Genomic DNA, 72,089 nt, shown 5'->3' on the forward strand with positions numbered 1-72,089 from the left:
TTTTCCTCCTCAACTCTCCTTCTCTGAAAGCCTTGAGGAAACATCAGAATAGAACTCTAAGCTAATAATAAGTTAACTGCACTTTTTTTTTTGTCTCCTGAAAAGACTTAGAGTTTCTATAATGTGTTCATTTAACTTGCTTCCTCTGCTTTTTTTGCCCCCTGCTTTTTGTTTTCCTCTGTTTCAAACTAGTCCACATTTAGCTGCATTTTTACTTAATGAGCTAAAATGTTGGGACAAATATGTTGAGGACTTTAAGAAATCTGCACTGAATTTTGTGCATAGGTAAATTATGGTTTTTTGAGTGAAAATCGGGTGAAAGACAGCAGCTTTATTTAATTTGATAAGAAACTCTCCTGAAAAAGTCAGAAAATGTTCCAGTTTTTGCCATCCTCCCAAACAGAACTATGTGAAGTACCTTTTATTTTCCTGTTTTGAGTCCAAATATATTTTGAGTTGCCAAACATGAGAATCAGCGTACAACTAATCTTATTCCAAAGTTGATTGCTGAGTGATATTTTGAATTATGTATTCCCACTATTGTGCCTAACCCTCTTCCAGTCTCTTAATTGTGGGTCCCTTTTTGTGCATGTTAAATAGTTTTTCATCTTGACTAAATTCTAATTTTATCTGAACCTTTGCAAGTATGTATGCTAATTATATAAAAAAATAATTTTGCATTCATTTGGAAACTAGAATATGTTTTCAACAAAATATTTCCATTCCATAAATGTGAAATTGCAACTACTCCTAGCTTTGTCACTCAAAAAGATTTTTTAATGTTATATTTTTGAATATATTTGAGATACAAATTAAATTGATCACTTGTTTTCTGTAGTTTATAGTAGCATCCTTGTTAATAAGACAAAAATAACCTAAAAATATATATATATTCCTAATACAAGTTACAGAATAAAATACAAGACAAAATGAACGTACGTTTCTTATTCTAGAGAAATTTTAAGGAATGTTTTGCAAAAATAGTCATGGTGTTCCTTTTATTAATTTATTGGAGCTATGAGATGTAATTCCATTTTAATTTTATATATTTAAAATGATCCCACTCTACTTCTGATTACACACATAATAATAGGTATTATTTTAAAATGAAAGGAGCCGCAAAGAAGATAGCTTTCTAATTATTTCTTACCTAGTCCTGAAAAGGAAGGACAATGAAATACAAATGATCACTTGAAGATTTAAGTGCTTAGTTATTAAATGATTGAAAGTGTAAAGGAAAGAACTAATTTTGAAGTCAATTTGAAACGTAATTTCCCATTATGCCATCAGTGATCCAGGCATACTATGATTTACCAATGAAAAATTCAGCCTCATATTAGGAAAGAGAAGACCTGTGTCATTAGTTGCTACACCTCATTTGCACTGGTTTTCAACAGAGATAACTTGATGCAAGCTGGATGGAGTGTATTGTTTTGAACAATTCACAAGTTGTTTAACTTTATTACAGAGGTATAACAATAAAAAAAGCTGTTGATGAATGCATTATCTTTCAATCTGAGTTAAGAAATTTAAGTCTTGCTATTGCTACAGTTCTTCTGTAACTGAACTTGACCTAAAATTCTCTTGTAACTAGAATTCATAGTGTTCATCATAGAAAACATAAATACTGCAATGTCTTCCTGGTGAAATGGGACAATGTGCTGCAATTCACCATTTCATGAAATCAAACAATTATCAGGACCATTGGAAAAATAAGGCTCTGGAATAATATTCTAATAGGGATAAGCTGGATTAATAACCTAAACTGTTTTGAAGAAGAATGCCGATGTAAAATGGGTGATAGTGTTACCCGAGAATCGTGATGAGGTTTTTGTGATGGCAGAGGATCCTGACAGGAAGACACAGGCAGGGTCTTCATTCCCGTGTCTATACTTCCAGTTTTTACAGTGAAGAAAACTAACTCAAACGCATGTACTCAAGTAGACTATATGTTATAAAAGTTTCTAAGCCACAGAACAAACAGTATTAAGCGCAACAGTGACTAATAGATGAGAATCTGAACAGTGTTCAGACAGTAAAATAGTAATTAAAACCTATTTAAACATTTTCCTTGTGAAGTAATTGTACCTTTGAGCAATATATTTTTGATCAGCCTTATTCAGGGACAAAAGGACAAGCCTAGCTCCTAACTTGGCTACTCTTGTCATGAAATTCTGATCTATCAATGCTAAAGAAGTACTCTCTTGGCACCAGATATGCTAGACAGAAGAATTACCAGTATAATTAGGAACTCAATATTGATCTGAGAGTAGTTTAACAATTGTTAATTGTATAAGCTAATTGCTGACAATTAGCATAAAGCCAGCACACATGCATAAAAGTCAGTCTGAATTCCGTTTTGTTTTTTCTGAGTAGTTCAACAGCTATGACCATGGGCCCATAACTGATTTAAATCACATCTCCTTCACTGAGTGATATAATAAAGAGAAGGTAAGTATTTATTATTGTGGAACAACATCATAAATATTGCAAGACTTAGAATATTTAGAGTTCTAGTAATTCTGGGAAAATTTTACAAGTTCTCTAACTGTTATATTAGAAAGTGTAGGGCTTATAAAAAGCAACTTGAATACACAGAGTCTTTTTTAAAAAAGTGTTCAAAAGAACTTTTAACCACAGGCAGACCAGACTTCTTTGAATACAAAGTCACTAATCAGTCATTCGTTGGAGTGGTGATCTAAGACTGCACTGGTCACAAAAGTGGTGATTTTGTCCTGACAATGCATTCATGTTTCCTCCTCTGATCCAGCTGAAACACATCCTTTTATTTTCGGTAAGATCAGTATTTAGTGAGATCAGCAAACTGATCCATGTCACCTTGTGTGCCAGCACTGCAGGGGCAGCAGGCACATGTGGCCAAGGGTGAGGGGGAAGAACTTGCTCCATCAGTGGCCATGACTTTTCAAACTGGCTTAAACTGGTCATGATACTGTGCCTTTGATGTGGTAACAGCAGGTTTCTCTAATCCTGTGAGGAGTTTCAAACTTGAGTTTCGATGCATCAGTGAGCCCTGCTCCTGAAGGTAATAGGACCTCTGCCAGAAGAGCCTATTATTCATCTTCAAAGACTGCCAGTCCATTGGATTGAATTGAAATAAATTAATTGATTGAAATCTACCTGATAGTTTTAAGAAGGTTTGTGGGTTTTTCTGTCTGCTTGTGTTTTAAGGAATGCTGCCACTGATTTCTCTGAAGCAACACCTGGTAAGGACCTCTAGCTAAAATTTCCCCCTCTCCTACATGTGAAGAAGAAATATGTGATGTTCCTATCCAGGGAATTGAGGGGGGAGCACTCAATCTTCATAATGAAGAAGGGAGAAACCACCTGAACAATGTGAAATATGTCAGCTCAGAGATGGCCACTATGTAGCCAACAGAGTAACCACAGATGGTCTACAGAAACCCTTTTTCATCGCAGTGGTCATTTCCCTAGTGTTTCCTAGCCAAAATATATTGTATATGGACACAAGGCTTGTTGTATTTCACGTTGTATCAACTGACTCCTCGGGAAGAAGATATTAACATATCTTCTGCTATGTCTCAGACACACAGCTTCACATTGCTATGGTTACACTGAGAGGAGAGTACCAGACCCACATTCTGGCTCGGGTATGGCTGCACCAGCTGCAATAGCAGTAGCTGTGTTTACACAGTGTCACTTGGAAAAAGTGTGTGATATCAGCTGAAAATGCAAAAGAGCAGCAAATAAAAGTACGCTTGAAAAAGAGCACAGCTGGGGCAACTTAGAATAGTATATTGCTCCTGCTGGCTGCTCTGCTCTTCTGGAAGAAATTGTTGCCCCTTTGTACACCTGAGAGAACAGGCACTGTGTCTGCTCTTCAGTTGCCACTGCCTCAAGCTTGGCATACTACCTTAAATGGCCATCAATCCCAGGTAAATCTAATGCACTGGACTGTGAGCTGGGAAGCAAACACACTGGTTTTGCTGTAGGCTGGTAACCTCCACCCAGCATTGCAGCAGTGCTGGGGGCACTACCTGCCTAAATTGTTCCAGCATGAATCACCACAGGTTTCCTGGTGGCAACCTACTGTAAGGCACCTTTATGCAGTTTGCTGGCTGTTCATCAGGAAAATAGCCTTTTGCTTAAAACCCTCTTCTGAGGATTAAGTTAGTATTAAAGAGCCTGAGGCTTGGTCTCTAGCATTTCATGTGGCAAACAAATGGTATGTGTGGTGACCTGGACAAACAAATTGCCTTCACACAGTGATCACATGTATTTTCTTACCTCCTCTAACTCTCTCTTTCAGGGCCTTACTAGCACAATAGCTCTAATAAATCCTCTTCCTGAGAAGGCTGGTATGTCCTCATAAGAAGACCAGTAGTGTAAAAGGTCTAATTCTTAGTAAATTGCTGAAAAACAAGGCACAGAACAAAATGAAAATTGACATTTTCTATAGGCTCTCATCTAGTTCATCTTCCCTGGCAATTTAATCCATCCTGTTCATATATTACCTCTCCCAGTAAGAAGCGTTACCTGAGTTGCCAATTTACTTTCAATTCTAGACTGTACAAATCCATTCTGACTTGTCTAAGGTTATGCTTAGAACTGAACTGTATCCCTCTTAAATTTGGCAAAAAAATCTTTTATTGTTTCAGTGAGGGTCAGCCCTCAGGCCAAGATAACTCAAACTGGATTATCTGCACCAGTGTAAGTATGTCCTACACACAAGCTCCACTCTCTAGCAAAAGCAGAGGGTGGGGCTTGCACACTAACTGTGCAATGTGATTTAGGACCTCTACACAGTCACATGGTGTCCATTTGAACCGATTCTTGCATTGAAAATTTAGAGGGATGACAAGTGAACTGTAGCATTTAAAGAGCCTGTCACCTGTAGCTGTCTGGTCCTCCACCCCTCCTTTTTTCCCTGACCAAGGTTACAACCCCCTCAGGACTATGGCAGTATAGAACAGATTACAGCAGAGTCAGTGAGCCCAGCATAAATTTTTGATACAGGTGAACTTAAACTGGTAACATGTGGACTCACATTTGATCCCCTAACTCCTGGCTGGGAGGTGGTTTTCTGGCTGAACAGTTGTTGCACAGGTCATGACACTGCTTATAATGGACTTTGTTTTGCAAACAGCAGCACACTCCGATAATGTTTTAATCTCCTAGATCCTCAGTATCCTCTCAGGAGAGGCACCTCTCTGTTTTCCCCCGTTAACTCCTTTAATCTTCCTTAGGTAGAACTGGCTTGGCTAACACAGCCTGCCAATACACGGTTATGGATGACAGCAACTTCAGACACCACAGACAGACCTGGAAGAGGATGCCTGTGCACAAGCTAAGGTCTGAAACTGAGGAGCACGAGTGACCAACACTGGCAAGACAGAGCATTTCCCAGACACAGTTCTCCGTTCCCACCTTTACTGCGGGGTGACTAAGTTATGAATGAAGTTGCTAATGGCTGTGAATCAAAAACCTGAGTATCAGTGCTCGTTTATTTTGACAGGTCTAAAAACTTTGGGGTTATGGCTGCTTCCCAAAAAGCCTAGCCCAGCTTGCAGTGGACTGAGTAAACTCAAAAGAGGGGAGAAAGCTAAACCAAAATAGATGACTGTGGGCAGGAAACACTCCAGCCACACCAGCAGAAGCCATTCTTGCTCCTGAGTCAGGGTCCTGTGTAAGCATGAGTCAAAGCCCTTAATTGAGGCAGCACAACCATGGAAGATTTCTAGCTATAGCACCTTATTGGGGTTCCTAAGCAAAGCCTAAAGTAGGAAAAAACCCTGTATTTTAAAAAATTAAACAGCTGACAGAGCTGAACTTTTTCAAACAGGTGTAAAACCAGGTTAACCTCTAGAAAAAATGTTACCTTACAGGTATGCTTTAGTGAGGAAAACTATCTGAAGACATTTGTTTAAAAAGTCACCTTCCTGTATGTAACCTTTTTTACTTTCCCATACTTTGTGCTGGTGGAAAATTCCTCAAGTTCTTTAAAAGAAAAAGCATCAAAATGTGCCTGGATACTGGCTTGTCACTCAGTGATAGTAGTCATTTCAGACACATGCGCACACAAAGAATTGCATACGTAAGATCTACTCAAGCTAGTATGATGAGCAGAAAACCGAAAAAGAATGGTGTGAAAGAACAGGGGTGGAAGAAATGTAGTGATTTTAGTAGGCATTCACTGACTATGTATTTTCTGTAAAATATGAAGGGATAACCAGCCATTTTTTTTAGTGACTGTGGGTCACCTAAACTTGAATGAGTTTTTCATATTCTTGTGATTCTGTTTTCCATATGCTAAACTGACAGACCTTAAAATATGTGTCAATAATTGTTATTTACAAAGACAGGCCGGTCATAGATGTCATGAATCCAAACAGATTTAGCCTTAACTCAGTTCAGTGTTATTTTCCAAGCTCCTCTCTTCACGTGCAAGACTCATGCATTTATAACAGGCTGCCTGAGGTCATAGACAGGATTTAACGAGTGCAAGCCTGCTTAAGGAGGCCGATTTGCACTGAGTGGATACAGAGCCTTATTTATGACACAAACATAATCTGAATGAAATTGGTTTATGTCTTGTTCGTGTTTAAGAGTACTATGCTACCCTTATGCAATATTTTCATTGGAAAATAAGAGATTTGCATGGGAGCGAATCACTAAAATTATTCACAAAGCTTACAGGATTTTACAGTGGATCTTTCATAAGGGAATCAGGACGGATACTGCAGCATTGACTTCAAAATAAAATTTGGGTGATATGTGTGAAATGCTGTTAATTTCTTTTACTAAAAAGACCATCTCGCCATCATTTTGAATTTCAAATATAAAATCTCTTACCTTTTAAATAATACCTTTTGCTCCAGAACACTTGCAACCTACCTATGCATCATGGTGTTAGTGCAGGCATTGAACATGGAGAAACGATTTAGGCAGAATGAGAAAGCAGTGTTTGGAGCACATAAGGTCATTTCTTGAATAGGAGGATTTTCTGCTAGCAGCTGGCAGTGCTGAATCTGACCAGTGACTGGAAGGCAGCATGCCAGAAGCTAGGACTTAAAAAGATCTTCAGGCTGGGGAGCACAAAATTGAAATGGAGAGGAGCTGATCAGCTTTTTTTCTAGTTTTAAAGATAGGTCAAGGAGGTGAGTGAGGCAATGATTGATGGGGTTGGCACTTCTGGGTTTGTCTACAGGAGAAAGCTGCACTGAGCTAAATTTAATTAGCTTTGAAGCCAGTATAGTTACTGTAGTGCCTGTCCATGTTATGTACCTTCTTGGTATAGCAGAATTTTTTTCATTTTCAACCTGTCAGTAATATATTCAAGATAAATAGGAAAAATCATTCTTACTCTGCCATAGATGTGTACATATGAAAGTTTGCTCTGGTACAAAGTTAGGGCCAAATCCATGCCAGGAAAGATTAGTCAGAATAGCCTTCCCAGCAAGCCCTCTTAAGACAGGGAGAGCCTGTATGAGCCAGAAAAGTGGTTTATCCATATAACGTATATCAGTGCAAAAGTGCAAAATAAGCTGTACTACTTTTGTGCCATGATAAGTGGGTTTCCCCTCTGGCTTTTACCAGCATAAAAAGGATGCAAGACAAAGCAACTCACTGGCCATTTGTACAGCTGCAAGGGTACTTGTTATGTCAACCTCTATGTCTGTTTAAATTCACATCTACCTTATTTTATACTATGCCATTCTCAAGACTAGTCCTGCATAAAGCCACCACGGAGCCACACTAATCCAGTGTTGTGGCTATACCATGGTTACTAATCATGTTCTAATGCAATAGCGAGCACACAGAAGAACACAGGTAACATGGTTTTGCAGAGATACCCTAATGGAGATTACTATTGATTCGGACTTTTCTCTAGTGCTAAAAAGATTAAATAATTTCTTTTTTTTTAACCTCAGAGAAATCAACATGTGTCAGCTCTCCTGTGCTAAAAACATAGTCAAGATAAGGTGCTTTAATTTTGTACTGAGGTGAATTTTCCAAGGTCAGTCCAGGCAAGAGGACAGGGCTAACCTTGCTGAAATAACCTTGTTGAACTAACCTTGTGGTAAAATTAAAGTATCCAGCACTTGGCTGTGTTTCCAGTTTGGCATATCTGACATGTATTAGTGATTTTTATGAAAAAATATCATATCTTTTTTTTAGCAGCAAAGACCTAGTCTTTATAATCTGCTTTTGTGTTACCTAAGACGCAATTCTGTAGTCCACCCTCCACACAGCACAAAGCTTATCAAAGAGACCTAAATTCTACATATGAGTGAAATTTGCTATGGACATCTATCTACAAGTGCTCTGAAATAGGGAGCATTATGTCCAGAGTGTTTCATTATCCTCTGTGATGAAATTTTCATTTGGAATAATCATGTCTACACAGTGCTCTGGAATCGCTATGTCTACATAGCTGTTACAATACTACTGCTTTGCATTCTTGCAAGATTCCATGGGTTATTGCTTTGCCCCTCTCGTTTTTTCCATGCTGCTCATTGTGAAAGATCCCACCAGAAGGCAGTGGAGTATTTCCCACGATTTCTCTCATTTCATCACAACGTTCGAAGTGAGCTGCATTTTCAAAGGACTGTTGGGCATCAGGCAAGAAGGACTGAAGACCACTGGGAAGTTCCTGGTGCTATTTGTTTATCTTTAAGGACAGGGACGTGCACAGCTGAAGCTGAGCAGAGACAAATGACTAAAATAATGCATGAAATGGTGAGGCTCAGTAGTGATGCAGAACAGGGACAGCCAGCAATTTCAACAGAGTTTGGGAATATTAACTTTCAAGAGCCTTAAATGGAGAAATTGCCTCGCAACTGTAAGAATGGAACATGTCATAAGAATTTTTCTCTTGGCACAGTGAAATATACTCATCCATTTTCATCTGAAGGCTCACTGTTCTCATTTGGTAACCATTTCTTCAGAGAGAAATCCACAGGAAAAATGGCCAGGATTATAGTGAAGGAGTTATGTGCAACAACTAAAAAACTGTCTGGCTTATATGACTTGGCAACACACAGGCATTTATTGATGAGTTTAAGTATTTGAAGGTAGCTAATTGTGTTTAGGTAATTAATGTGACTGATAAGGCTATTCTTACTTCAGATCGTACCTAACAGAAGGCAGCATTTTTCTATGATGTGGCAAAGACAGATGATCACCATGGGACAGTTACTAATATTAGAATGACGTGATGGGTAGGTCCAAGAAACTTACATTTTTAGAAACAGTTTCTTTAAGGGCAAATATAGAAAGCAATAGCACTATGATTACTCTTGTCTGTCCAAAAGACTTAGAATACCCATACACCCCTGTTTCCCCTGTTTCTGAAGCCTTTTCACTGGATGCTTAACTAAAGAAAAGCTCATTTATACCCAGCCACGTGGGGTGATTTTAGATTGTGCGCTAACCATACTAAAAAACTGGATGCTTGATTGGCAATATCTGCCTCGTGAGAATTATTTCCTCTGTGTTATGCAGATTCTTTCACAGCAAAGTAAACAGAGAAACACTGAGACATTTTGAGTAGTAAAAAAGTAGTGACGGAGGACTCCTCCATCTGATCAGGAAGACAACAATCAGGAATGTCCGACAATTCAAATGTGAAATGAATGCAGATTTTTGAACAGAATGGATGCCCTTTTAGGGTAGGAGTTGGGAAATTTGCATACATGAAGGGTTTTAATATATCATACACAAGGATTTCTGCAAAGCTTTTTATATAATCAAGCAAAGTTACAAAAATAATTTCAGAAGACATAAGTTAAGGCAAGAGAGCAGGGGAAAATATTCTGTGGAACTGTAGAAATACACTATCCCTTTGGGCAGATGAATGAGTTTATGGGGTCTCACACTAAGCACACTTTATTTGTTGCTTTGCAATGTGAAATGTGGAAGGACAAATTTGTAGCTGCAAGCCGCTGCTAAAAGGTGCTACCTCAGTAGATACGTGGTTAGAGAAAGGCAGACAGACAGAGAGGGGTTTTGTCTTTGAAAAAAGCACATTTAGACTTATCTGCTCTCTGTCTCCTGTAAAAGCTCTTTCTGAAGTGTCATGACCATTTTCCTCTACTCTCCCTCCTCTTAATCATGCTAAATTTAACTTTCTTTCCATTTCTCCATCTTTTTATCACTCTGTTGTGTTGTGTACACAAAATCAGTAAACATGCCATCCCTTGATTTCCTTTCCTTCTTGCATGTATTGGACAGGTGTTCATCCAGTGTAGGCACCTGTGGCCATGGTTGCTGCAACGTGACATGGGTGGGAAAGGCAAAAGGGAACAGGTAGTCATTGCCCAAGAAACAGCCTCTATGCCAAGGATAATAAAATATTGCTCTTTCCTTAATTGCGCAATATCCATTCCAAAATAGAGTACTATCTTTGCCTGAAGATTTCTTTTCTAATACCTGTAGGTCAGTATAAAGTAATCTGTTAAATAAAGAGGATTCTGCAGTCATCAAAGATAAAAAATGCTGAAAATCTCTGTAGTTATTAAAATATTTGTGTAGTCAGAGTTGGGTGATTTATTTTGTAACAGCTCAGTCCAAAGCTGAAGGCATAATGAAAATAAGCCAGAAAATTTATTCTATCATTATTTTTCTATCCTGTACCTGCTGTTGCAATAAACTTGCCTTCCACTCATTAGGTCACACAGGGTTGCCCCTTTGGATATGTATGACTGAGGTAAATGGTAGAATGGGAGAGGATGGTAACAATGATGAAGGGCTGTTCAGCAGACTTCATCTGAGAGTTGTTTTACATTCACAAGACGTGGGACTGAGGTCTCGTGCACTGAGGCACTTTAGTGTTCAACTCCAAAGTTAAGTGCTTTGCTTCTACTGTCGGTTCTTCAGAAAAAATTCAGTGTCCACTTTCATCAACCAATAGAGAAGTTAGACACTAGCTATTCAAGGACGATGACATTAGCATGGAGGCCATATGTGTTCTAGAGTCAGAGATGGATGGGCATCTAGCTGTCCATCAGGAGACATAAATTCAAGAACTGCTGTGAATTTGTGGTGAAGTCTACCTACATTCATCTCAGTTAAGAATATATCATTTGGGTCAAGGAACCAAAAGTGATCAGATACCATGACACACATAATACCCCTTGAATGCTCCTAAATATAAAAGGTACGAGCACTCCAACTAATCCTGGAGGCCACACAGATGTTCAAAAGTCTTCTTGAAGACCATGTGTAAAATGGTGATGCATATGTATTTCATAACCTTTGACAAAGCATCTATTATGGTAGAAATGCTGTATATTAGATATAAAGGAATGTGTCTTTATAAGACATGGCCATGCATTAATTCTTAAATGTATTAGTTCTTACCATACTCATTGGAAGAGGTAGCATGATCATAACCAGATTAGCACATGAAGACTCTAGTGTAAGTACAGCCAATATTGAGAGAATCAGGAGGCAGTAGCTAGCTGTAAACAAAAGAATTCTGTACTTTCTAAGTGCATCAACAAATTCAATTACTTTTGAGATCTACACCACTCGGATAGGTGGGTAGCCCTTGGCATAATGCTTTATACTTCAAAAGATATCAGAGGTATTCAAGCATTCGGCATAGCTGCATAATTTATAACCAATGATACATGTCTTAAAACTTGTTGCTTGCTTCAAGTCCTTGGTTGTTAGAGATACATTCACAAGAAGAACCTCTGATGCTGTGCATGGTTAAGCCTTTGGGGCATTCATTTAAAGGCCTGCATGCCATGATTTCCTATCTATGGTGACAGATAATGAGAAAGTTTTGGTTTGTCCACAGGTTTTGTTGGCATAGCCTGCATAAAAAGCGGGAAACTGGTCCATATTGCAAATGCCTTAAATAAATTATTTTATTTGAAATATTTTTCAATCCCTAGAGCAGACAAGCAAATATCATCAAAGGTATCTTCTAACACTAGAAGTTCACTTAAACATTGTTTGTAATGTATTGTTATTTCTAGAGGTCTCCTACTTGATGATCCAGGAAGAGTACTCTCTGTTCAAATTACAGGCTTAATAGCTGCATTGATGATTATCAAAAGTATTTCGGTGAGCCCAAGAGTGAATTTAAAAACCTGTGTTGCAAAAAACAGTTTCTTTTGAGGATTCCTGTCTCTTCATCACTAGAGCAGAATTCTCAAATGCAACAGAAATTCTCCACCCACTAGTTGAAGCCTTTTTGAAGCAATCTCTGTAGCCAGCTAGCTATTTGCACCAATTCAGCTGTTGAAATCTTTTGCCAAATTGATTAGTAGGTGAAGATGAGTTATTTGAAATCAGCTTCAACATATCCGTTCAGGTAGATAGCTCTCTTATGGATCGTCTATGACATTATGGTTTTATTGTAGAAGGAAACAAATTCATTTTAAACTTTAAGTTTTGAACACAAACTTAAAGAATAGCATTTTCAAGTGTAGTAAAAGTAAAAAATAATATTTAAGTAAAGCAAATAAAAAGAGATTAAATGAATGTAATTAATAGTTACCCAAATTAGAGAATGCTATCTTAATTTATTTAGTCTGCTTCATTTGACATACAGTAACCTTAAATATGTACTTATAAACATTACTTCAATGTAAAGATGTTTAGTTAAGATCTTTAAGTTCTTTCATCAAATTTAACTAAAAAAAAATTTAAAAACCCTCATAGAACCATAGTCTAGCTTGGAATTTTGGTAAAGAAAATGAATGGGTTTAAATAATTTTTGTATCTTGAAGATTCAGAGGCTCAGCTGCTTCTTTTCCTCATGATTGTATAACCATCTGGGTTTTTTTTCAGTTAGCAAAGAAAAATGCAGCATGGATAGCCAAATGTAGAAGTCTGCAGTGCAAAGAACTGAATCAGGATTAATCACCTCTAGGCTCCTTTTATTGTCTGTGGTAAAAAAAAGGAAAAAAATAGAGAAAAAGTACTTTAAGGCATGATTCATAACATCCTAATGTAGGTATCTAAAATAGGCCAGATTCATTGAGCTCTGAAATGGCATTTTTTCTCTATGGACAGAGGCATGGTCACCCTAGGGAATCACTAGCTTAGATGTAGATATCTATATGATCAAGTAAGGTGAGATGATTTCCACCCCATGTAACCTTTGTGACCAAGAACAAATATCTATAAAGAAAGAAACATTGCCTCTATAAAAAGGCTTCTAATACAATGAGATGTGCTAAGGCTCTTGTTCCACATTCCCTACAATGCCCTAGATCCCATAAAACTTAAAGATTGGCATTTCTATCACAAAGGAAAACATGTTATAATTCTGCATTTTCTTTCATTCTGACTCATGAAAGTGATTGCTCACTAAACTTAAAACTAACACTCGCCAAGCAGCACATAGCAGTGACCTAATTAAAGATGTGCACACAGAATTCAGTGCTTATTAGTATGTGTATTATAATTAGTGCACACAGCAGTACATCAGCATATTAGTGTCTATACATATACATGTGTATATACACATACTAATAGAATGCTTAAAGGACAATCATAGATAATAATTATAGTTAAGAAAAACTGAAAGCCAAAAGACAGTCGTATAAATTAATAAATTTAATGCATTAATAAATGCAGTATACTGGTACGCAAACTAAATATATCTATGAAAATGTAGGGATAAAGACAATAAGAACATGTCTATGTTTTATTCTGAATTTCTGTAGGACTATTCAGGACAATAGAAATCCTAGTGATGACATAGTTCCATTGCTAGCTGTGGAAAAGAAAAAGCATTCACTGAATATTTCTGTTTTGCATTTAGAAAGGAAAATAGAGTCTGCACTGCCAAAGTATTATCTATTCTGACATTCTCCTAAGTGGATGGTAAAGAGCATCTATTATTTTTTTTTTAATTGGCAGGACCAGATAACTTGATCTAAAGCTTTTAAAAGGAATCTTATACTGCTGCTCATTGGCAAAAAGCTTTGGCATACTGGGGAAGTCCAAGAGGCCTGGAACAGTCTAATGCCGTGTTGATATTTCAACAGTGTAAATAGGATGACCAGGGTAACTGTAGATGAGTGAACTTGACCTTGGTTCCGTGTGAAAGAATGGAACAGCTGATATGGGACCTTGCCCATAAGGAAATAAAAAATGGTAACATAATTACTGCCAGTCAACATGACTTTATGCAAAACAGGTTAAACTAAACAAATTGCATAGTACTTTTATGAGATAAGAATTTTGATTATTTGATTTGTTTAATACAGGTAACTATGTTGACAAAACAATGTCTTTCAGACTTCTGTTAAGCATTGATACCACATGACACCCTGATTAAAATATTAGCACCAGAACAAACCCAAGAAAACATACATTAAATGAGACCAGACTGTATAACTCAGAAATTAAATGTGTAACTGTTAACTAAAACTTATCAAGTATCGCCAGTGTGGTGCTACAGAGATCCTTTCATGTCCGAGATGCTTATTCAATGCTTTTACCTATGGCATAAGAAAAAAAACATACACTAAATTCTAGTAATACCTCTAAATTATGCAAATGACAAAAGAAGGATAGAAATTATGAGGACAGATTACAAGCAAGAAGTGATTTAGACAACTTTCTAGCTAAGCAGAAACAATATGGGTATTAATATTGACGATTAAAGGCTATCTATTTTGGGAGGAGGACATAGAGATTACACTTGCAGGACTGAGAAGTGTAATGGCTCTAAAAAAATGGGAAGGGAATGGTTGATGGTCAGTTTTTTAGTATAAAATAGCATGGAGTCGGCTAATGTGAGCCGCAGTTTTACTCTCGGAGGGGTCAGAGATGGTCTTCTAATGGGTACAGTGGTCAGAGCAAATTAAGGTCTCTATAGAGAAAGGCAGAAACAATGAAAGCTACCATCCTACAAACACATACTACTCTGTTTTGAACTATATGAACAGAGCAATTCATCTGGGATATATTGCAAACACAGTGGATGGAGAAATGGCTAGCAGGGGTTATGTACATCTGCATAAATAAGGCACAGAAGAACAGTAGGGAGTTTTTCCTTGCTGTGTTTGGGGAAACAAGACTTTGGCTACATTATTTGTAAATGAGATTGCACAACTTTGCTAGCCCTTGTGGTGTTTTTGCTTTTGTTTTGAGTTACTGATTTTAGTAAGCGCAAAGCAAGTCTCAGAGGGAATCAAGAAGCTTGAGATAGTACTGAAATTTTTGAGATGTTTAATGGGGAACCCATCCTGGCAGTGTCCTGCTTATTTTCCTGCCTTCTGGTCCCCAGGGATTTGCTGTGCAAGAGGTGGAATGCTCCTCTGGTCCCCTCCAGGGCAATCAACATTGGCATGGGATGACAGAGCCATCTGTCCACACCCTGTCATTCCTCCCTCTTCCTCTGGTCTCCCTTCTCCAGGAACATCAGAGAAGGACACTAATTTTCTACTCCTTTTTCCCTTCTTGAAATGCTTTAAAAGGGAAAGATGATAAAGAACCTCTGTAGGTCTCACCCCACTCTTGTAGTTTGGAAAGGAGAAAGCATACACAAAAGCAGTTTGATGCTGACCTGAGAAGCTAGACCAGATTGCATGCAGCCAGTCCCAGGACCCTGATCTGTTAGTCTTCTCCAGTCTCCAGGGCTGCAGTTTCAGATGGAAACCAGGGAGCAGGAAAAGTGGCCACTCAATGTTTAGGTTTCGTTTCTGTATGGAGCCAAACCTGAAGTTTGAAGAAACTGCTTGGGGTTTGCTAACCTGGTAGGGTTAGGTAGACTGCTGTATGGAAGCAGAGCTGAAGCTGAAGAGAAATAAGTGGGGAGATGCATATCTGTTGTTATTGCTCAGTGCCTGTGGATAAGACAGTAGCAATGCCTGATAATGTGATGGAGAATCAGACTGATGCATCAGGTCATGTTGTGAGGCAGCAGCCCTCATGCTGCCCTGCAACACAGGCATATACCCCACACACCTAAGGGTGCAAAGTAGCTTTGGTGACTCACTACCTTACAGTCCTGCAGCCTTTCCTCTCTGATCTGACACAAGATCCTATATCTAATCAGCAAAACCAGGGGTTTGTCAATCATCAGCTGCATCTAGTACATCAGTTCATGGAGCAGAAGAACCTGCAGCAAAAATGGGTGAAATGTGGGCCAAATGGAGAGAAGTGTTAGGCAGGAGCAAGTATACAAATCTCATGGTTAATTCATGAGATTTGTCAGACTGGGAACTGAGAGGCAAATGTGGGGCAGGACGGATATCGGGGCTGGGAGACTGCAGGAGTCAAAAAATCACCTAATCTAATAATCACTGACATTCATATGGAATGTGAAGATCAGTATAGATGAAAAGGGATAAAACGGCTAGGTTATAAATAAAGCACTGATGAATAACATCCCTGCCTCTCAGCATCTTCACCACCACACGAAGGATACTGTGGGCTTCTGTTTTTAATCCCTCTTCTAAATAGCCTGTAATTCTGCCCTTTCAAAAACAATGACCCAACAGCTGGTGTCTTCCTTCTTTCTCTACCATCATCAACAGATTGTCTGTGAGGAGGGAGAGGGGAAAAATCAAATGTCACCATTTTGCTCCCCCCTGGTTTCCCTTGTTGGCTAAGCGTCTGTCCCACAGCTGTCACAGAGCACTCAGAGAGCAGTGAGAAACTTTAAAGTATAAATGTCTTCCAGTTTTCTGATTTTCAGTAAAATCATCAAGGTTTTGCCCCATCATGCCTAAAATGTTTCCTGAAGTTTTCTGATAAATTCCAAAGTGGTCACATTGTATCCAGACAGGCAAGCAATCCAATGCATATATTCATCTCGGCCATCTAAAAGAGAGGGGGCAAGTGTAAGCTAGCTCTCCAGAGTCCCTGTGCAGCAAATGGAGAGGGACGGTTATTTTCTAATGGAAATATGTCATACCTTTTTTAGGCCATTGCTTTGTGATCACTAATACCAGAGCAGCACACAAATGAACATAAAAGATATTAAACACATCTTGAGCACTCCATTTAAAATAAGTTGAAAGTTCTTGTTAAATGAGCAGAGCACACAATGTCGAGTCCATGCTGGCATTAGGGTTTTATGCTGCCTACAGAAGCTCTAAAGTTGCTCTAACTGGCATGAAGGTGAGTGCTGAGAATGGATGGTATCTAACCGGGTATAAACATCCTGTTACAAAGTTAATGTCTTAATTATTTGTAAAAAATCTGAATTAGTAGTTGCAATTGTACAAATCAACACCTACACCATAGGGCTACATATTATCTCCTCCGACATTAACAGGAACATAAATCCAGACCCACTGTATTGTCTAACTCACTGTTAGACTTCAGATCTACCTGAAGAAAGGATGAATAACTCTCCATCACTTTGGAGGAAATCTAGAGGCTAAAATGCATTAGTCATCCAACTTTTAGATAGCTATAACTACGGTTAGCTTATATGAATACCACCTTACCAAATATACACAGAGATCCAATCCAGCTGAGTTTACAGCAGCTCTTCACTTACCCCATCACTTATGGATATAACTTAATGGCCACTTGAGGCCTGTAAAGGAAAACTTAAATATTACAATCTAGTTTGATCACAAGTTATTTGTGCTATAGAGGACATCAGATCACTGAACTCTACAGTTTGTTTTAAAATCCATGCTGCTATAGCAAATACAACTTGAATTGTGAATATCTATTCTTAAGTGACTCGTTAAGCCTGAGAAAAAGTATAAAATTTAACCAAGAAAACCGATAAAATAGAATGTACTTGTTGAGAGAAAATAGGTCTTGTAGACTGTGATGGTTTTCCACAGATACAACATCACTTGTGGAAATGCAGAGTACAGCTGCTGCATTTATGTAAAATACCCCTGGTCTACACAGCACTAAAAAAGTGTATTCTCCTGAGCTTATTTATAATGAGGGACAGAAATTAATTTACTGAAACTAACGAACTTGAGACAAAATATTGTCAGTTCTGTGGAGCTGTTTTTAAAAAGAAGGGAGCCTCCTGAACTGTTGTGTGTTCCTGAATCTTACTAAAACAAATCAGAGGGAATGGTTTGTAAGCTTTTAAGATTTTTTAAATTATTGAAATCCAACTGGAGGCAAGATATTTCTTTAAAGTAATATGTTAATTTGATGTGTGTGTGCAGTGTGGTTATAAATTTGAACCTGCACATTGAAAAAGCAAATCAAAATTAATTATAGACAGCCTTCGAAAATGCAAAACTGAACAATCTACTTTCTTTTCCCCAAATAAAAGTAAAAAAAACAACTAAAATCATCAAGTCTTTAAATTGGGTTGTAAAATTATTTCAGTATTATCAGTCTAAAGGATTGATAATGTAAGGATGTCTGAGTGTGAATGTTTTGGGGAGTGTGGTTTTTAACTTGTTGGTATTTCTTTAAATATAGGCAACACAGGAGGGTGGCAGACAACTGTAAACTTGATTATCCTGCAAGAATATCTAGATGACTTACCCATAGGCATTTTTCAGCAAATGTTCAATTAACAACTTGACAGCCAACCATTGACTTTAAAATTATCTGATCTTTCCACAATCAATAAATTGCATCTGTGTAATTTATACTGCTGTGATACAGTTACATGTTTAGCACATTTGTTATCCTTATGTGTTTCTAAACAAAGCACAGAAGGTCATTTGTCCCTCAACAAAGAGGGACACTTTCTCAGGAAATCATAGAATCATAGAATCATAGAATCATAGAATGGTTGGGGTTGGAAGGGACCTTAAAGATCATCTAGTTCCAACCGCCCCCCCCTCAAATGGGCAGGGACACTTTCCACTAGACCAGGTTGCTCAAAGCCCCATCCAACGTGGCCTTGAACACTGCCAGGGAGGGGCCATCCCCAACTCGTTACAGAGGAAACTGTTGGGTAGGTACATTGGCTGGGAAAGGTAAACCAAAGGCCAAACTACGGTGCTGTCCAAGGATCTCTCACCAGGTCCAAGTTAGTCAGGACAGAAGAAGTTTTTGTTAGCAAACAAACTCAGAATGCTTTGTACCAGAAATGAAAGGCCCTTTCAGCTTACTGGAGGGTGTAAGAAAAAGATACCCCTAAGAAGCTTCATTTCTGAGGCTTCTTCCAGGTCCTTATACAAGTCCAGCTGAAGAAACAGTTTGCTATGGTTTGGTCACCATAAGGTAGTGGACTGAACCTTAGCTCATGGATCCACTTCTACAACAGCTGCTTTTGAGAGATGACAGCAACTCTTGCAATATCTGCGTCTGGAGTTATTCACCTTTAAAAAATCTACTTCCATAGCCTCATAAGATTTTACGAGTCAGCAATTCCCTAGCCAAAACCAATTAGATTTCCCATCATGTCACAGAAAGAAGTGAATTTCTAAACTCAGATGTATCCTGAATTTCCAATATGCAGCCTACTTCTCCCTATTAGATGATCTGAATAGACTAAGGAGTGATGCAAGGGACATTTCCCATTCCCTGTGGGTTTTGGGGAAAATATTCTGAACATCCTTTGTCGCATATCAATAAAGATTGTGAGAAGAAAATAACAATGAAGTGAGGAATAGAACTGAAAGACGAAATCAGAAAAAAAGAGAAGTGTGTAGGAACGAAGTGAGACACTCAGAAACATTCCTTTATTGTATGATTAAATGCAACAGATGAAATTAAAAACATGTTCATTTGCCATGATTACCTCATTCTGCCCTGTTACAAATGCTGTTCCTTTGCTTAATCAGCAGTTTAACTGAAAGCACACTCTTCACTTGTATTTGATTTTGTGGTCTCCCACTTCAGTAATGAAAATGTAATGTTCACGTGAATATTTTATTAACATTAAGTGACCATTTTGTTTTGTGCCCATGAGTACTCAGCAGAACATACATGAATCTTCTTTTTTTTTTTTTCCTTTTGTGGAAATCACTTGACAGTAATGTTTTCAGCAAGTTATTATCATTATTTAGATATATAAATTGCCTCCCGTCATGGTAGTGCTTGGTACAACAAGGATCTTGGAGACACCCACTCCTCCTTCTTCTGCCCCACAATCCAGCCATCTGTGACAGAGTCTGTACTTGTGGGTGTGGTTGAGCCATGATGCCCACCGACTGGGAGAAGGTTTTATTCAACCTCTCTTGTAGGTACATGAAACTGCATAAATTTCTAGTGCCAATAGTTTTGCACTCACTTTGTTGTGATGCTAATCTTTCCAAAATCAGTAGTTGCATCTAAGCTGTATATCTGAAAAAATATGCTTCCAAAAGTATATTGAAAAAGATACTTCACTTCTTCCTTCAGCACACATGTTGCCTTTTGTGCTTTCCCTGTGCATATGAGCCCACCAAAATACGGAAGGTTGACACTTTTCAGTTCTTCTTTAAACCCTGAGAATGCCTGCAGTGTCCATCAGTTAGGCAACTGGCAAGCTGAAGCCGCTGCTTGCCAGCCACACTGTTCATGGGACTGTAGAATCGCCTTTCTCCCACTTGACTCCCCACATGGGCAATCTTTCTCAATTCATTGTATATGTACAATACATACATTAAACAAAACAGAAGGAGGCCCACCATTAATTACTCATCTACACAATGTCTAGCACGATGAGAGCCTGAGACTCCAGCGAGTTTCCCAGATGCTGTCTAAATAATGCAGACAGATGACAATTCTCCTTGAAAACAGTCAGCCCTTCCTCATTTTATTCACATAAAACTTCCACTGAAGGGGTACATTGAAAAAAGCAGGCAAGATTTTCCTCTGTAGTGACTCTATTTTCCCAAATGTCTCTTTATCTCCCTGGGGGTCTTGTGCATGCACAAATTAGACCAGCAAATGTTTGTGAGTGAGAATTGCACCAATAGTTTTTCCCAAACAGTAAGAGTAAGCAACGATTCATAATCATAGTTTTACACTCTTTATTTTGCACAATCAAATAAGTAGACAGAAAAAGAAAAGACAAAAAAAAAAAGAGGGAGAAGACTGTTTTTTCCCTTTCAGCAGTAATAATCCTAGGGTTATTTATAAGGTGTATATATCATAGAAATCCAATAAAACAGGACTGGAAGTAAACATGAGATCATCTGGACTATCACACTGCCCCGAGTCAGGGCGACTGTACTTCTGTCATTCCCGATAAATATTTGTGCAGCTTAAAATGCTCCAGTGGTGGGGACTCTATGAAAATCCCTTGACAATCTACTCCAGGACTGCATTACCCCTGCTGTTAGGAAAATTCCTGATGTGAAGATAAATGACAAGGAAGTTAGGATCAAAAAAAGACAAACCAAAAACAAACCCCAAAGTTAGAGGAAAAAGGGTTAGTACCTAAAGCAGATGCAAAGGACACCTGAAATGAAGACAAATAGCCAAATGAATTGTAGGGCAGAGAGGAAAGCTGATTGCTTGGGATTGTTTTGCTGGGGAACAGCCTCCGAGAGCAGTAAGAAACAAACAGAAAAAGAGGCTGGAGTAACCTGTCTAGGGGAAAAGGTAAATGAAGAGATTTTCAAACAGATTGCTACCTGGAAAGAAAGAGAGTTGGAGAAAGCAGACCACAAAACCCCCTCTTCTGTTGGAGTCCTATTGTGTCTGGGCAAATAGGCCTTTGCAAATTTTGTGTAGATATTGCATCAAAGAAATACTGCGTTCTATCATCGGTCTCTTCTTGAGCAGAAATACCCTGACGGACTGTAGGTCTTGGCTATCCATGCAGGTCAGAAAGGTATACTACAAAATCTCTTTTTTTAAAAAAAAAAAAGAAAAAAAGGGGGCATTGTTTTCAATGATTCTTAGGTATTTACATGTTCTTCTCATATGCAGGAGGGGTATAGACTCCAACTATTGCTTGCAAATGTTTCACTATTGCCTCATGAATCCTTTTGTTTTCTAACACAGGATTGGAAACACAGGATCGTTGATATTCTATCAGGCTTTTTTCTTTACATAAACAACATTTTTTTAGATTCGTGGTCACTCCAGAACGTGGTCACTCCCTCAAAAAAACCCCCATCAGTATAAAACTACGTGTTGATCCGCTGACACCTGCCGCTCGGGCGGCGGGGGCTACGGCTGTCCCCGCTCCCAGCACGGCTGTTCGCTGGCGGGGCTGGGCTAGGGGTGTCGCCCCGGGGCTCCCCCCGCGGCTGCCGCCCGCGCGGCACCTCCTCCATCGCCGCCGCCGCCGCCGCGCTTGGGAGGCGGGGAGGGCGGGGAGGGGGGGGGACACACCAAACCAAAATAAAACCCGCAACCAACAAGACAAAAAAAAGATGTTCCGGGGAGAACATCCTGGTGATTGCGACGCGCTGACGCATCTCAGCGCTCAGTGCGTAATTTTCGCGCCGGCAGCGGAGGGGCGGGAGCGGGGTAGGAGCTGGTGCCCCCCTCGCCCCCCCGCGCCGCATTGCCCCTGGGGAGGTCCCACGGCAGAGGCAAAGGCGCGGAGCCCCCGGGGCGGCGGGGCCGCGGGAGCGCGCTCCCCCTCCGCCTGCGCCCCTCCGGGAGCGGGGGGGGGGCGGGGGCTGGCCCGGGGACCCCCGCCTCGCCCGGGGACCCCCCGCCTGGCCCGAGCCTGCAGCCCGGAGCACCGGCCCACCTGGGGACACGCCGTGATTCATCGACGTGTTCCCAAAACTGCCTTTTTGGGGTACACCTGTCACACGCAGAACTGTCTCTCTGTTCAGACCAAGGAACTTTGCCTGGTGTTTTCTCCAACATACTCCCACCGTATCGGCCTGCTTATGGACCGCAGGGTTCTGAACTTGCCACTTGAAATACAAATTTTGAGGAAGAAATGATCTAAACGCAGAAAAATATCCAAGCCTTTGTCAAAAAATAATAAACTGGATGCTCCAGATTTTCCTCAGCTTTTTTTCCCCTCTCATAAGAACGTACAAGCTAATAACATCTATATTGTTTCAGTATATATTTAAAATAATTAATAAAAGTATTATTAGCTTCGAGAATTACAGAAAATGCACAGAGTTGCATAACCGTAACCCCAATTTATTTAACTTGGAATTCTCTGGGAATCTGTCAGTGCAATATTCACTCAGGCAAGAAATCTTTACATAAGAAAGAAGTATTTGCAGAGTCTATGATTTCTGAATATCCTTCCCTCATGTACAAAGCCACCCATAATTGTTTTCACAGGATCAGGGAAAAAAAAAATGGCAGGAAATTGGCAGCCCTGATTTCAGGGGGTAGGGCAAATGCATCCCTTAGCGTTACTCTTGCTATAGAGGGATAAAGTGTGCTGTTAGGAGTTACTAAAGGAGTAGTATCAACAAACTATTTTACAAAACTACCTGGAAAGATGGCCTGTTCTCCCTTCCAAATAACACAGACTTCATAACTGGGTAGTAGCACAGTCATGGTACATTAGCACTCAAAGGACCTGCGAAAGGTTAGAGAGAAAGAAGTTGATGGGAGTTCATGTCCTCTTATAGTAAGCTTATGAAATGTATAACCAGAATGACACTGTATCAGAAGTACGCAAATAAATGTACAAGGGAATAAACTGACCTCACCTGTTTATGTAGAAGTTCAAGGACATCAAAATATAAATCACTCTGTTTTGCTGGAACAAATAACTGTACTCTTGATAGTGTAAGAAAGTGTTGCTGACGCACATAATCTTTCTCTACACTTTTTTCCCATGGCTTCACTACCATCAGCTCTGTGATCCTGGCAACAGGTAGAAGGCAACAGCCAAGCCAAACATCAAGTACATCCCTTTCAACTCTTACTCCTTATCCTGAAACTGAAAGACATTTCAAAATGAGATTCAGACTAAGAACAAACAAAAATATATTCTTAAAGAATGTGATAAATTTTGAAATTCAACCTACTCGTGCATCCAGCCTCACAGAAGGTGTTTTGTGAGTAGCCTGGCTGTGACTGTGGACAGTATTTAAATACAGCTACAATTCATAGGGCCAGGTGCTCCAATCCCCCTAATGTGGGGGAAAAAATAAACCAAATAAACCAACTGGATCCTGTGTGTTGTAGAATCAAGCCTTCACATGTAACTAAAACCAGTTGCATGCCCCTAGAGGTAATGCTTTTATCTGACCATTTAACTACTACTCAGGCAAACAGTCTTCCCAAGCAAAATTCACTGATGGCTTGTGAAGTTCATTGCCTATAAACACTGCTGCTGGCCACTGTTTATCATCCATCCATATAGTTCAGTAACCAAAACACAGAGTTTAAATACCTTTTTTTTTTTTTGACATATAGGTAAGGAACCCCAAGTACTTGAAGCATGGAAACGTGAAATCAGTAGGGCTCTGTGCCAACAAAACTGTATTTGCTATATCTAGACTAAACTTTTTCATGAGCAAGGTCTATAATTTTCTAGGCACGTCTCTGCCAGTTGAGGGTGGATGGAGGTAACATTTTATGACTGACATAACTGACGGCAAATGCCCCTCACACAGTATATTTTGATAAATCCGACCATTACCTAGCACAGATTTTTTCTTAGAGGAAAAGGGAGACGGCTGAAGCAAGGTATGCTGGCAAAAGCACGGTTTAGCAGGGAGGAAAGATGCTAATATTAGCCCTGTTTTGTTGGTCTACTTCATGTATTAGCAAAGCATTCCCAGCAGAGAACTCTTAACTAGAAAATAAATGTGGTGAAATAGAGATGGGGTAGGGTGATATGACAGAAGAAAAGGAATGGGAGAGGTAAAACATTTCTCTCACCATGATGGAATGGTTCTATAGAGATGATTTAAGCAAACATCCTCTGGCAAATCTATTGCAATTACTGACGATGCTACTGTCCCTATGTGTCCACCCCTACGTTCTGCCTGAAATTACTTGGTGAAACAAGAGAGTATGTGCTATGCTTCAGCCATCCAAATCCACAGCCCGCTGTATCACTGAAAATCCACTTATTTCAGAAATTAAAGCTAATATGCTACACGACACCTAGGAATAGCTGAAGCATAAGACATGCCAGCCTGTAGAAACGGTGACCTGTAGTGACCTGTAGCTGAGAAGTGGGATGGCAGAGTGGTGTTAGTGCATTTGTTTTACTTAAATGCCCCTGTAATTACATTGAAATGACCGGGAAAGTTTTCCAGAAGGCATATAGTTTTGAAAAGTAATTCAGAGGAGTTCAGAGAAAACTGTGAATAAGATAGATCACCTATGTAAACTGGGGTCATTTGTTCTTTAGTGTCAGTCATGAAACAATAGTACTTTTTAACATGAATTTTATGCGCAACTGAGTCCCACTTCTTGCACTCTGTATCCCAGTTATGCATTACAGAACAAACCCCGAACATAATTATGGAAAAAATAATACTGGTTATGAATCGGCCACTGCTAAAAATGAACTGCTGAAGATGCTCCTTATATCAATGCCAATACAGAAATAAAAAGTATAAACCTCAACCTTGAATTCCAGTCTATCCTAATGCCTTTGTCATAGAAATTGTTTGCAAACTTAGTTCTGGTGCTATAGCCACTATATCAAATTCGTGTTGCGCACACAGTCAAGAATAACATATATGGAAATACCAAGTAGATGTATTAATATTCATCTTTCTCACATGTCAGACCTAAGAATGCTTGCTCAAGGTCACCAAGCATATTTCATAAACGTCTGGAAAAATCTTTCCGAATTTCCAAGGGGTTTCCAGACAAGAGGTTCCTCTTGGTGTTTATGAGCCCAAATCGCTCAGAGCAGCAAGAGATTGTTCAGATAACTAACTCCCCTGATGCCTTCAGCAGTGTGAGTACAGTGGACAGTCTGGCCCGTTACAGTCAGAAAACCAACTATTCCTGAGTTTTCACATGAAACTTGCCTCACTGAGATCTGTTATGCAATCATTACACACAATCTAAATTTACAATTACCAAGTTATGTATTTTTCCAGATACAGAAATCAAAGAACGTTACCAGGACGGTAAAGATTGTGAGCATCGTTTCCTGTGAGGAGTCGCACAGGTACGGAAAGGTCACAGGTACCTTGCCCAAGGTTACGCACTGAGTCAGCTGCACGTTGCAGGCACTCTTTGCTTGCTCCGGTGAAGAGGTCGGTGCCTCAGATCTACAATTACTTCTCTCCCTCCACCACCCTTAAAAAAAAAAAAAAATAAAACCAGGTAACTACTACCTTGTATGTAAATGCTATTCTTTCTTCAAAAGCTGCTTTATTGCAGCGTACCGGTATTTATAGCGAAGAGGTCTTTTCCAGTCACCCCCACCCTGCCTCCCAGTTACAGCTGTTGATTTCTAAACGGGTTATTATGACCCAAACCGCGGAGAATTTCGGGCGGGCGGGAGCGGAGCGGAGCCGGGCGGCAGCAGCGGTACGTGCGGGCTGCGGAAGGCCCCGCCGCCGCCTCCTCCTCCGCCGGGAACACGGGGAGTGCCCGCCCCCGGCCACGGCCCCCGGCCGCGGCCCCCGGCCACGGCCCCGCACGGCGGCAGTTGGAGGCGCCGCATCACTTTTGTATTTTTTTCCTCTTTTGTTTTTTTTTTTTTTTGTTTTTCCGCTCGTCTTTAGACGCAAACCCGGCTGCTCCAGCTTCGTCGCAGGCCGACAAATGAGAGCGTGTCCCGACGGCGTTCAGGGGAGAGAGAGAGCGGGAAGGGGCGGATGGATGTTTTGGTGACCCCAGCCTCGCTTCTCCTCTCGGGCATGTGCAGGGGGAGGCTTCCCCCGCCGCTCCCGGGGCGGGAGGAGATGTGGCTGTGATTAGACACAGCCTGGGCTGGACGTGTCCGGCACAGCCTTTTCCCTTCATCCCCCGACTTTTGTTATTGCCCCCCTCCCCACCGCGCTGCACGCCTCCTGCTGCCCTCACCGGAGGGGCGACAGCTGGGCATCCCCGGCCCCCAGCCCCCTCCCGGGCCCCCTGCGCTCCCCCTGCCTTCCCCCGCTCCTGCCGCACACGGGCAAGTGGGGACTGACGAGCCCCGCGCCCAGCCCGGCCGGGGCCCCTGCTCCGCCCGCCGCCCCCCCCGCCCCTCGGCGGTGGGTCGCGCCCCCTCCCCTCCGCCATTCACCTCCCTCCGGCGGCAGAGAGAGAGAGGCACCCATTGATCCCCGGGCGCGGCCGGCCCGGTGACTGACGTGCGGGTCCCCGGTAAACAAGCGAGCCCCCGCCCCGCGGGAGGAATCCGCGGAAACCCTGCACACCGCGTAAAGGAGCGCGGGTGGCGGCGGGGGCAGCGAGCAGCCCGGTGGGGGGAGGCGGGGGCGCCGAGGGCCGCACTCCCCCTTCCGCCGCTCGTTACTTAATGCCTCGCCGAGCTGTGATCCCCCGGCGGGGCCGCGTTCGTTTCCACAGGAAACGCGGACGCTGCCCGTGTTCCCCGCTAACGCGGAACGCCCGGATAAATTAATTTATGTAACTAAACCCGAGTAACGCTGCCCACCTCCCCCGCCCTCCCTAGGTGGCATTTCCTCGCCGCACGTAAATAGCTGCTGCGGGGGGCGGGAGCAGCCGGGCCCCGAGGGGAGCGGCGGGGGGCGGTGGGCGGTGACACATACACCCCCTCGGTGTTTCGGGGCGGCGGAGGTGGGGGGAGCGCGGGGGTACGCGCGGGGCGGCCACGCACGCCGTGCGGCGTGGGCGCGGGCTGACACACCAGGTGGAGGAGTGCGGGGCGGGGGGGGCGCCGTGCGTGCGTGTGCGAGGGGGGCTGACGCACACACGCGTGTGTGTGGGTGTGCGGGGGGAAGCTGGCGCACACGCACGCCCGGAAGCTCCGCTCCGGGGGCGGGGGGCCCGCGGCAGGCGGGTCGGCAGCACCTGATGGCTGCGGCGAGCTACGCCGGTGTCCCCTCGTGTGCCGATGGATGGCGAAGGACAGCACCGGGGCCCGCCGGGCGCACTGGCTCCCCCCGCCGTGCCCGCGCCCCGGCACGCTCGGGACTGTGTGTGCGGAGGGCAGCGGCGGGGGGGGGCAGGCGGGTCCCGCTGCGCCTGAGGGGCGCCGGAGGTGGTGGGCGGGAACGCGCCCGCCGCGGAGGGGCGGGAGGGGGGTGGGGGGCGGGGCTCCCGCCGTCCAACGGAGCCGCGCCGTCCCGCACCCGAGGGCCCGCCCCGCCGTCCCATTGGGGGGGGGAGCCGTCCCTCGCGCGGCGCGGCGGCCAATGCGGGGCGGTGCCGGCGGCGGCCGCGCACCGCCCCGTCTCGGTGTGTGAGCGTCTCGGTAAGGCGGCGGTCACGTGTTGTTTTGCTCTTTAGTTGGGGCACTCGGTGCGCGATGTGTTACTTACGGCGAAACTCCCGCCGGCACCGGCAGCAGCCGCGGCGGCACCAGCAGCGGCCGGGGAGCGGCAGCGGCGCCGCTGGTACCCGAGCCGCGGAGGACGCCGGGCGACCACCGGCAGCACCCGCTGCCTAGAGGCGACGGCGGAGGACCCCGCTGCGGCTCCGGGCAGCCGCGCTCTCCCTGCAGGGGAATAACGACTTTATTTTACCTGCGTCCCCTCTTCTATTTTTTTTCCCCGCGGCTCTCGGACCCCAGCCCCGCTCGGCGGCGGCAGCAGCAGCAGCAGCGAGAGGAGCCGTGCGGCGCTCCCGGCGCGGGGTCGGGGATGGCGAGCCCCGCCGTGCTGGGGCTGCTGCCCCCCCTGAGCTCCCCGCCCGGCCCCAACCTCAACAACAACAACAACAACAACCAGGGCGTGAGGAAGTGCGGGTACCTGCGCAAGCAGAAGCACGGCCACAAGCGCTTCTTCGTGCTGCGGGGCCCGGGCGGCGGGGAGGAGGCGGGGGGCGCCCGGCTGGAGTACTACGAGAGCGAGAAGAAATGGAGGAACAAGTCCGGGGCGCCCAAGCGGGTGATCGCCCTGGACTCCTGCCTCAACATCAACAAGCGGGCGGACGCCAAGCACAAGTACCTCATCGCCCTCTACACCAAGGACGAGTACTTCGCCGTGGCGGCCGAGAACGAGCAGGAGCAGGAGGGCTGGTACCGGGCTCTCACCGACCTGCTCAACGAGGGCAAGGCGGCCTGTCAGGGGTCCCCCCGCCGCCACCTCGCCTCCCCCTTCTCTGCCTCCTGCAGCGCGGCCGCCGCCTCCCTGGCCGCCGCCGGGGAGGACCTCAACTACGGGCTGATCACCCCGGCCAGCGCTGCCTACCGGGAGGTCTGGCAGGTGACGCTGAAGCCCAAGGGCTTGGGGCAGAGCAAAAACCTCACCGGCGTCCACCGGCTCTGCCTCTCGGCCCGCACCATCGGGTTTGTGCGCCTCAACTGCGAGCTGCCCTCGGTCACGCTGCAGCTGATGAACATCCGCCGCTGCGGGCACTCCGACAGCTTCTTCTTCATCGAGGTGGGGCGCTCGGCGGCCACCGGTCCCGGCGAGCTCTGGATGCAGGCGGACGACTCGGTCGTGGCTCAGAACATCCACGAGACCATCCTGGAGGCGATGAAGGCGCTGAAGGAGCTGTCCGAGTTCCGGCCCCGCAGCAAGAGCCAGTCCTCCTCCTCCTCCTCCTCCGGGGGGGCCGCCGGGCCCGGTGGCAGCGGCACCTCCGCCACCCACCCCATCACCGTGCCCGGCCGCCGGCACCACCACCTGGTCAATCTGCCTCCCAGCCAGACCGGCCTCCTCCGCCGCTCCCGCACCGACAGCCTGGCCGCCGGCGCCAGCACCAAGTGCACGCCGTGCCGGGTGCGGACGGCCAGCGAGGGCGACGGCTGCCGGGTGGGCTCGGTAGCCGGCAGCCCCATGAGCCCGGGCCCCGTGCGGACCCCCCTCAGCCGCTCGCACACGCTTAGCAGCGGCGGCGGCGGGGCCCGGCAGGCGGGGAAGCTGCTGCCGGTGCTGGCAGGCGGCGGCCTGCAGAGCAGCCGATCCATGTCCATGCCCGCCTCCCACTCGCCCCCCTCCACCACCAGCCCCATCAGCCTCTCCTCCAGCAGCGGTCTTGGCTCCGAGCCTGCCCACCCGCATCACCCGCAGCGACCGTCCAGCGGCAGCGCCTCCGTCTCCGGCTCCCCCAGCGACGCCGGTTTCATGTCCTTTGACGAGTACGGCTCCAGCCCGGGCGCCGACCTGCGGCCCTTCTCCTCCTCCTCCACCGCCAGCAACCGCAGCAACACCCCCGAGTCGGTGGCCGAGACCCCCCCGGTGCGGGACCCCGGGGGCGGCACCGACCTCTACGGCTACATGGCGATGGAGCGGCCCCCGAGCGGCCGCCTCTGCTACCGGCCCTGCCCCGACTCCGCGGCCGAGAGGGGCCATCGGAAGCGGACCCACTCGCTGACCACGCCGTGCCGGCAGCGGGCCGCCCCGCCGCAGGTCTCCTCCGCCTCTCTCGACGAGTACACGCTGATGCGCGCCACCTTCGCCGGCAGCGCCGGCCGCCTCTTTCCCTCCTGCCAAGCCGGGGCTTCCCCCAAAGTGACCTACACCCCATACCCCGAGGACTACGGGGACATTGAGATCGGCTCCCACCGCAGCTCTGGCAGCAGCAGCACCAACCTGGGGCCGCCGGCAGCGGGGGGAGGAGGAGGGGGGGGAGATGATGACGGCTACATGCCCATGACCCCCGGCGTGGCCGCAGCCCTAGGACAGGGAAGCCGGGGCTGCGATGACTACATGCCCATGAGCCCCACCAGTGTGTCTGCCCCCAAGCAGATCCTGCAGCCCCGGGCAGGGGTGGGTGGTGGGTCCCCCGGGAACGGGAGCAGCTACAAGATGAGCTCACCTGGGGAGAGCTCCCCTGATGATAGTGGGTACATGCGGATGTGGTGTAGCTCCAAGCTGTCGGTGGAGAGCTCGGACGGGGGGCTGAGTAATGGCGACTATATCAATATGTCCCCTCGGGACCGCCAGCACGGGCCCCAGGCTCCCTCCCTCATCCCCCCAGACTTCTTTTTCTCCCCTTCGGGGCACGGGTCCAGCGAGCCCCCCAAGCCTGGCTGCTATTCGTACAGCTCCTTACCCCGCTCCTATAAGAGCCAGGGCCTGGTGAAGGACAGTGACCAGTACGTATTCATGAACTCCCCAGGGAGGATGATCCCGGAGGAGGCGGTGTGTGGAGTGGGCCAGTCGCCCGCCGGCACCTTTGCCCCCTCCAGCCACATGGTGCCTTCGCCCTTGCGGCACAGCCGGACAGAGAGCTTCCTGAGCCAGCGGTGCCAGCGGGTGGACCGGCCCGGCCGCCTCTCTTTGGAGACCTTGCGGACGATGCTGCCCTGCATGAATGAGCACCCTCTGCCGCCTGAGCCCAAGAGCCCCGGCGAATACATCAACATTGACTTCGGGGATGCTGCCATCTATTCCCCCCCCTCGCTGCCCACGGACAGCCCGGCCTCCTCCCTGGGCTCGGGCACAGGGCAGAGGCGCTCCCCTCTCTCTGACTACATGAACATTGACTTCGGGTCACAGTCGCCCTCCCGGTCAGGGACGGTCTTGGTGGGCTCCCTGGAAGCGCTCTCGCCAGACTCTTCTAGCACCAGCCAGCCCGATGGGCGCTACCTGAAGGTGGCTGTGGGGGTGGCTTGTTCGTCCAGCCCGTCCGACCGTGGGGATTACACTGAGATGACCTTTGGCATGGCCACTACCCCACCTCAACCCATTGTTCAGAAGCCAGAAAACGTCCGGGTCACCAGCCCCACAGCTGGGGTGAAGAGGCTCACCCTCTCTGGGGTGGAAGCTTTCATTCTCTCTAGCCCTCCCCCAGACCCAAACCGGGGGGCCAAGGTCATCAGGGCAGATCCCCAGGGGCGCAGGAGGCACAGCTCGGAAACTTTCTCCTCCACCACCACTGTGACCCCCGTGTCCCCCTCCTTCGCACACAACCCCAAGCGGCACAACTCGGCCTCAGTGGAGAACGTGTCCCTCAGGAAAAGCGAAGGCCTGGAGGAGGAGCAGGGTAGCAGCCCCATGTGCCGGGAGACCTCGGCTGGCTTCCAGAATGGCCTCAACTACATCGCCATTGATGTGGTGGATGGGACCCTGGCAAACTGTGACAAAGCCAGGTCGAAAGCCAGGCACGTCCTGAACGGGGGCATCAACGGAGTGGAGATGAGCGCCTATGCCAGCATAGACTTTCTGTCTCACAACCTGAAAGAAGCGAGTGCTGTGAAAGGTGAGTAGCTACGTCTGACAGTGCCTGCCATGCGTGTTTGTGCTTAGTGCTTGTTTCTCACCGCGGGGTTGTCTTTTGTTGGGTAGAGCACTGTCCCTCCTCGCTTTCTTAAAAATCTCTTTTCCCCCAACACGTCCTGTAATAAACAGTCTTGGAGGAACTTGCTGGCTCTTTGTACGAGAAAAACTTTTAATTTTGGGATATTTCTTCACATTTGAATTCTCCTGTGCTATTATTATGAGCGTATACTTCTGGGTACCCCAATAGAAGCTAATGTTTACACAGTTACTATGTTTGGGCTGTACTTCAGAGTTTTCTTATGTAAGATTTTGGAAAGTGTTTGGAAAATGTGACCAAAATAGTTTATGTTAATGCAGCTTCTAAATACTACTTAAAAATGTAAAATGATTGAGTTAAAAAGCAGGATTGTTGGACTGAGGACAACAGATTACAAAAAAAATCCTTGGCTCTCTGGCTGCGAAGGTCAATCGTACCAAAATGAGAAGGATAAATTTAATATCTTGGTTTTGAAATATCTTATCTCTTGCAAAAGTTTAACAGTAAATCATTGTGAGCATGGAATGTGAATTTTTTAAAAAAAATAATAATTCTTTCCAGAAGTCACTATATGCATGAGCTGTTGCATGTTGTATCGCACATTTCACTTAAAGACCCACCCTATGGTGGTGTGTAACTGTGTTCCAGCTCGTGGCTCAGTCCCAGTGTGAATGACCGGTTGGCTGGCTTGCTTTTATATGGATTGCAAACGCTGGGTGTTCAAAGACAAAAGCAAATCGAAGAAATCTGAAACTTAGGGTGAGAGAGGATTTAGGTTTTAATTCTGTATCTGTTCCTCTGTTGAGGTGCTAGTTATGCATTTTCTTTTTTTTTAAAAAAAAGAAACAAAAAAATACACCACCCCCCCCAGTAGCAACCCGCCTCCTCTTAGCGGGTGAGAATTTGTACACAACTGGGGGCTGGTTGAGGAGGGCACAGAACAGCCAGTCTGTCAAGGATTAAAAGTTAATGGTGAGACCCCGTAGGGATTCTCTTTGCTCTTGAATTTATGCAAGACATGGTACTTTAAACCCGTATGCCTATCTAGCTGTAATATACGGTTATGGGTCTAGCTCGGTGAAATGACGTACCACGTAAAAGTAGTTGCTTGGAGGTGAATAGGTATTGCTTCTGTGTTCACAGTGCTGGTGGAGGTCATCAATAACAAGCGAACAGCGACAGTTTGTACACTTGCAGTTTTTTTTCTTCTGTTCTCTTAGTAGCTAGTTGATTTTGAAGAAGAAAATATTTTCTCTTTTGATAGGAAGTACAGGAAGATGGAAAAGATGAGAGACCCACCGTTTGCAGAGCAAGCTCTGAACCTAATTAAGACGAGAGGATTGTTGAATGAAATGTCAGAGTTTGAAAGGGTTAACGCTTACTCTGAGTGACTGGAAGGGCTGAGGGCAGAGCGTTGTTTGTCTGTTGCTGTTAGTTTTGCTGGGGTCGTTTTCAGGATCCCTGTGGCCAGACCCGGAGCAGAGCGGCCGCTCCCCTTGTCCAGCCTGGGCATTGCCCTCCCGGGCACCCACACGCTCTCGCACCCCTTGCTTTGCAAACTGTTTTTTCACAAAAATGAAGAGTTTTTTCTTGAGCCACCTACAGCCCCGACTGCAACCCAAGCCCCGTGTTGGGGAAGAGCTATTTGCACAGCATTCCCCAAACTGCTGACCCTAAGAGGGGCGGGGGGAGGGGGACAGGGGGAGGGGAGGGGAGCGGGCACCAGTTACCGAGAAAACCTGGAGTGGATGGGAGCGCGGTCACCATCCAGGCGAAGAGCAGGAATTAAAGAGCCGGTGGGTGAGATAAGCCGGGGGAACCGACTGCTGTCCTTCCCATCGCCGGTAAACAAAAGGGTAATGCAATAAACATAGCCGCGTTAATTTGGTACACGGCGTACAGAGGAGAGGGGTCAGTTCTGCTATGTGTTTGTTAAAGGGTGGTTATAGGCTTGCCTTATTGTAATATTTAATCTGCCTGCCTATTTATTTTTCCTCTTTCCCGTAAGCTTTTAAACGCAGACCGCATGGAGAAGTGGTGCGGGGAAGCTCGTGGAGATTTACTCTCTGTAGGAGGCGAGGCTGTCTTCTCCACCACCCCAATTCCCTGCTTACACTCAGGGTTACGGGGCTCAGGGGTGGCTGTGGCCAATATGGGGCCAAGGCGGTAAGGAGAAACCTCACACCAGCATCCTCAGTCGGCAGTGTGCAGGGTTAGGTACCAAAAATGGGTTCTCGCGTTAATTTCATTTGTGAACAGAAAAACTGGAAAAGTCATAGCATGGGAAAGGAGAAATATATCACAAAGGACTTTATCGGTGTAAGTCGAATCAAGTCACTAACTTTTGCACGTTTTCTAGTTTCTCTTTTGGTTTTCACTGGGATTTCACACCGAAGTTGTTTACGGAAGGACTTCTGCCACTGTTCAAAAAGGTCGCCAAGTATTGTGCCAGTGTATTTGAATTTCAAATGTTGTGATTTTGGAGACTACTAAGAATTTTGCGTTTTACAGAGAAACACATATGCAATTTAAAGCAAACTGTATTTTGAGCATAAGCAAGATTATTTTAACACAGTAGTAATTAAGGTAGATTGGAGAGAATCTAATTTTGTAAAAAACTGGTGGTTTGCACAAGAGAGAGCTTGTATATAATCAGCATTGTTTACTTAGTTGTTTGCACTTATTTAAAATTTTGTTTTTAACTATATTAGCAAAGTAAGAAGCTTTACTTCTTCGTAACTTCTTCAAAAACCAAGAGAGGTTTCTAGCAATTTTAAAACAACGGAGAATCCACATATATTTAATCTTTAGAACAGGAGAATCTGCGATACAGGGTATACAAACAAGCTCCTTGTAATTAACTTCTTAGTAAATTAATATTTTGATCTGTGTAAAATACATGTAAAAAACCAGTTTGAATTCTTCCTGAAGGTCTGTTGCAGTAGGAGTGTTTTCATGTGGGTAAGCGTTTTAAGGGAAATTATTTGTATCATTTAAAAGTGGCTGGTTTTCACATGTAGCTTGTCTCTCTGCTATCAGTAACATGCCTTTGCTGTAGGGAGTGCTGTGCTTTTGGAAATCTCTGTCCATGTTATCCTGTCGTGGCAAGAGCAAGCAAGTGCATCCACAACTGCTGTCAAAACAGGAAAATGAAAAGGTTGCTTGAAATTATTGGTTTGTTTAGTTTTACTGTGTTCTGAAAGTGTGCAAATATTTAAGAACTGGAGAAATGCTTGCCTTCATCTGATGTGTAAATAAAATAATACTGCTACTGGTTGGTTAAAACTTGTTACTTACTGATAATTAGCTTTTGTTCTTAAATTATGACCGCTTTTTTGCTTAAAAACGTATGAACTGTGTATGGTTTTCATTATTTATGGAGACATTTACACTCATTTTTCTATATAGTATATACTATTTATTCCAGTATATTTATGACAGACTACACTCAATAGTGATGTGACTTTTTATGGTGGATCTTAGTTCTATTGAAGTCAATTGGGAGTTTTGTCTCTGTTTTGGTGGGATTAAGATTTTACCCTTTGTGTGTAATCCTGAAATTCTTAAGTAAAATTCCCATTAAATTTAATGGGTATGTAATAGGGAATTTTGCTTAATTGAAAACAGCAGACTTGAGTGGGTTATCTTTAAGTTTGTTTTCTTTTCCATTAACAAAGTGCTTTGTAACTTGTAAATGTTTCTAGTAGTTGGTGTAGTTTTCTAAAATTGAACAGATACTAAGTGTAATGGTGCAAAAAAACCTGAGGATTGTTTTCCGCCTGTGTTAGTTTGGTTTTTGTCTTGATTTATTTAAAGAAGTCATCATCTGTAATGCATTTTAAGATTATAATAAGGTGATTTTTGGTAAGAATGACCCCACCGCCCCTGGCTTGTCAATTAGCTCTTACTTTTGTGAGGGTTTTATGATTGCACCTGAACAATAAAAAGCCTATCTTAAGCAATCTCTTCCTGTGTCTTTCTAATGGCATTTTGGATTATTGAAGACCTAACCCTTGCTTCCTTTTTCTTTGGGATTACTTTGCACAATGAATTATATTATGAAGTGTTTTTCCCCCACTCTAATATGCCAACTGCTGTAAAGTTTTGGTTCTCAGAGCAGCATGAGAATGTTTGTGTGTTTAACAAAACTCTTGGATTAATTTTAAAATGACTTTTAAAAAGTGTTAAAAGAACTATATAGGTGTTAGAAACCTACATATCTTTTAAAGTCTTTTTTTGAATAAATTAGTTGTACTAGTTTCCCTTACTGAACATCAACATTAACATCAGAAAGAAACGAGCTACTTTTAATACCTTACATAGTTTGATTTTTTTAACCTCTTATGCTTAGAATTAAAAACCTGAGGTTTTCTTTTACAACCTCTAGAAATTTACTTCTTGTACCTCAGATTGCATTTTACAGCTGACCAAACTGAAATGGTTTGGTCTGAACCTAGTAGTGCCACTCGTGAAGCACAAAACGTAAACTGAAGTTATTTTAAGATTAAATGAAGCTTTTGATATTTTAAATTATGTTGATTATATGCATGTCAGCTTTTTACAAGCAGATAGAATATTAAAACACGTAACATTTATTAGACTTTTATTTTGCTTTATACTTTATGTTTAGCTATAGCTATACTGCACATGGAAAGAATGTCATGGTTACTTTGAGTCATTCAAGATAAATTATTATAGACCAAGTTGAATGGTGGGTTTGTTCTAAAATGAACCAGTACAGTCATTGCTCAAGGCAGAGGAAATGCTTAGGTTGATGATTGCTTCTGATTACTTGATTTCTTTCAAGATAGCTACAGAGACTAACGTTCCCTTGCAAGTAAAATGGATAAAGGAATGTTTGAACAGAAAGAGTATTAGGACATGGTTTATATATATATATATATATATTTATTTTTTTTTTTTATAGGGAGAGAATAACGTGGGTTTCTTTACACCTGATTTACTATTGGTTTTAAATAGCATTAATTACACTGGAATGCTGAAGTGGTTTAAAAGTTGAAACACAGCAAGCATCCACAGAAAAATTAAGCTAGAGTTAGTGTATGTAATCTAACTTTTCTCCCTATTCAGCAGTTAAATGGCGACGTAAGTACATCCAGTTATTTTCTGTTTATTATATCAGATTTTCTCTAAGGCAACATTAATATGTTTCTTTTTAAAGTAATAAACACATAAAGAAATGGCTATGTCTGGGATCTTTTTTTTTCCCAATTTGTTGAGGTATAGTATGTTTTTGTACTGGTCATCCATATGTTTTCTCTTTGTGTCTAGGTGTGTTGTGTATTAGTCATGATGTACTTCAGCAGAGTTTGTGGAAGTTTTAATGTTAGGTTGGCTCAGTGTCTGTAATAGCAATTTAAAGTAAGTATAGAGACTGATTTGATAAATTAGGGCATGTAATTATGAAGGTTTCACAACTCTGTTTTTTGTTGTAGTTTTGTACAGTGTTTGCTTAGAAGTGATCTGTTTATACTTGGAAATCGATAGCATCCTTTGGGTTTTTAGAAGATGGTGTAGTGACCCCAAAGTTCAGATATGTTTTGTTTGTGTGTCTGTTGTCTGGCATGTAGCTATTTTTAAAGTTTTTTGTGCCTATGTATATAGGGGGTCAAGAGTGGCAGCCTTGAAAAGTCAAGTTCAGCTCAGCAGTCTGCTTGCTGCCAGTTGTTGAAAAGGCTATTTTCCTCCTGCAGTCTTTCCGAAGGAAAACTTTTGTGTTGTTTTTACACTTGTGTTTGTTTCAACTGCCTTTAGCTATCCAGCATGTGGGCATCTTGGGTTAGTCAGTCTGCCAGGCTCTCTTGAGAACCAGCAGCAGTAAACAGAGCGAGCAAGGGTGACTGCTCCCACATCTTTTAAATACAAGTTATAAAGTAGCATGAATTTTCCCCTGCATCTCTGTCAGCTGTAGAGGAAACCAGGATTACTGGTTTACATTGTATTTGCAGTTTCCACACGAATTTAGGTAGGGTGAATCCCTTAGTTGCAGGCTTGTAAGAGTTTGTATTTAAACCAAGCTTTTAAGGCTTAGGTATTATAAGCCTGATCCAAAACACAGAGAAATCAATGTAAAGATTGCTTGCATCTTTACAGAGGCTCACTAAAAAAAATACACTTTGCAGGGTGTTAAAGTGCTAATGCATATAGTAACATTTGAGGCTCACTCAAAGACAGCAATAGTGTGTAATCTCCTCTGTGTTGCCAGTTATATAGTAATGAATAACTTTCCTGAAGAATAGATGTGAGCACGGCGACTAGTCTGTTAAGTGTGTGCACACTGGCATGGAGTTGTGCTATTGCTTGGTAGCTGAGGTGAAAAATGGACCACTAAACTAGCACTGTTTAGAAAAGATGTTCAATCTGATGATGAGAAATCCCTTTGGAAATCGATTTAAAAGACCAAAGACAATACTCGGAGTTCTGTTACTATCCAGGTTTTTCTACTTTCAAAAAATTTTTTCAAAACAATTGTTCTCTATTTTTTATCAGTGACGGTGGCCCAAAATTGTGTATAGGTGTCTCAAAAATAGTAATTAAAAAAAAATCCAGTTCTTGTGCACAGTAAGGGGCAATGCACTTTGTAAAGAGGTACATTACAAGTTAACAGTGGGGAAGTACTTTTCAAAAGAAACATCTTTGATACTAGGGTTTGGTTTTTTTTTTTTTTTTTGCTTTCAGATCTAGATTTGCCTGTCTTGGTTAAATAAAAGTTATTTTAGGGTATGTTTTTTGTCTTAATCAATCACAGAAATAGTTAAGAGAACAAAACCAACCCAAGCCCCAGACCTAAGGCCCCACCTCTGATGGTAACATCTACATTGCAGAAGAGCAGTGCAATAGCTTGATTCCATAGATTAGGAATGATTCAGTGTTTTGCTTACATTATTTGTCAATCTCTTCAGCATCCTAGAGGAGAACACTTCCTTCCTGGCAGATGGCAGCCCCAGGGCCATGCACCTGCCATTACAAGCACTACGCAGTAGTAATCTACCCCAGCATGGCTGTTGACAAGAGGCTAATGATTGGAGACTGTCTGCCTGACAGCCTAAACAAAATAGGAACATATTTGTCCTTCAGCGAGAGTCTGAGAGATCTTAGGAAGGACAGGCAGAACAGTATACTGAAGAATTATAATGAAATTTAATTTAGACCTCTTTGGAAGCGTTTGCAGTGTGAGCCGCTTTTAAGATAACTATGCTGCAGAAAGCGAACGACGAAGGGATTTTCTGTTTCTCTGGCGAAGTGGTAGCCAGCTTTATATTTAATGGCTCTGTGTCGATGGGAGGAAGGCTTGTGTGATTTAGCTGGCTGTGCCACAGCCCTCGGCCGCAGACTCTGCCCTCGCGGGGAGCAGGGGGTCGGATGGACTTGTGCAGGGCTGTGTCCTGTGCTGTTAAATGGGGCCAAATTGGTGTTAACAAGTCAGAATGTCTCTTTAATTGTTTGAGTGATGTGTTTGGTGCTTGCATAATGCATTCCCATTCAATAATTTGATTTGTAGTATTATATGTTTTTATTATGTCATTAGGCCACGATCTCTTATTTTCTCTTTTGTTCATTTGTCGTGTGTGTTTACGTATGTTTGCTTTTCTGGTTTGAAATGAGTGTGGGTGATATTTCTAGGGGATGCTACCCAAGGCTGAGGGTATCTTTGAAGTAGGCCAGGATGTTCTTTGCTAAATTTAAAAACTACCCAAATATTACCCAGAGTTTGTAGAGTATTAAGCAGGATTACATTACGCACGCATTAGACATTGTTGAGCAGCTTGGTTTTGTTTGAAGGGGTCAGAAATGGAGGCACTGGGGCTTTAGTGTGATGCCAAAATAGCAAACTTGCTGATACCGGAAACAGCAGAAGTTTCTTAGAAGCAGTAGAGCACAGTGGTGAGTTTTCCAAGCTTTTCCAAATGATGCTTTAATAAAATTTGTTTGATACGTGCCGTGATGATGAGTGCAAGGTATGAAACTCATTGTTTCATTTGGTCTCAAATTCCAAATCTGTTTCACAGACAGTTTAAAGCAGATGTGGAACAACACCGTAAGTGAGACTTGAGGCAGAGGACTTTGCTTCTCTTAAGTCAAAGACAAATCAATAAATTATTCCAGTAATCAATAAATAATTCCAGTAATCAATAAATTATTCCAGTGGGTAAATCATGTCAATGAAATAAGATCTAAGCAGTTTTAGATTTGCCTCTTGTGTTGTGTCCTCCCAGGCAGTATATTATTTAAAAACAGTGTTTAAGACAGTCGTAATGTCCAGTTTAACCCCTCATTAAGTTGGGTAGCGTTGTCAAACTGAAGAATGAAAATTTGGAAGATTTTTTTTTTTCTTTGAATCTAGGCTTTTGCTCACCAGAAGTCACAAGATTGATTGAATAAGACAAAGACATCTGACAGTCTTTTGGGAGAGGGTTAGGTTCAACTCTTACGTCGGAGACAATAGTGTTGAACAGTTGCTCAAGAACAAGAAAACAATAATGGTGCTGGCTTAGTCTGCCTTGACTGATGGAGATACCTGAGGCTATAGAAAGTTAATTTGCAATAACTGGTAATGCTACGTGTTAGCATTATTTAAAAGAAATAAGAATAGAATTGACAAATGGATGCAAACCTCATCAGTTTTCTAGTTAATGCAAAACCCCTTTACCAAGTTGACTGCTTCAACTACCGTGGTCTCTCCAGTGCCTGAATTATTGAGAAGTTACAGTGTGAATTTCTTCTGAAGTCTTTTTACCAGTTTCTCTGATACTGATTTTTTTTTTCAATAACTACAGGGAGTGTTTTTAGTTTATTTTAGAAGGCAGACTAAGTGTCAGGTGACATTTCTACCCAAAATTTTCACTGATACCCAAAAAAGACTTCTTGCAAGGGCATTATGAGACTTGGATTAGGAAGGTGGAGGTAAAATTCTTCTGTAAGGCAGTTGCACTTGATTGTGTTTTAATATCATTTGTTTTTACAACGTAAACATTTGGAAGAGTTTATAGGAAGGTGGACTTGCATCTTTTACAACAGCTTTCAGTCCTGAGCAGTTATTTCTGACAAAATTAATGGAATATAACTATAATGATACAGTCTGTTTAACATAACAAGAAGAAAAGTTATGCTTCTGTTGTAACAATCTTGTACAGAAACTATTGATTTGTGATGGTGATTAATATTAAAATTGTGAACTATGAAAAGTCACCTTATAATAAAATTATTTACAGCTAATTAGTTTTGATCTAGCATAAAACTTTGAACATTTATGTTTGGATTTGGAATCAAATTTGTAGAACTTAATGCAAGGGTATGTAATTCCCTCAATGGTGAAGTTACAAAATCAGTGCTCATGACTTTAACACTAGTTATAGAGAAATGACTACGTGGAGGAGCATTAGGAATAAACATATATATATGATCCTGAGGCACAGAATACTTGAGAGAATTGGCCATAAACTTAAAGTGGTTAGTACTTAAGACTTTATAATCCCAATAGTCTAGCAGTTACTCTCACAAATACCCACGAGAGATTCAAACACACACCAATGAGTGCTGGGATAATACTGCTTTCTTTTGGATATCTACAGGAAGGTAACTTATTACACTGTTCTGTTTTAATCTTTAAACGTCAAGAGAAAATCCTGTCAAGATAAGCTTTTAACTGCAACCCTAACTGGTGTATTTTTAAATGAATAGTGGATTGCATGGGTTCTAAATAAATAAATTGGTAGTACTCAAGTTGTTGAATGTCAGCCAATAGGATGACTTCCAGATACAAATGCACCAATGTATTTCAGCACTGTAAGTGATTTCTAGTCCAGATCCTCATAATTTTTTTGTGTTACTATGAATTTTCAAGTGACAGTAAACTAAAAGCTTTGTAAGATATGGTAACATGAGATAGTCCATCTGTTATTTAAAAAAAAAAAAAAAAGTCAGAACTTGATAGTAGTGAAATAGCTGGACTTTTTTTGTTATTGATTTTTAGTGGAACTACAATTGAGCCCTCAGGAAATAAATTGATGGAATTTTATTTTAATAAATATATACTTGACTATGCTAGGAAGCGGAAACAATAGACGTAGATCTTGCAGCTTGAGTGAGCAGGGTTGAACTGGTGTGCTTGAACGCAGAGGGAGCTGGTCTGTGCTGTGAATGAGCTGTGTAAGAGGCTTAGGTATCATGCTGCTGTTAGATGGAGTCGTTGCGAGAGGTCATTTGGAGAGTCTTCTGTGAGTCTGAAATTATTCCCTAGAAGTCTTGAGTCTGCTTCACTGGTCACGAACATGGCAAGCTTTAACTTGCCATACTGGCCGTATGGATGCTATGTTGTCATATTAAGATAAAATACTGCAACATTTTCTATTCCTCTCGATCCTTAGTAGATGTTTTCCATCTTCTTTGTACTCCCTGATTGGCTGTTGTCACTTTTACAAGGTGGTAACATTTCAACCGTACTATTTTAAAAAACATATTGAGAGTTGTTTACATGATATTTTTGATCAGGTAGACTCAGGCTTGTATTCTACTTATTTTTACTTTGCCAAAGGATATAATTGTATTCATTTTTACTAATAACTTTCATATTCTTACAGTGCAGCTTGCTTTTTTTCCTTAATTAAGCATAGGAGAAGCAGAATGCTGAAGTTTAAAAAAAAAAAACTGTTGGGACTTTAGAACATGTTTCTGGGAAATAGTGAGCTCTTTTGAGGATTGATGCGTAGGAGACTTTAGACTCTCGACCCTGAGTGGAATGAAGCGTATACATCTTGTCTTTAGTCAGGTATCTTAACTCTGAAGATGTTCTTAGTATTTCCTGTTAGTTTGCTTTCGATCCCAGCCCCTTTATCAGGCACTGATTTTTCGCTTGTCTTCTTGAGGCATTTTCCCATACGTTTTGTAAAGGGCTACCTGAGCAGCCGACTCTTGTATTAAGTTCTGCTGAAGATGGCAAAACAGTAGACAAATAAGTCTCTTATTGAAACTGTATGTTAAATTTCTTCTTTGCAATCTTTAAATTTTTTTTATCATGTAAGCCTATTATTTTGTTGGACCGTGAAGTGGCTTTATCTTACTCATTAGTGTAGCTGTGTTTTTGTGCATATGTGTGTGTACCTGAGTAAGATCTTAATTTTGCTTCTGTCGTCAAAGAAACATTTCATATTTTGGTATGTCTCAAAATATATTAACTCATTATTTATATCAGATACAAAGAAAGCAAATTCTTACCTGGAAGAAGGGAACAAAGTGTATTTGATACATAAAAGCCTGTTGTCTCATCAGTTAAAAAATGCACCGTGCTAAAAAGAATTATATTAGGTAGTGGTCAGTTAATCCAGGAGCAGGAAACACTTGTCCAAATTCCATGATTTAGTTCAGGAAAACTGCTGGAAATACGTGGTACCCATATTAGTACGGAATATAGCCTGGTGTGGCTATGGCTGTAACTGCTGGAATGAACAGCATTACTCTGAAATTCTGTTTCTTCATTGGATCAGATGCTACCGGACTCTTTTTGTTCCTAGCATGTGTGTTTGCCTTGGTGTATATGGTCGCACCTTTCTTAAACTTCTCCTCTGCTTCTGTAATGTGGTAACTTTTAATTTGACAGAGATTTCCAAGATTTTTCATAGCAATGATGAGATATTAATAGGGAGGCTTGGAACCATTTATCTTCTTTCTCATGGATTATTTTAGGTCCCTTTTTGGGCCATTTGTGACCACATAATATCTTTCTGAAATAGTAGTAATTACTTCAATTTTTTCAGTGTACTTTAATTAAAAATAGCTACTAGAAATAAGACCTCTGATACAGTATAAAGTAGTCTGTGGACTGTAATTTGGAAAGCTGTGATGCTGTGAAACCACTCATTTACAGCCTGTTCACGTTGGGTTTATTTTATATGTGTTTTATGGAAATGGTTAAATGATTTTTCCCAAGTCTTGTTCCTTCTGTCTAGGAAAGTGTATTTGTGATCTTTTGTCTCAAACATAGATTGAATCTGGCTTTTTTTGTTTTTTACTTAAGAGACTTTTCTGATGACAGTTGGAGAGGCTGAGCCGTCTAAGTAGAAGACACTCTCAAAATTGTTGTGCCTTTTATTGGTGCCTCAGGTTGGTTGGTTGGTTGTTTTTTCATCCTCGTAAACAGGCATCTTGTGATTGCTGCAGAAAAGTTTTGGTAGGATTGTTTAGCATAGACAGGGTGGGATTCTTTGCAAGCCGAGGGGGGATATTCCAGACGGTGCCATTTAGCTGTGTTTTCCTAACAGATTTTGTGGAATTCGTCTGTGCTGGCTCCTATTTTGGTCTGATGGAAGCAAGACTATAATTAATAGGCAGAAATAACTTTGTCTGACACCACAGGATGACCATAGGACTTCAAAATCTTAGAGGACCTTAATGTAGGTGTACTGAGTGAAGCTGCTTAATGCCTGCTGTGTTGCATACTTCGGCTCAAGTGTCTCCAGTATGTCCTAAGGGCCCATGGTCCTGTTTTAGATTTCCACATGTATGGTGGCTTTTTCATCTAGACAGTGTTCTTGCACTTTACATAGAACTGAGAGGTTTAGCCCAGTTTGTAGACACCTCATTTGCACCTTACCAAAATAGTCCTCTTAAAATAAGAATACAGGTGCCTTTTAAGTATTGAAGAGGCTGGTCAAAACCAGACTTGGAGATAGGCACAAACCTGTCTTCCCTGACTATAGAGGGAGCCTATACACTTGGCATAAATGGAATATCTAACTTCCAGAGGTCTGTGGCTTGTGAGATCAAACTTGCTGTGTGTAGTCTGTTTTAAGCAGAAGGACTTGAAATGAGACTGATATTCGTATGTGGATCAGCTGGCGTAGCTAAGTATTCCTGCCTGACCTGGCCTGTACTCTCTAGTTAGTTGATGATGTATTGTACTTGTTCAGTAAATGTGAAATTAAAAGGGATTTGTGTTTTCTCTGGCTATGCAGCTGCTGCACTGTTGGCTGAAGGCTTTTCAATATATTTCCTGGTCGATCACAATACATGAAATATGCAACGACATCAGGGCCTTAGCACTTGGAAGCGAACTTGGGCTTTAAAGGCACAGACGCCTCAGGGAAATACTGGTATTTTGCGAAGTATTTCTTCATGCACATTGTCTGCCATCTTTTGTGTTCTTCACAGAGTGTACTTCTAGAACAGCATCTTAGCTTTATAAAGCCTCACCTACTGCACGGCGTGCTACAGGAACTTACAGTTCCTTAATGTGACATCCTGAAGTGTTCATCACACCTATTTGAGATGTCCTAAGCAGCTGTAAAGAGCTGAGATGCTGGCAATGGGAGAAAATAGATGCAGGTCTTTGTGTACTGGAAAGCCTTCCCGAAGTCTAGGAGAATTCTGTGCTGAGCGTTATGGGACTAGAGTGTCTTCTTAAGTGTCCCATCTTAGGTGACAAAGATGTTTTTTTTAATCTGTTTTATAGAAACAGTCCCAGCAGCATAATACAATTTCAAAAAGATGACCATCTCAGTTATATAGTTGTGTGGTCAGATATGTTGCTATAAGTAAAACGTTTTTTTCAAAAATGCTAAATGAGGTACCGACAAACATTTTTAAGGAAATTCAGCATCATTGGTTGCTTATAAACATATTTACCCAGCAACAAATGAGGGGAGCCATAAAGCAAAACAAAACAGACACCTGTGTGAGAGCACTTGTGAGGCGAGGGGAAAAAACAGAACTGGTGAAACAGTGGAGTACAGCTCTGTTTGTGTAAATATTTACTGAGAGCTCTTGTAATCACAGAATAAAGTGCATCTTGTTCTGGAGTTGGCAATATTGCACATAAATGATGTGCTTCACTTTATTTCTGCAGTAAGCTATTGGATGGGGAGGATTTGAGGCACATCCAGAGGAGCTGGGAACGATCTCATTCATTCAGTACAGTCTGCTTTTTGCTTGAGAAAGAAAGTAAAATGAGTAAGACAGAGGAGGTAATTATTCTATATGCTTTCTGCTATCACAAGTTATTTTATGACCAACTTCCAGGTTTTAAACTGGTGTTCTCAGAAGATAAATTTTTACGACTAAAATTACTTTTCTCAACAGTTAACTAAGCTTTTTGCCTCTGCTTTCAAACGGAGTATCAGTTAGCCTCCAGGAGTGATACGTGGATGATATTTGTAATGCCCACGTGACAAAACTATATCCTCTCCTTTCATGTCTGAACATAATACCAGCTTCTGTATGCTACACAATCCATATCAGCTTCAGAAAGAAATGCTAATTCATTTTGAAATTAAATTCTGAGCAGGAAGTTACAGGTGCCCCTGTTTGTTTTAAAAATGCAACATAAAAATTTTTTTTTCTTTTAATTTTTCTAGCATTTCTCAGAAATGCATGTGATACAAGGGAGAATACAATCCAGTTTGTAAATAAGAAATCTACAAATAAGGTTCTTCGAGACATGGTTTTGCTTTGATTACTAGGGCATTCATCTGTTTATTGAAAGAATAGTAGGAAACGTCTGCTGGGGGATTGTGTTAGAGAAAGAGTGGCTATTTTCAAGGAGACTTAGTGGGTTGCTGTAGAGTCATAAGTAGTAAGGCTCAAACGGAGGAAGGTGTTGAACAGGGACAGGGCATCTCGCTAAATGTGTGAATCTGGCTTTCAGGCAGTAACTGCTGTGCCAAGCGTAGCTGTGGGTTGCAAGCCTACAGTCCCAAGGAAGTTAATGAGAGCTCGGCTCATGGTCATTAATGAGCTGGCTAGGAGTACTTTTCTAAACATTATCTGCAGAGATGATCGTAGCCCCATTGTGTACCCGAGGAAAGGGTAAGATGTTTTGATCATTCTCTGTGAAGGTATTATAAAGTATTTGCTTAAACTCGACTATTTTGGTTCTGGGCAGGATCTGTCTCCCAAATCCCATGTCTGAACTGTGGGACCAGGACGTTTTCCAGGCTCTGGGTTCATGGCATGGGCACTCTAGTCACCTTTTCACTGCATGGAAGGTGACAGACAAAGGCCCAGGTTAGCATCATCACCCAAATCCCATCCTGTCCCCTGATACTCATCTAGGGGGGAAACCCAGCCTCAGGCAGGGAGGGAGTCTGTGAGCACTGCAGCGGGTTCTCTGGTGGCTTCCCATAATAATCTTGCTTACAGCTCAGGATTTTAGGGCTATCGGCAGAGCCCGCTTGCCTCGTTTCAGGTGTAGCTGTAGTCATTTCTGAGTATCTTAAATTGTGACTGTTTTCTCTCTACCTAAATCTATTTCTAAGACTGAATTTATGTGTTTTCATTTTGTGTTACATAGATTACATTTAACAGATGCTACAGGGGTGAGGAGTATAGCTGAATACAGCAAGACACATAGGTGATTATAAAATAGCGACTGTAATACTCTAATAGATCTATAAATGTTTTTGACCAGCAATAAACTAAACTTGTAACTCAGTCAGAAATAATGCTCCTGCAGAAATATTTTTAAGGCTTAAAAAAGAATTATTCACAGAAGATAGGTAGTTTTCGTCTTTGTGTTGTGTAGTGTGTCTGTGGCGGCATATTGAACCTGGCGATCACTGGTGTTTGGGTGTCACAAGAGGTGTGTTGCAAATGAAGGAACGTGCTCAGGGGCGATGCAATGAGCAATAGCTTATTCTGCTTCGAGGAAAACCCGCTGGTTATGGCTTGAGCGGCAGCTGGGAGCTACGTCCCTAACGCATGAGGAACTGGTAACACTGTGCTTTGGGTTTAGGTCCCCCTCATCATGAAAGGTTTGTAAGTGGTCTGGTAGTATGAGGAAGTTCACCTTTTCACAAGGTCTTGTAACAGCTTTTTCTCACAAATTTAGTCTTCCAAATTCTTTTTGCATTGCTGTTTCCAAGCACTTTTCTGGAGTGTGGTGGGTTTTTTCAGTTCTTTTATGTGTTGCTAACAGGAGCAATACATTTGATATGTCATCATCACAATTCTATTCAATTAATTTACTGTGATTATTAGAAAAATATATTGTGCCTATGTGCATGTACAGTGCCTGGCACTATAGGCTCCATAAAGAGAAGTTTCTAACAGCGATATAAAAGCCTCAAAGTTTACAAAATAAAAAAGCCTTTAAAATAAGGAGACTCTGGCTTTATTCATAGAAATATTTTACTTTTTTGATCCAAATGTTTGTAGATAGAAGCTTGAATTATTGTTTAAGTGGAATGAATAAAGGAAAAAAGTTAAGGGCTTAACCTGATTTGTGCTACTGTATTAACAACTCTGAACTACAAGACATAGTTTTAAAAGAACAGGAGTAATATTATACGCAACAAGATTAATAGCTCGAGTGAAATATGTAGCTGTTTAATGACTCTGTAATGATACTTGAGAAGATACAAAATTGAGAAAGTAAACTGTTCTTACTTTTTTTTTCTAAGCAATTATTTCCCCCAAACACATCAGTTAATTCTTCTTTCAGTGTGAAAAAAGGATCCAAACCTGATCTCATAGAAGAAAGCTCTTTAAACTTGGACAGAACAAACCTCAAAAACAAAAAACCATAGGGAAAAAAAATGTTATTTGTGTAAACCTACTGGGAGAGGTTTGGTAAAAATGAGAATAAATCTGTGTCAAATACTGAGAACCTATTAGGAAATTATGTAAAAAGAGAATTCCTCTTTCTTTTTGTCCTAAAAAGCAGACTTTAAGTAAATGGCCAAAAGAAAGTAGTGAGCTTTGTTGGGAAACGCTGGACATCTGTGGATAGTTTTTTCTCTTCTCGTAGGAAATTTCTTTTCCCTCCCTCTGCCGCAGTCCACGTACATAGTGCAACTGATTCTCCTTTCAAAGTGTTAGAAACATTTTGAGGCTGCATACGGCACAGTTTTTCTGCTCCCAAGCATCTTGCAGAAAGCGGTGGCCAGCTGTCAGAGCTTTTCATCCCAGTTTTGCAGGGCTTTATAGAAATGTTTGTGCACCTTTCCGCTGTGCTCTCAGGGTGTAGATAGGAAATGCCCATACAGGGGAATTACAGTTCCTGTTGCTGCGTGTCTCAGTGTCTCAATATATAAAGGAAGGACGACATGTGATGATATATGGGACTGCGGGTCTTAACTGTACATGGGAAGTAAGACTTCAGCTTTATTGGGGGCATTAAGCTAACGTGTGGCAGGTTCAGAACATACAAAAGGAAATAATTCTTCTTGCACCCTGTAAATGTCTTCCTCTAGGGTGGAGGAATGCTCCAGTCTCCACAGAGACTTTGTAAATCTGAAACCTCTTTTGATATTGGGTGCCTAAGCCCTTTTGGCAGTGATGGAGGCAGGGATCAGTCTTTCAAAGAGTGCCTGAAAAAAGTGTTTCTATTCCCCTGGCCACAATATTTACGTGGCTAGAGCACTCACCCAGGACTGAGCAGCATCTGGTACCTTTCTGGCTGAAAAAAAAAATCTCAATCCTCTTTTCCCCCTCCCCATTCCTAGCGCATTTTAGCCATATATTCTTTGGTAGAGTGCTCTCGTTCTTTCTTACTGAAGCTGCTTTCATGGAATAATTAGATATCCACTGTAGTGGAAAGGGAGAGTGAACATGACTTCCCACAACTTAAATGAGTCCTTATCCCTGTTTCCATGAATATTTAAATTTTTAATATGAATAATTCTTCAATTTAATCACTGGAAAAGATTGCTTTTTCTCCCAAGTGAGAGACAGAAAAAGCATGCTTTTAAGCTCTTTGAGAGCACTCTAACATTGCATGTTCAGGCACTGAGGTAACCCAGTGGCTTAGAAGAAGATACTGGACTTTGGTATTGGCCATTGATCTCTACAATGGAAGTCAGGTTCTTGCTTGTGGATCTAACCAGAAGGCTGATTATGCTTTCCCCCCACCCCCACACTGTTATGCCTGAAATAGGTCCACCAACATTGATGGCATTTCAGTTGGCAGCTGTGTGAGAATATCAAGCTCTGCTTAGGAGAGCTCTTCTTTCTTGTGAGACCTTGTTGCCCTTGTTAATGACTACTGATGTATATTAGAAGAGGGACAAATATGCCTTTGATATCCCAGCTGAGCAAACTTCCCAGCAATTGTAAAGGTGTGTAAAAGGATATGGTCTCTGCTCCTAAAATGAATACCAAATCATACACCTCACAAACTTTGAGATCTTTCATAACTCGTATTCATATGAGCCCAACATGAGATACGGCAGAAGAATTGTTGCTGAGAAGTGCCTGTTTCTTCTCCTTGACGATAAGGAGCTAGTCATTCTAGCTCCTTATAGGGTGATTAAGTCAGAGATGTAGAGGTACGCGTCGCGGATGCCCGCAGTTAGCTGAGTATTGCCTAGTGTGTGCTGTAGGGGCAGATGTGCTAATTCAGTTGTTTTTGTTGTGTCTTTGAAGATGGGGTTGGTAGGTAGTTCAATGTGTTAATCACCAATCCCTTCCTCCCTACCCTGTCATCACTTGTAAGGTGAACATGTTGTTTTGCAAAAACTCTGTCTCTTAAGAAACTTCCAGCCTCACTTTGTATACAAAGTAGTGTCTTTGCTGGAGTTTGTGTATTGCTGTCAGTCTGTGCCTGGGAAGAGCTGCCCTGTCTCATTGGTGTGGTGGAAGGAGCTGTAAAAATCAAGCCAGCTGACTGATGCAGACCATGTTTGCAGTGTTGGGTTTTGAATCTGCAGTGATAAAGGAATGGTGTGATGGCTTGTAAGGTGGGAGGCAACTTCAGTTGCATGGTAATGGTTATCAACCAAGAACGTGACTTCTTGTTCCACGGTGGTTAAATCCCGTACATGTGAACTGTCGAGTGGCTCTCTGGCTGGCTGCCACAGACTCATCTTTTCAGTGGAAAATTTTCTATATAATTTCCACATCTGCTTATCTCTGTGTGTTTCTGTCCCTCTTACAAACTCCCAATGGAAGGCCAAAAGGACTAAACATTATTTTTTTCCCCGAGCATTTTGTTTGCTCAGAGAAAGCTTGATTTTGTTTAATTTCATGTAATGTTTTTCAACGGTTGTATACCCAACTTGCAAGGGAGAGGATAATTGAACAAATTTCAGATAGTACTATGCTGAGTTTGTCTCATTTATTTTATCCCTAATCATAGGATTAAATCACATCTATACAAACTTGTTTAATAGTACGCAGTGGCCGTAGCTCTGAAATTAAGAGATACAATAGCAACTGTATTAAATGAATCCTGGAAAACTGAGCATGTCTAGTTTCTTAATTTTAAATTTGAAGTGCCTATTTTTATTATAATTTATATGGGAAATGTATTTCTGGACCAGCACTTTAGCTATAAATTCATTATAATGACATTTGTAAATTTAATCCCTTATTTTCCACATAATTACATTTTAATGTTTAGTTATCTATACTACAAAATCTATAAGAACCTTGACAAAATGATATGAAACACAAATTGTATCAAATTCTGAAATCAACTAAGCATAGCCCTCATTGTCATCTGTACTACTGTAGACTCAGCTGCTTGAACTCTAGTGTAAGACTGCAGGTAAAATAAATGTTAGTCATGTAAATATATGGTATCAAATACAGATTACTTTGATTTTTAGTACCTTTGACTAAAATTTGACACTCATTATAAATTGTGGGGATTTGTCCATGCCATCAGATGAACATTTTAGCCTCTTGTGTGTATACTAGGACAAAAAAAAAAAAAAAAAAAGTACTTGCAAGTGATGTTATGCTGTGTTTTGTTTCCCATTTGAAGATAATATCTTTCCCCATAGTTATCTTAATGCAATTCAAGATGTTGTGATTTTTAACTATTTGACACGAGAGTTAAAAGTACTATAAAGCTCATTTTGATATCGGTAACTGTGGCTGCAACATCCCTACTTTACTATTTTAAAGAAATTCAGTGGGTTTTTATCAGTCATGAAGCATCTATGTTGACCTGATGCTCGATCTTCTAAACTCGTGAAACAACAAAGACATATCTAAATAACATTACGTACTGTTTCTTAGTGGACTAACATACCAAAAGAGCATAGTTACTTGGGACAGCATGTCTCCAATTATGATCAACCATGACTTTTTTTAAAAAATAATAACATGGCTTTTTCATTTCATGTTTTAACTTGTTTTTCCCATCAAATGTGGAATCTTTTTACTTCAGATGGACATTATTCATGGGCTTTGTAAACTGTTAGAGCATACTACTTGATGTTTTCCTGCGAAGTGTTGGTAAGGCGAATATTTGAGCTCTGATTGAAACCTATTCCTGTGATGATGGCCCAGCTTGGCTTTATTTGGTATGAGCAGTCCTGCTGAACGGAGCTCAGATTCCCTGGAATTACTCGTGGAGAGCCATAGCTCAGCACATGAGCTGTTCTGTTATCTTTAGCAGGGTTACCTATGTGCTTAAGTATAGTATTCATTAAATTGCTTAATGAGAGTCAGAGCCAGGTCAGGATTTGGCTCCTACTGTGTACCTCCCCGGTAGCATCCCAGGGAGCAGGCAGGCTCCATTCGCATTGGGATGCTGGGCCAAATTTGTAACCTTCCAATGTGTGTGTGTGTGCATCCTACAATCCCTCCCATAAAGAAGCCCTCGGAGACTGCGGTTCAGACTGTCTCCCATCGCTGTCAGTGCCAGGTTGGCACGGGTATGTCACCATCAGGACCCATGCTGTCCTTCCCCACCCTCAGCCCCTGCCTCCCTGCTCCCCTTGCTTGCTGCCACTGCCTGCTCTGGGCGTAGGGAAGGTGCTGCTGAGGTGCAGGGCTACCACCTGTGCAGGTGCTGGTAAGCCTGTCTCTGGCAGGGTGCCTGGCCAGGTACCATGCACAGTGCTGGAGGGTGGGGAAGGCAGTGCAGCTTGCTGGTGGGGGGACACTTGGCTTTTCTGGCTGGCCAGCTGCCTCTCCCAGGGCCACACATCTCCTTCTGGGTGATGGGGGGGCCAAAGACATCTCCCTGCAGGTGGGATTCGGCTCCTTGAGCTGAGTAGTCTAATGGCCTGGCCTGATGCCCGCAGACGTAGGTGGTGTTAACCTCCAGATTCGGTTGTATCAATAGGATTGCTCTTCCAGGAAAAGTTAGTTAGCGGGATCAGAGCTTTAATCGATTTGGTAGGCAGTGTGGGGAGGGGAAACAAAGGGACAAAGCCACTGAGTGATTTGCCTGGAGTCAGGGCAGAAGCCCGTGGCGGAGCTGGGGGTTCTGCGTCCGATGCCTGATCCACTCTGGCAGTCGCGCTGCCAGTGGAATAAATTTACTGGTTATGAATAACTAGCAACGTGTTTTGCCATGAGTCACATGCATAGCTGTTTCTGTCTGCGTGCTTGTTAGCAAATGAGAATTATTTTTAGGAATTAAGAAAATTTTTATTCATTGCTTACTGACTTTGAAAATTAAAAAGCAGACTAGATCTTCTCTAATTGACTAACCATTGTATTCTCTTCACAGTGTGTTTAACAAGTCTTTGAGTATTTGATGGTTTCCTAGCAATTTGTGTGTGTGTTTATTATCTGATTTATTCCCCAAGAAGGACTGATGGCATCAGATGCTCTTAAGTAGTTTTGGAAACTCAGCAGTGATTATGGATGCTTTTCTTAATAAAGCCCAAAACCAAGAGGAAACTTCAGTATTGACACAGTGCTGGACTTTGTGTATTGATTTGTGCGTGCCCATGGGGAATGAGGTTATCAAATAATATATTCGTGTCCTGTAGGAATTTTGTTTAGTTCCTGGATAAAGACAATGTATGCTGGTATGACTTACTGTGTAAGTGGCATGTTGACCTGACACTTGAAATAAGTAAAAGGTGCTAATAACTGAAGTAAAAATTAACAGTGATATTGATGTATTTTTTTTTACTTTAGCATGGAACCTTGCAACTTATTTCTTGCAAGCAGGCCTCCTGTGAAGCTGACATTGCTATTATGTGGATCAAGTGAGAACAGTAGATATTTTTCCTTTCTTAATTCAAAGCTTACTGAAGTCAGAGGAAATTGTTTCATTATTGAAGACTAGGTTTGTGTTAGTTTTTGAGTTACAGATCAGCATTATAGACTCATTGGTTCATGTGTTTATTGCACCATAGGCTCTTAGGTTTGTGCCCACTGTCCCATCGTCCACCTACAAAACCCCATGAACCAAGTTTGGAAGTGCTTTGAAGCACTGGCCACTTCACCTGCTCTGGTTTAATCCTGGCTGGAAAGTACCTGTTGTGCTGTAAGAACAACGGCAGGTTTACTTGGTTGCTAATAATCCTTCCTGATGACCGCCCTAGGATGCCATACTTCTGGAAACATACTTGTTTGTGTTCTTTGCCTGTATGAAAATATCTCCCTCTGATTTCCCTATCTGAACACGATTATTTTTTTAACTTTATTTGGCTTTCACTATCATGGGGCCACTTTTGGGAACCTAAATTTAGTTGTCAGGTTGGTTTCCATTTGGAGGAGGAAAGCAATAATGCAGAGTCAGCATGTATCTTCAAACACTCACTTGTTTGCCTACATCATGCATTTATCCTGCTTCCCTGAACAAAAGTTGGAACGAAGTGGTTTGTTAGGCAGCTCTTCCTCAAACGAGGGATCTCTGCTCACTTCTGAGAGCTGTCCATCCTGCCACACGTTCTCCCACGCAGCCTTACTGGATGGTGATGGCAGTTTAGGGGCTGCCTTGATTGCATCATAAGCCACTTCAAGTTCTTCATTTGAAACACCCTCCCAGTCCAAACAACGAAAGCTTGTTTTCTGAAGGCTGAAAGGGTATATTTGACTTAGTTTCTGATCAGAAAAGTGGCAGCAAATAAATGGCAATGGGTGGGGGCAACGAGATGCTCTCCTTCTGGTCTTGGCAAGCTATTAATTCATCTCAAGCTGTGTCATGAAATAAAATCCTAAGTAATATCCTAAGTACCTGATCATATAGCGGCTCTAATTGACTCCAGCAGGACTAATTCCTTAAGTAAACTGTAGCTCTGAGAGATTCAATAGCAATTTAGCAATTCTCACATATATGCCAAGATATGTCAACCTTTGTTTTTGTGTAGACTTGAAGGAAAAGCCTTTGTATTGGCTTATCAGAGGCTTATATGGATTGAAACTTGCACAGATAAGCACTATGCTTGCTCTGACATCCAGGTTTCATATATAATTTATTCTGGTTTTATGGTCCCAAAGGAATTAAAAATATCCAGGAATACTGACTTCTTGTATTGATACAGTCAAAAATAATGGATTATGTCCTTTATAGACTTTTCTAAGTAACAATGTTACTTCCCAAAGTGTTCCAAAGAAACTCGTGTAAAACATCTTCAAACTAAAATTTTTATCTAACTTGTAAACTTGGCGACAACAACATACAACAAAAAAAAATTGCTATAAACTATTAAATGAACTAGACACTATTAATAGCACTTAGCATGAATGTAATGTTGCAGCCTAATGTTGTATTGGGATTTACAACTTAGTTGGCACCTTTCGAAATGAGGTGTCAATGTTTTGTCCCGTAAAATTTATTGTCTCGATGTTTTAATCACTACTGTTTGTGCATTGCTACTTTCTAAATGGTATAGCAAACAGGAAAAATCTACGAAATAAGCAACATACTAAGGAAATTTTGATTTTTTTAATGACCATGTTAACAAATTATCTTAATGCTGTGAGTTAATATAATAATGTCCGTTTATGGTGGTGGCACATACTGTCCATTAATTCTTTGCAGTGAAAAAACATGAAAGGAGTCAGCTGCATTCTTTAAAATAGGATGGGTCACTTTGTAATCAGTTTCTATTTTACTGCATAATTCACCCTGACTGTTTAAAGCAGCTTTGTAGCCAGTAATCTGGAGAAGATTCCTTCCATTTCCAGACCTACCCACTTTTTTTACTTCTGGACTAATCAAATACCTAAATTAGAAGAAAGTTCTTTCTGTACTTTGCTTATGTTTTTAGAAGACCCTTTCCCTAAAGACAATATAGTCTCATGAAACTTGTTTTTAATGTCTGGAAATGGACAGCTTTTGATAACACCCATTGACTAAAAAGCAGTTTGTACCTACTTTCGGCAACCCCTTTTTTCTTTCTGCTGATGCAAACAGGGATGGTCATAACTTGAACTGCGGGGTTTTTGTGTCGGGTTTTCTAACCAGTTCTGTCTCCCGTGGTTTGTTGGTCTGAAGAGCCACAGCTGCAAAGTTCTGAAAAAAAAGGAGCTGGTATTGGATTGGGGAGTGCTCCCTTTATTGCCTCTGAAGTACCTTATGATGTATACAAATATAAAGGCAGTTATTGCATAGCTTTTTTTCCCCCATGAAAACCCATTCTGAATAATCTCTCTATGGTATTTTTTATGTTATTTAAATCATAAATATGACTTTTTTTTTCTTTGCAGCTTTTATTGACTTTCTTTCATTTTTCTTTTCAGAGTGAAGGAGTTAGTTTTCTCACCATGACCTCAGACAACAGAGTACAACATTCAAAGAAGCTGCTCGGTGTATACCTTTTTTTTGTTTTGTTTTGTTTTTTTGTTGGTAGGGTTTTTTTTGTAACTGAAGCTGCTTAAGGTTTACTTTTTGTTGTTGTTGTTATTGTTGGTCCTGACAGTTACTTAACTGTTGTGGACTAAACTGTGCAACAAATCTGGGAGGAAGGGAAAGCAACCTGCCTAACTCATTACCTGTCCACGGCATCTACGGTATCATTTTGCTGCTGTTTTGACAGAAGTTGGAGATGCTCTTTAGATCGTAGGAACTTTTCTGCTGGCCTCTTTAACTAACGGCCAATGCCTTCATTTCCTTTTTTCTGCAAAGACAAACTGTATTTATTCCTCGGCATATTAGGGGATTCTCTAACACCTGCTGAAGCAGTGAGATCTGGTATTTACTGGCATAATTTCAAGCCTACCACAGTACTACCTCAGTTCAAAGTAAAGCCGGATTTGCGGTGTTGGCGTCTGACAGGACCTCCTTTATCTCTGTGCTGAGTCTCTCTCAAGAACAGTCATCAGCCTTACTGAACTTGCAACGCGTACAGCTGCTGCTGCTGGGTTGTGAATCACTAGCTGCAGGGTTTACTTCTCAGACAAAGCCGAACCAGGGCACTGAATAGTCTAAAATGGGATGAAACTCTGTGAATCGGACTTGGACAGAGGATTCAGAGTAGTTAAAAAAAAAAAAAAAGTGTAACTGAAGCAACGTAAGTTAAAAACATCAAACTGTATTGGAGGTTTACCAAACTCTTTACCTTTGACACTCTTGTTTAATCCTCTCTATGTAGGTGTTGATGTAGGTACTTCAGATTGCAGAAGCCTTTTCTCCTATTTACAGGCTCACTTTTGTCAGCTAACCCTGTTCTTAGCTGCATTTCTTGTAACCAAAAATCCACATAGGCATGCTAGGAATGCAGTGATGATAATGGGCATCGGGCAGATTCAAGCGCTAATCGTAACACAGTATTATCTTGCCATCTAGAAAGCCCTGATATTTGCCTTCTACCAGGAAAGAACCATTGCAGCTGCAGGCGTTATTACAGGGAAGAAGAACCACTGCAGTCACTTACCCTGAGTTCTTTTCAAAGCTTCCCATGCATCACGTTTCCAGTAGCCTGAAAATCCGAGTGATGTGGTGGCTCCTGTCACAAATGTCACATACAACTGTTGCACCAGACTAGCAGAATGTCATGCCACCTTGTTTCTCCTTCGATAAATTTGTTGAAGAGTTCGTATACATTTTTAAGGGTACCTCCCCAGCGCCTGCTCTGATAGGCATGTAAGTATTACTAAGTTATTTGAGTTACGTGACACTTTTTTTTTTTCTTCTTTTTTTAAATCATTGTGCTAGGTGGAACCAGTACTTCACTATTAACAATGCATTATCTTTTGGGATTTTTTTTTTCCTGAGGAAGACGAGAGTCGATGTCTTATAAATATAATGAATGGCAATGCGGTCTTCCTGCTTACATGCTGAATTTTTAGAACTGAGGATTGTATTACAAGACAAAGATGAATGTAAACTAATTCCTTCCCTATCCTGTGACACACTTTTTTTTCAGTGTAATTTTTGGGGTCTTAAATCACAGCAATGCATAGGCTAATACAATATTAAATATAAAATCAATTTAAATATCTAATCTATCTGTTTGAGGTTTTTTTAATAATAATACAATAAATGGTTCTAAGACATTCTAAAATTCTGCTTGTTCAAGTCTGGAACTAAAAAAAAAGAAATACCTTTGACATTTTCTGTCTGAACTCCTCCGTAGCACTGAGTGTGGTACCTGCTGAATTCAATGTTTCGAACTTCTATTTTGAAGTAGCCCTCTATACCAATTGAGAAATCATGTCACTAAAACAAATGGCTAAAATGCATACAGCAACTTCAAAACAAAAACTTGACAATATAGTCAATTCTCTTCTATCCTGTATATTTCACAAAGGCATATGCAATACTTACATTCTTAATTTAGTTTACAGAACGGAACCAAAATGTATAAATGTTATGTTTGCTAAAACTTCACAATGTATATTGGGTCTTTGTACATTTTGCCTGACTTACCTTAAATTTAAAATATTTTTTGCTATATAACCTTAACAGTTATTAAGCAGTATTTTCTTTTTGGGTACGTATTGTTTCTGGATATCAAGATGTTAAATATATTTCTTGCTATTGTGATATGACAAGAGACTTAACTTATCTTGCTGTGTCTTCCGATGTACACGCTGTATATAAGGATAAATGTGATGCTGCTGGAGACCAGAATAAATGGAACTAGAGTAGTGTGTTGTATTTAGTCTGTATTGATCATGGATGCTCTCCTTAATAGCCATATGCAATAAAATACATTATTTATGAAAGGAGTAAAGTATTTGCGTGCCTGTTTTCTCTAGAGGTGGGGTGGTTTTTCTCGTTGTTTACATAAAACCAGTTATTCTCTCTTATAAATGGAAACACACTTTCTTAGTGCTCTGCACATACTTACCTGCTTTCCTTTTAACGCATATAACACTCCTGAAAAGTAATGAAATAATTTGAAATCTTGTTTAAGAATAAAAGATCTGTATTTTAAAGGCAAAGTTTGTAATTTCAGTTTTAGAAGTGAATGGAAGATATGAGAGTCCTTCTGGCAGCCTATTTAGTGGGGACAGGCTTGCCCTATACATGCTGTATAGTCACTGACATGGGTACAAGGTGAACAGGAACCTAATGCTCTGTGTAGGTATCTTCATCTGCTGGCTTGCGTGCAGCGGCTCCAGGGCATGGTCATAGACACCATGGGGTCACTGTAGCCTGATCTGCTCCTCGTCAGTAGGAATGTCCCTTATACCTGTGTAATGACCCTTTTTCAATGTTTCTTGCACCCAGGTAAATGACCTGTGTGAGGGTCACTGACTCATGACAGGAATTGTGGTGATGAGGGGCAGGGGACAACAACAGTAGGTTCATAAAACACCTGATGTCCATTTCACAGCGGAGTCTTGCTGAGATCTCCTTTGCTTAAGCTGAGGAGCGTCTGAGTGACACATCTTTGTTGATCATATGCAAGGCCTGCTGGGGCAGGAGGAGACATCTGTGTACCACATTTAAAGTCATTTGGAGTGAACTCCTGTCTTGGGACATGTATGTTATATTCTCCTGGCCGCATCTACCACTAAGTGGGCTGGTACTTTCATGGTTACCTTCTGTGTTGGGGATGGTTGAAGGACCATACTCATACAACTTTGTCTTAAAATGACAAAGCCTGGCTCATTGTGGCAAGCTCAGATTCTTTCTCTGAAAGTGGCTCGAATGGAAAAGAGCAATTCTGTCTGTTGCTGCAGTGGGATCATCCTGTGGCTTCTGGAGCATCCGTATAAGCCACAAGCGTAGACATAAATCACAGATAATGTATATGCTGCCCAAAAGAGAACATTCAGTTCTTTCTCTCATCTGTCCTGACCATCTTAGCTGCAGACTTAGCTAGAGGAGACAAAATGGGACATTGTGGATCTTATGGTGCCTACATCCTTGAAGAGGAAGAGCAATTACTTTATTCTTTGAAATCACCCTGGAAAAACACAACTACCCCAAAGTATCTTCTTTTCTGCTGTCAACAGGGTATGTGAGTGGTACCTTACGATACCATAGAAGAGGAACGTGTTTAGTAAGACATCTGGAAATCCAGTGTCAGATTCTCGGTGGGTTCAATTTCTGATAATCAGAGCATAAAGGAAACCTTTGGATACTCAGCCCACCCACAGCACAGTTTGGGGTGATGTAGGCTGCTTCCAAACAGAGCAACATGTGCACTGACCTGAGAGCGATGCTCTTAAGTCCTTGTCTAGTGACTATCCTTCTCAAGGACCTCAAAACAGTCCGTGGCTTCCAGTCTCCTTGGAAACCTTGGTGTACTTTTTGTGGTGCAGGGTTTAGGGAAGGGTTTATACATGTCCAGGTGTCACCCCTGCATGGAATGAGGTTACCTTGAGTGCTTACCTGTGCCCTGGAGCTTAGAAGCATTCCTAAATTCTCCAGTTCAGAGTGGCCCTGGAGACCGCTATAAAAGGCCTCATCTTTCGATAGCCTTTAAATAATGAACACGGGACAAACAAGTTGCCTTCTTCAACACCTATTCCTACTTTTCAACTTGCTTTCTGTTCTCAAAGAGGAGGGGAAGAAGGAAGGGTTCAGGTCTTCGCTACACTAATTCTGAACTCATTTGTGAGTATTCTGAGGAAATGCAACTTGGAGTCTACTCTTGGGAGAACCATTGCTGAATAGTGCAAAGGGAACAGATTTGGCCAGAGATGCAAGCCTTCGTGCTTTGTGGGTGGCAAATCACCTACCAAGTCTTTTAGTATATTACTACTGCCTCAGTCGTTCACAGAGGGCTTTTCTACCTTGAGGAACTTCAGCCAGCTCTTGCAGAGACATCAAGATGCACTGCAAGACTCACCTGACTTGCCCCTGGCTTTTCCTGGGGGACAAGGGTCTCTGAAAGGGTTGGCAAACAGAGATTATATGTAATGAATGGGGTTTTTGCTTTTTAGGAGTCCTAAATATTTAACTTACAGTTGATGATAGATATTTCTTATTTAAGGGTATGATTTGTGACATTTAGTGGGAATCTGACTTCTGAAAACAGGAATTCTCTGAAGTATCTCAGTGGCCTACCGAAATAATAGGGGCAGAAAATGTCACCATTCACTTTTGAAAATATAGATCCCTGGGTTTTTTAATTTTTTATTTATTATTGTGATGTGTCTAGTCTCTATATCAGACTAAATGTGTTTTACAATGTTCAAGCTAGGGATGGGGAAACTATGGCCTGTGGGATGGATATGACACATAACATTGCTTCATATGAGCCATGGCCTCATAATTTTTTTCATACTATTAGGCAACATAGTGTCACGTGTTGAACGTGTGGCTGCCAAAAGGTTTTGAAAAGTCTGCTTGATCCTCAGTATTTCTTTACAAGGCCTCTTTGCATCTTCTCTTCTCCTCTGCTTAAAGTGAGTAATAAACAGAATCATAAAAATGCATCAGGAAGTGCTAAACTGAAGGTAGAAGGTAAGTCTAGAAGGTGAGGAGCACTACTGCCAAAATACTAGCTCTTACACAAGGAAGAGGATATAAACATCTGGCTATGTTTACCTGATGTAAATGGAGGAGACAGAAGATGAAATGAGACACACCTTGAAACATCCATCAATACGAATACAAGGTCTAGATAAAGGAACAGGATTCCCTTACTTGGAAACATGCTTGCTGCAGATGGACCAGTCAAATTGAACTCCCACATTTGACAGGAATTAAACATTAATACATTATTCTGTCTCAACCTTTGAAATATCTGCTACTGCTCCTAAAAATAGTTTTCCTTCTCATTAAGTAACGATCCTGTCTGAAAATGTGGGTGTACCCAACAGTGCAGTTATTACTCCCCATTCATTCATTAGCCTGAGTAAGCTGTATTGCAGAGCTGAACATCCAGGCCCACCGTTCTACCTCAGACAAACTCTGACATCGAAATTTTGCCCAAGCAAAAGGGTCCAGACTTAGATCTTGTAATATGACTTAGATTTTCACAAAAAAAAGTGAACTGAAGCATACCCTTGATTCAAAATATCAGATCAAATGGTGAAACTTGTGTATAAAGGGATGAATTTGCTACATCTCCACTAGAATATTTTTATGTGAAAAGTCTTACCTTAGAACAGCAGAGTTAATATATGCTCCTAATTCCTTTAAAAAGTTTCCTTTCACCCAGGCATAATGACTTTTTGGACAAATTTGTACACTAAATAACTGTGGAAAGGTCTCCCAGGTATCCCCCGTGAGGTCTCCAAGGCATAGTCTAAATTTGTGGTGCTGCAATACATTATGACCCTATTTGACAGAGCAGTTAGTTACTCCTGGAAAAAAAAATAATGATAATTTCTGTAACATTGGTCCTTTACTGGCAATTGACCTGGTTTAGAAGCAGATGTTGAAGAGAAAGGAACTAGTGAGACTGGTTACTCTCAATTAAATCTCAGATCATTTGCTCAAGAGTGCTCTTATCCAACTGCAGATGAAACTCCTTATTCAACATGATGAAGCAAAAAAAACCAAAGCAACACCACCATGATTGACTTCTCTGACAGTTGCAGGCAGTATCATTCCGTATCAGGAGACACGAATGCTTTCCACGTGTCGGGAGAGGAACCACCCTGTGTGTTTCAGAAGACTGGCAATCCCTCTGCCGAGGAGGCTCGGGGCAGAGCGAGGCCTTCACGCCGGGCTCCCACTGCTCCTCGGGCATTAGAGGTGAAGCTGGTCATCGTGACAAAGCAGCCTGTTCTTATCAAACCTTTCAGACAAGTATTGCCACCCTGCAAAAGGACCAGAAAGTGCAAGGGCGGGGGATGTGTGTGGTGTATTATGCCATTACTTCAGCTGTGGGATAAAACTAAGTGAAGCTGTCATGGTTCATCTAAATGTGTATATACTTAAAATATGCTACAGAGATGGAGAAATAAGGGATACAGCAACTACACTGCCATATCTATCATTTAACTTAATCTGACCCAGAGGTAACTGTGAGGTGTTTACCCCTTTGCTACAGAGCAGCGATTACCTCAAATTATCTCTCACTTGCCATGGGATCAGGGTATAAACATAGAGCCTGGGAAGTAAGTTCACACCGAGCTCGCCCTTAGTAGGGTCACCCAGATCACCTACAACATACCCACCGATTGCCCTTTTACTGCTGCCAATTTGCAGTCTAAATATCACAAGCTGCTGCACAAAGATAAACCCTGGGGCCCCGTCTCAGTGGCTGCAGATTAGGAATATGCCACCATCGCGTTCATGGTGATTTACAGCAATTGAAGCTCTGACTCAGAGTCGTTTGGGAGGTTGTTTATATATTTTTGGTATTTTGTTTTTTAAACCTTACATCCTCTGAAGGCTTTTCTGTGTTGTGGTATAAGATTGCATTTGAGCAGTACCTCAAGAAATGTAATTATAGTCAGTTATTTATCATGTCTATCAAGCTGTTCCATATAAATATTTTGATTCTTAAGTGGGATACACGAAGAACATTTTTTTTTCTAGAATGCCAAACCTCACAATAATTGCCCATTTTCTCAAGGCTAAACTGCTTTTAAATGACCTTTTTTTTTTGTTCCTGTTCAATGTGTCAGTGTAAGCAGAGAGGAATTTTCACGGTTAGTCTGTGCCTTTAGCCAATGAATCAATAAAGCAATGCAATAATAATTTCAGCTGCAGATCAATGAATGTATCTCTAAGAGTTTCAGCAGAGTTAAGGTTAAAGTTTAATCTTATTTATCGAAAGAACAAATATTGAAGTGTTTCTGCTTTGAGTAGTCTTTTCTTAGTAACAGACTTGACAAAAGAAGAATAATATTTTCCTTCTCTGCCTTTGATGCAGCATGGAATCATAGAATCATAGAATCGTTTTGGTTGGAAAAGACCTGTAAGATCATCAAGTCCAATCGATTAATGATTATGATTAATATCATAATCATAATGATTAATATCAGTGTGATTAATATCCCAGTGCTGGATTCTATATTATTTTAATCAAATAATGGTTTTGCTATTTCACGGGAAATACTTGGACAATATAAACATCTCATTACTTTATTGACTTTGTCTGTATTTCTCAGAAGGTAACAGACCCCAGTTTTTTTCTGTTCTAAAGGAATAAAGAAAATGAGATTTTGAATGGAGTAGCTGTAGCCCAATGCCTTCAAAAACAGGAATGCTGTACTGCAAAAAATTCAAGACAGCATAATTTTAATTTTGGAAACGTGCTTGTTTACTGTTTAACAAGCACATTTGTTATGTGATGTACCTGGAAAACTCCATTGCTAGATTATGTCTGTGATCTTCGCTCTTCATTTACAGACATGCAGATAAGGAGAAACATCCAGAGGTCACGGTCAGAGGAACCTCGTTTATGTTTGGACTTGCCTTTAGACTTTCCAGCCATTGAACTGCCTGTCCTGCTACAAACTATAAGCTCCAGCAATTCTGTTTTTTTACACTGTGATTGTCCTCAATTTGGTGTGTAAAGCAGCAATATACCTTCTCGGTGTGTGAGGTGCATCGTCACTCAGTAGGTGAAGTTCTCCCCTGCTGTTCAGCGAAATGCTCTGGTTCGCCTCTTCTGCAGAAGCAGCACTCCGTTTTTATCAATGGATACTGTCATAAAGGCCTAATTATACTTGTTACTACACAAGAAATTGCACGTTTTGTGTGCATTCAAATATAGCTTGGCAGGAGTCAATGTACCGATTGACATGTATTTGGAGGATGTTGTGTGTTTGTTTTGTTTTCCTAATGAGTGGGTGACTATTTTACTTGTCCTCTAGCACAGAAGATCCACAAGGTGGGAAACTATTGTCCCCTGAACGAAAACAGAAATTTCAACTTTTGTCAGCTACCAAAGACTTCGTCTTCCTGCCTCAGAGCTTGAACCGCCTGTGTGCCTCTCTTAGCGCATCCATTTAAATCGTCACATTAATCCATGTGACTGAGACATAGTGAGGGTGAGGGCTCTGCAAAGCTCTTTTTGAACCTCAGTCTCAGTGCATTAATCTGCTAAGTGTCTCTGGAAGATGACTGACTTGAGGCAAAGAAAAGTGAGACTTTTCATATTTCCTTTTGCATTTCAGATTTTTCAGGAGCCTTTCAAGGGAAGAAATAAAACCCTCCAACTACGCACAGAGCAGCATGCATCATCATACAGGAAACCCCGTAGCCTTTACGGTGGTGGGTACAGAAGCAGCGTAGAAATGGACACTGGCCTCCACCCCCGGCCGCTGGGATGGGGAGAACTAATGGGATGGATGCATCATCTGCCGGGCTCCGGTCGAGCTGCTCCTGGTCCAACCAGCCTGCGCCAGTGGGAAATGTCACAAAACACCAAACTCGGCCTCGACCCATTCTGTCCGCCATTGTGCTCTCCCCACTGAGAGGGCACGCGCCGGACCCTCGAGGGATTTTAGCACCTTCCTCAGAGGGGCTGCTGGAGGAACGTGGCCCCTGGCAGCCCCCCTGGCCAGGCCACACGCACGGCCACTCGCCCCTCCACTCACCCCTCCACTGTGTGTGTGTGTGGCACAGCCATCGCTGGGATTGTGTCTGCCTCATTTACAGCACTAAAGAGGCTTTATCGGCTGCTTTGCTGGGCTTTCTGGGATCCCCTGCTTGATTTCCATGCATGCCTCCTGACAGCGGCGGCAGCAGCGAAAGCGGCGGCAGCGACTTGAGGTTAGTGCGGGGGCGAGGGCGACATCGGGCTTAACCGGGCGGTTTTTCGTACTCTGGGCCCCCCCTGAGCCCCCCGCGAGCATCAGCCCCGAGCTGCTTCCTCCTGACCCCGGACCCGGAGGTTCCCGGCAACGAATCAGGAGAGGAGGGGGCGTAGCCGGAGGCACCACGGAGGCACCGCGGGCGATTTAAATGCTCCACCCCCTGTTGATTGGGTGATAAAGAGCCTCCTGGAGGACAGGGACTAGTCCCTGCCCAGAAGGGAGAGGGAGACTCAGCAGTGCCTGTGTGAATCAGCAGTGACTGGGTGTGTCCCAGGACAGGAGAGGCTGCAGTTGTTTGCAGCTCGTTGGGGAGGGCGCTGACTCCCTCCCAGTGCACAAGGCGAGGAAGGTGCCAAGGAGCTGTGAACCAGGGGTGGCACCAACAGGTATTTCCCAGTTCAGTGAAAGAACAATGGTATCTACCCGGTGGAAGAAGACCAAAATGGATGTGGGAACCCGGACAGAGCTCCCGCGGAAGGAGGCGATGGTGCAGGTTGCGGGCTGCAGGGAATGCTACACCGTCTCTGTAGTGTCAGGGGGCTGTGTGCGCTGTGAGCAAGTAGATGATCTGCTTGGCCGAGCGGCACAGCTGCAAAGCCAGGTTGAAAGGCTTCAAGCCGAAGTAGAAAGACTTAGGAGCATTCGGGAGGCTGAAATGGAGATAGACTGGTGGAGCCAGGCTCTGCCCTCCCTGCAACAAAAATGGGAGCACCTGCCGGAGAGCTCCCAGGATTGAGGGACCCCTGTACTCTGCCCCTCTCAGGTGGAAAACGATAACCTAGAAGAGAGGAGTGAGTGGAGGCAAGTCTATGGCCGTGGCAAAAGGCGAGTGCCCTCCTTGCCTACCTTGCCTCCACAGGTGCCTCTGAGCAATAGATATGAAGCCCTAGTGGAATACAGCCAGTCCAACGGGGATGTGGTGGAGAGGCAACCTATATCAGAGGTCCCACCACAGTCAGAAAAACCTGACAGGCGTATAGCTACCTCCTCCACAAGGAAGAAGAGAAGAGTTTTAGTGGTTGGAGACTCCTTCCTAAAGGGATCTGAGGGCCCAATATGCAGAGCTGACCCCCATCACAGGGAGGTCTGCAGCCTGCCTGGAGCCCAAATCAGGGATATCACCAGGCAACTCCCCAACCTGGTGAAGGCCACAGACTACTACCCCCTGCTGATCTTCCAGACAGGTGGGGAAGAAGCTGCATCCCGTAGTGTGAGGGGGATGAAGAAAGACTACAAGGCCCTAGGACGGCTGGTGAAAGAGTCTGGGGCACAAGTTGTTTTCTCCTCCCTCCTTCCATTTTCAGGTGATGACGTGGGATGGAACAGTAGGATTCTCTCTATTAACACCTGGCTACGAGACTGGTGCTACAGGCAGGGCTTTGGGTTCTTTGATAATGGCTGGTTTTATAAGACACCAGGCGTGACAGTGATACATGGGAAAGGTTTATGTCTAGGGGCAAAAGGGTTCTGGGACAGGAATTAGCAGGGCTCATTCGGAGAGCTTTAAACTAGATTTGAAGGGGGATGGGGTGGTAGCTGGGCTTGCACCACTGGGGCAACGCTCTAGTGTTGAGGTAGACCAGGAGGCCTCCCATCCCACTGGGGTGAAATCAGGGGGTGAATCTGGGATGAAATCGGTGTGCCCAGCTCGCTCCCTGAAATGCCTGTACACCAATGCACGCAGCATGGGGAATAAGCAGGAGGAGTTAGAAATCCGTGTTCGGTCGGGGGGCTATGATCTAGTGGCAATTACAGAGACTTGGTGGGATGCCTCGCATGACTGGAATGTGGTAATGGATGGCTATGTCCTGTTCAGGAAAGACAGGCCGCTAAGGAGAGGTGGTGGAGTTGCTCTTTATGTGAGTGAGCAGCTAGAATGTATTGAGTTCTGTCCAGGGGCGGATCAGGAGCGAGTTGAGAGTTTGTGGGTGCGAATTAAGGGGCAGGCTGGCAGGGGTGATACTGTTGTGGGTGTCTATTACAGGCCACCGGATCAGGATGAGGAGGGTGATGAGGCCTTCTACAGGCAGCTGAGAGCAGTCTCGCAATTACAGGGCCTAGTTGTTGTGGGGAATTTCAACTACCCTGATATTTGCTGGGAGGCCTACTCAGCCAGCCATCCCCAGACCAGGAGGTTCCTCCAGTGCGTTGATGATAACTTTCTGATGCAAATGGTGGATGAGCCAACTAGGAGAGGAGCGCTGCTGGATCTGATCCTCACTAACAAGGAGGGTCTGGTTGAAGAGGTGAAGGTTGAGGGCAGCCTTGGTTGTAGTGACCATGAGGTGGTAGAGTTCAGGATCTCATGTGGCAGGAACAGAATAGCTAGCAGAATCACAACCCTGAACTTCAGGAGGGCCAACTTTGGCCTTTTCAAGCAATTGCTAGGGGAAATCCCATGGGACAGGGTACTAGAAGGTAAGGGGGCCCAAGATAGTTGGTTAGCATTCAAGGACTGCTTCTTCCAAGCTCAAGATCAGAGCATCCCAACAGGTAGGAAGTACCAGGGGACCTGCATGGTTGAACAGGGAACTGCTGGGCAAACTCAAGTGGAAGAAGAGGGTGTACAGATCGTGGAAGGAGGGGCTGGCCACTTGCGAGGAATATAAGTCTGTTGTCAGAGGATGTAGGGAGGCAACTAGGAAAGCTAAGGCCTCCTTGGAATTAAACCTTGCAAGAGAGGTCAAGGACAACAGAAAGGGCTTCTTCAAATACGTTGCGGGTAAAGCCAACACTAGAGGCAATGTAGGCCCACTGATGAATGAGGTGGGGGCCCTGGAGACAGAGGATAAAAAGAAGGCGGAGTTACTGAATGCCTTCTTTGCCTCTGTCTATACTGTTGGAGGCTGTCCTGAGGAGCCCCGAACCCCTGAGGCCTCAGAAGAAGTCAGGATAGAGGAGGAATCTGTCTTGGTTGATGAGGGCTGGGTCAGGGACCAATTAAGCAACCTGGACGTCCATAAATCCATGGGCCCTGATGGGATGCACCCGCGGGTGCTGAGGGAGCTGGCGGAAGTCATTGCTAGGCCACTCTCCATCATCTTTGCTAAGTTGTGGGCAACGGGAGAGGTGCCTGAGGACTGGAGGAAAGCGAATGTCACTCCAGTCTTCAAAAAGGGCAAGAAGGAGGACCCGGGTAACTATAGACCGGTCAGCCTCACCTCCATCCCCGGAAAGGTGATGGAACAACTTGTTCTTGGTGCTGTCTCTAGGCACATCAAGGATAGGGGGATCATTAGGGGCACTCAGCATGGCTTCACCAAGGGGAAGTCATGCTCAACCAACTTGATAGCCTTTTATGAGGATGTTACCCGGTGGATAGATGATGGTAAAGCTGTGGATGTGGTCTATCTCGATTTCAGTAAAGCGTTTGACACAGTCTCCCACAGCATCCTCGCAGCTAAACTGAGGAAATGTGGTCTCGATGATCGGGTAGTGAGGTAGATTGTGAACTGGCTGAAGGAAAGAAGCCAGAGAGTAGTGGTCAGTGGGACAGAGTCCAGTTGGAGGTCTGTGTCTAGCGGAGTCCCGCAAGGGTCGGTTCTGGGACCAGTTCTATTCAATATATTCATTAATGACTTGGATGAGGGATTAGAGTGCACTGTCAGCAAGTTCGCTGATGACACAAAGCTGGGAGGAGTGGCTGATGTGCCGGAAGGCTGCGCAGCCATTCAGAGGGACCTGGACAGGCTGGAGAGTTGGGCGGGGAGAAATTTAATGAAATATAACAAGGGCAAGTGTAGAGTCGTGCATCTGGACAAGAACAACCCCATGTACCAGTACAAGTTGGGGGCAGAGCTGCTGGAGAGCAGCGTAGGGGAAAGGGACCTGGGGGTCCTAGTGGACAGCAGGATGACCATGAGCCAGCAGTGTGCCCTTGTGGCCAAGAAGGCCAATGGCATCCTGGGGTGTATTAGAAGGGGTGTGGTCAGCAGGTCGAGAGAGGTTCTCCTCCCCCTCTACTCTGCCCTGGTGAGGCCGCATCTGGAGTATTGTGTCCAGTTCTGGGCCCCTCAGTTCAAGAAGGACAGGGAACTGCTAGAGCGAGTCCAGCGCAGAGCCACAAAGATGATTAAGGGAGTGGAACATCTCCCTTCTGAGGAGAGGCTGAGGGAGCTGGGTCTCTTTAGCTTAGAGAAGAGGAGACTGAGGGGTGACCTCATTAATGTTTATAAATATGTAAAGGGCAAGTGTCAAGAGGATGGAGCCAGGCTCTTCTCAGTGACATCCCTTGACAGGACAAGGGGCAATGGGTGCAAGCTGGAGCACAGGAGGTTCCACTTAAATTTGAGGAAAAACTTCTTTACAGTGAGGGTGACCGAACACTGGAACAGGCTGCCCAGAGAGGTTGTGGAGTCTCCTTCTCTGGAGACATTCAAAACCCGCCTGGACGCGTTCCTGTGTGATATGGTCTAGGCAATCCTGCTCCGGCAGGGGGATTGGACTAGATGATCTTTCGAGGTCCCTTCCAATCCCTAACATTCTGTGATTCTGTGATTCTGTGAAATGAAGCCCCGTATTTCTAAACTGCCAGGATAAGGCAACCTGAGAAATTTAAAAGAAACAATGCTAAAGATCTCAATCTGCATTAATATTACACTGCTGCCAAAAGCACTGGTGCTATTTTAGCAGAGAAATCAGATTCAGGTTTTTGATGGCGCAGACAGGCTGATCAAAGTGTCGAGAAAGTAGTAATTTTGCAACTTTCACTGCGCTATCCTACAGAGGGTGTAACTTTTTTTGTATTTTTAAATGATGAGATGACAGTGAAGTTAGCAGAATTCCTTCCCTTCTTGTTACAAGCACCAAATAATTTTTCAGTCTCTCCATGGCGGGTTTGTGTATTCTGGAGGGGCTGTGAAGTGAGAAGATGCTGACAAGTGACTCTGCTCACGATGCAGGTAGAGTTGCTGCTTTTAGGGAAGGGAGCAGCAGCTGGGGCAGTGTGGCAGGCAGTGAGCAGTAACCTGCGGCTGCCAGGGCTTGGAGAGACCCTCTCAGGTGGAGGGGAATCAGGGACGCCAGATGCCCAACATATTGCAGGGCTTACAATGGCCCTCACGTGGTTATTTAAGCATAGGAGTTCATACAAAGCAAGAAGCGAAGCATGCGCTTCTCCATTCTTCAGTCCTGGAGCTTAATTAAGTTTGTCATTTTGGGATAAAATTATTTTAATCATTTAATCAAATGTGTTCAAGGTCAGATTGAGAGAAGGAACTAATGAATACATTCTGGAAGAAAGACACTTTACGTTCAGTGTCACTCTGTCGGGGAATGGCTGAGATCAATTTCCTCTTCCTATAAAGCCATAGCACTGAGGCTTAAAAGATTTATGTTAAAAAAAAATCTCCTCATTTCAAGACAGGAAAAATGATTGATCAGCTCCCTCAAAGAAAGGAAGTCCTTGTCTAATTAACACCCCCATTTGCTTTCTTTTATGGTAAAGCATTGGGCGATGCTGCATAATGATCTTTTGTTATACATTCTGTTTCCTCTTCTGCTAGATCAGTGAGTCTGGGTCAGCAATGCAACAACGTTTTCCACTGGCCCTGTGACCACAGCGAGGAGGATTTTGAAAGCCAGCTTCCACATTCCCTCCTCAGAAGAGAGACACGTTCCAAAAAAAAGTGTAAGATCTCTTTGTCATCCCGACTACCTATGTTTCAAGTTTAAAACCTGTTTCCTTGGTAACTAGACTTGCTAGGCTAGTCTGCTCACACCACGCATGCAGAGGCCACCACATTCCGTCCAAAGCTTATTGAGCTGTTTAGCAAAAACATGTAATGCATTAGGTTTTGGTACTAATTTTAAAGGGCTCGTGAGAGACAAAAGATAAACTTTTTCTGATGCTTGCCTTGCCCTGTATAAAAATCTTCTCCTGTGATGCCGGAAGGTATCATGTTGAGGGACGGTGACAGTCCCTTCACGAGAGCAAAGTCGCTCTTCTGGATTCGCCCCTCCATCGCTATTCCCTCCTGGATTCCTCCCAAGTGTGGTCAGCTGCAACACCACTTTACTGTACGTTTTCTGTCTATGAATGCTGCTGTTACAGAAGATGTTCAAAGCTGGCTATTCATGGCATATCTCTGCGCTGTTGTCACATAGCTGTGTGACAGGCAGCTACTTGGATATTCCTGACTGGCAGTTTGACTCTCCACACCCAGACAATGTACATTCATACCGTCTTGGTTGCCTGCCATCCAGCCCATCTGTTGGGTTCCCCGTTTAAAAGTCAGTCAGACAGGGGTGTAGGTGCCAAG

The 72,089-nt window shown here is 42.8% G+C and overlaps 1 protein-coding gene and 1 long non-coding RNA gene across 8 annotated transcripts; one reads left to right on the forward strand and one right to left on the reverse strand.

Moving 5' to 3' along the window:
* Positions 1-20,832: 20,832 nt before the first annotated feature.
* On the reverse strand, positions 20,833-27,295 carry LOC137660622 (uncharacterized). Of its 5 annotated transcripts, none has more exons than XR_011047727.1 (5): positions 26,960-27,295; positions 25,916-26,025; positions 23,784-23,888; positions 23,463-23,695; positions 20,833-23,329 (listed from the first exon to the last, which is right to left on the reverse strand). It is a non-coding gene; the product is annotated as an uncharacterized lncRNA (long non-coding RNA). The 5 variants fall into 5 exon arrangements; XR_011047724.1 differs by having other exon boundaries at positions 23,458-23,695; positions 25,847-26,025; XR_011047723.1 differs by having other exon boundaries at positions 25,847-26,025; positions 26,960-27,294.
* A 917-nt stretch (positions 27,296-28,212) lies between these two features.
* Positions 28,213-58,878, forward strand: IRS2 (insulin receptor substrate 2). Of its 3 annotated transcripts, XR_011050027.1 has the most exons (3): positions 28,213-32,007; positions 33,329-33,908; positions 56,452-58,878. XR_011050027.1 is itself a non-coding variant. In XM_068422281.1 (2 exons), the coding sequence occupies exons 1-2, from the start codon at positions 28,500-28,502 to the stop codon at positions 56,454-56,456; spliced, it is 3,513 nt and encodes a 1,170-aa protein (XP_068278382.1). In that variant the 5' UTR covers positions 28,213-28,499; the 3' UTR covers positions 56,457-58,878. The 3 variants fall into 3 exon arrangements, 2 of the variants coding, with proteins under 2 accessions (XP_068278382.1, XP_068278368.1); XM_068422281.1 differs by lacking the exon at positions 33,329-33,908; XM_068422267.1 differs by lacking the exon at positions 56,452-58,878 and having other exon boundaries at positions 33,329-36,026.
* The last annotated feature ends 13,211 nt before the right edge of the window (positions 58,879-72,089 follow it).

Source organism: Nyctibius grandis, chromosome 2 (assembly GCF_013368605.1).
Source record: "Nyctibius grandis isolate bNycGra1 chromosome 2, bNycGra1.pri, whole genome shotgun sequence".
Classification (NCBI taxonomy): Eukaryota; Metazoa; Chordata; class Aves; order Nyctibiiformes; family Nyctibiidae; genus Nyctibius; species Nyctibius grandis.

Coding starts and splice junctions, on each gene's coding strand:
- IRS2 (XM_068422267.1), top strand. CDS start 28,500: ATGGCGAGCCCCGCCGTGCTGGGGCTGCTGCCCCCCCTGAGCTCCCCG. Junction 32,008..33,328: donor AGAAGCGAGTGCTGTGAAAG/GTGAGTAGCTAC, acceptor CTCTTTTGATAG/GAAGTACAGGAAGATGGAAA.